The sequence below is a fragment of the Cannabis sativa genome, chromosome 6, assembly GCF_029168945.1.
Source record: "Cannabis sativa cultivar Pink pepper isolate KNU-18-1 chromosome 6, ASM2916894v1, whole genome shotgun sequence".
In the NCBI taxonomy this organism is placed as follows: Eukaryota; Viridiplantae; Streptophyta; class Magnoliopsida; order Rosales; family Cannabaceae; genus Cannabis; species Cannabis sativa.
Window position 1 is genome coordinate 68,578,981 of NC_083606.1, and position 72,089 is coordinate 68,651,069.

The window sequence follows — 72,089 nt, forward strand, 5'->3', positions numbered from 1 at the left end:
TTATTTTGAGGTTTGACAGCCAACCATGCGCATGAGTAGGCTTTTAGACTTGGATGAGAGGAGTCATGACATGAGCAGTTAATCTTAGACTTTCCAATCGAGATAACCTGGATTAAATGTGCCTACAGTGCAATCTGGTTTAGAGAGAAATTGAGGTGGAGGATCACTGTTCAAGTATGGCTGAAGTCAATTGCCACGAATGACAGTTGACTTGTTGTTTCCATAACAATAAATTATGATCACTTAGTCGAATAGAGAGATTATACAAAAAATAGACAGGAGAAAACTCATCTAGATTTTGTACTCTCTAAGGAGTTAGTGGTGGCGGTCTTGGTTATTGATTGTTGTGAACGTCGAAAGTATCTCTGGTGCCGATGTTGTCTCTTGATCTAGGAAAATCAACTTCTCCTGAAGCAACATTAGTCGCGAGATGTGAAAAAAGCTCTGATACCATGTTAAGCTTCTTAGCCATTGATGAACACAAGCAAAGAAAAGAAAAGACAGAGAAAGAGATTTAGAAAGAGAGAAGAAGAAAAAAAGGAATTCTCCATTCATTGATACAAGAACAATATCATACATTTGTACGCAACTTAGAACAATAAAGGGGAAAGAGAATGAGCTAATAGTTACAATTAAAAAAGTTGGACACTAACTAACTCTAACAGAAAGAACTAAACACCATTAACTTTAACTGTCTTAATAATTCAAATGCTAAAAGAAGAGGTAGTTCAACAAGTGAGATAAAGCTTAAAAAAAATCATACATATCTCATAAAAAAAACTACCAAACAACAATAAGCTAATATTATGATAATGAAGTCATGAATCAAAAATAACATCATCCTATAACGGAGGCACAACATTACTAACCAAACTATAAAGATATAAATCATGAAACTTATATCTTGATACTCCAATTTGTCTAACAACCCTAGTGTAAACTTTGAGTAGATTAACTAAAAATGACACAAAGCCAATGTCTTAAAGACAACATGATAACACACTAATGTGTTTTTTTGGAAAAAAAATACTATTTCATCAATCGAGTTACAGAAACAAAATGAAACTTACAAAAACTACCAAAAAAAAAAGGCAAACAAAGCAAAGGAATACAACAAATAATATAGAAAAACTAATGCCAAACCATTACCACGCATCCACCCTAAAAGCCATCGCCGCAAACAACCACATTCTTCCGCAGCCAGACGTAAAGCAGAGGTGTCAACCAAAACCAAGGGAGTAAGAAGAAAGGGCTAGAGAAACCTTAGTCTAAAAAATTGAAGCCTCTAATTGAATTTATACAAATCAAATTTCAATTATAGTAAATTGCTATACAATTCTTGTTGAGACCCACTTTACATAATCATGATTAATGTTTATGGTGGCTAATATTAATTAAAATAAATAGGTATGTATGGAGGAAGAACAAAACGTGAAAAAACCTAAAATGTGTCATACAACACGTGTATAACAATTTTTTTTCAATCAAAGATGGATGCATAGTGATAATGAAATCATACACTCTAATGTTTAAAATATGTTCCTCACATCATTCATGATTATTTTTTTTTTCTTTTTCATTCATGATTAATTGGTTGTTTGACGATAAGATCATGTGAATAATATTAAAATATTTTTTTTTTGGAAAGTGGACACTAATTTTGGCCCTCAAATGATTAAGTATATTCTTACCCAAAAAAAAAATATTTAAAATTTTCAAGAATATGGGATTTTATTGATAAAAATGATATATGAACTCTAACAATTGTTGTAGGCTTTTTTTAGGTTAAATGATTTATTTTTATTAGGTTAGTAATTTGTGGAGAGCTAGCTACCACTTTTTTTTTTTTTTTAATATACTTCATTTTATTAAATCAGAACAAATCACTCAAGAGAATAGAAATAAATTCAATAGGAGCATTACTTTCATTAAACATACAATCAACATAACACCGAGTTTTTATGGCAAGATAATTCATGGCTCGATTAACAGATTGTGTAAGAAATTGTAAACAAACATTACTTAAAGACTTTAAAAGCATCTTTAAAGGAGAAAAATTAAAATATGTATGGATTTTTGGGACAAAAATAAAATTATATGAGGGGAAAAATATATCATTTTAATAGTATGAAAAAATAGAACTAAGAAACTTAAGAGAGGCGCATGACCCCACAAGCCCTTTGGGCTCCACCCATTATCATGCTAGCTCTCAATTAAGGTAAGATCAATAGAATAAATAGAATTTAGCAAAAATTTTTATATTATTATTTTTATAATTAAATATCGAGTCTTATATTTTTTATTTTATATTTATTATAAAGAATCGTTAATTATTTGTAAAATACAATCTCATAATAGTATTGGACACTACTAATATTTAATATCAATGTTAATCTATAATCCAAGTAATTTCTTATTCAGTTGTGATGCGAGCAGTACAATTTTGTTATTTTATTAGACCACTTTGAAATATGTTTTGAACTATTTTGCTATCCACATTCCACATGCATTATTAGGGCTAAGCCTAAACATAGTGGGGCTAGGACTATACACTTATTACCCCAACTATAAAATCTAAAGGCAATTTTTAAAAAATAACATTCGATAACGATTATGTGTTACCTCAACAGATGTCCACTTGAAATCTTATAAAGGACATCCTTGAAAGGGAGCCCTAAAGTTAACAACTAGAGAAATTATCCACGCATCAAAAACAAAATATTGACTCTTGTATTACATTTTTTGTTGGTGACACAATACGAGATGTGAAACGTTAAAAGGCACCACTAGTACATCCAATATGAAATTGTAGGGATCACAAGTATGTGTGTACGCCAATTTCTGACATCAATGACAATTCTGAGGAGCGTATCATTAAGTTTGTACACCCAAAATCCCTCATGCAACGGTATGTTATCAACTTTTTTCAACTCTTGAAAAACTACTCGAGGATTAAGGACTCTTCCGTACCTTATACTTTAAGATAGGCCCATAAGTCTTGTATTTACGTTCACCCATGTGTAATCCTATATAAAGCATCTGATTAGTGGATAATTTAGCCTTGTTAATGCAATGTGATACTAATTTACAAACATTAATCCCTAGTTGTAAAATTATTTGTAAGAATTCCTACTTTGACTAGGATTTGCTTGCTACTATGAGAAATGTTTCTATTTATTTTGTAAAGCGATCAGCGAATTCAGTACCTCATGCGTTTGCCCAAACTTTTAGTTTATATCCTGACTGTGTTTTCAGCTTGGGGGATATCCCAACTGAGTTGCTACCTTGTTTGGTAGCTGAAGTTCAAGTTTAGATAAGATGAATTACATTCAAAAAAAAAAAAAGTTGAGCATCATTAATGGAAGTTACCACAAGAAGTAGTGTTTGTTATAAGGTGCAAGTGAGATGAGAGGGAGAAAATAGTTTTGTATTTCTATAGTTGACATTTACTAAAACTTGTCATGCCAACCCAATAATATATATAATTTTTTAAAATACAAATAGAAATTTTATAAAAATATTGAATTTTGGGCAAAAATTTACAATTTAATTGTCATATGGATTTTTTTTTTTTTATATAAAAATACTTTCTTATTATAAAACAATTAAAACAACAGTGGAATAACTAAAAAAACAACTGCGTGAAAACTTAATACAGTACACAGTATAAAATTTACATAATATTTTTGAAAAAAAACACATTATTTTTTAAAAAAATTTAGAAATTTCAATATGTAGTGTAAAAGCCTAATAAAAATTACTAATTAGTTGTAATTAATGGTAGGATTGCTTTAATACTCTTTTTGATTTGTTATTCAGAATTATCAACTAGAATAAGATTAATATAAAATTCTCTTGTCTATCTTTTGTATAATTTCTACTGAAATTCTTAATTGATAAAAAAAGAGAGTTAAGATAACACACATTATTGAAAGTATAAAAGTATACAAAATTTAAAGTAGTAGATTTTTTGTTTCAATAAGATTCATTTTCATTAAATTAGAATTAGTTGCTTGAAAGAATAAAATAAAGTTCACAAAACACATCTCTTTTCCTAAATATATGACACGCATAACACTGAGATTGTCGTACAAAAAATGTGCAGCTCGATTAGCATAGAAAAACAAATCTTTTCGTCCAAATATATGCATAGCAAACAAATTAAAATCAAATTAAGAGAGTTGCCCTTCAACCAAATCATTTGTAAAATTTCATCCCCATGTTAATGTTAATGAAAAAGAAAAAGAGATGTTGAATTTTCAAATTAAGCTCAAAAATAATATCCTATCATATAAATCCAAATTATCAGTGAGTAACAAACTTAAATTTCAGTTCTTCACACAACTCATAAAGAATATATTCTAAATAAATAAATATCAAGAAGAGATTACATGTCTCAAATATGGTTCATTAAAATTAAGATTTTTTGTCTTGGAAAGTAATATTAATATATTTAATTCAATGTTTTCCTTAGAAAAATTAAATATATATTAAAATAAATAAAAAATCAGCAAAATAAATAAATTATAATTCCAAAATTAAATATATGGTGTGTGGAACCTTTAAACCCTCACCTCTGAATCCTAAAAGAATCTTTTAAAATTGTAGGGTTGGGTGACACAACTATCTCACAGCACAGTCACTTTATCAAATCCCTAGATTCTCTTCACTCCATAAACCTAAAACTTTGAACGAATTTCAGAGGCTCTTCCCAAGCTTGAGCCTTTTCTCTTTCACACATTACCACCAAAAAACCTTTCAAAGCTCCTCCCATGGCGGCCAAGGTCTCTTCCTCTCTATCAAAGTCCACTCCTTTCTCTCTAACCCCATCTCAAACCCCTCTTTCTTTCTCCCCAAAACCCCACCCAAAACCTTTCTCTTCTTCTTCTTCACCTCCCAAAACAGCTTCTCTCTCCTACACACACAAACCCCTCTTCACCGCCTCGGCTAAAACCCCTATCTCCGACTTCTTTGCCGAAGATAAGAAAAACCCTGATAGCAGTTTCGATGAATATTTCTACGATGATGACGAAAAGCCTCGCGAGGAGTGTGGTGTTGTGGGTATTTATGGCGACTCAGAGGCCTCTCGGCTCTGTTACTTGGCTCTTCACGCTCTCCAACATCGTGGTCAAGAAGGGGCTGGAATTGTTGCTGTGAAAAACGATGTTCTTCAATCCGTTACCGGCGTTGGACTTGTCTCTGAAGTCTTTAGCCATTCAAAGCTCGATCAATTGCCTGGAGATTTGGCTATTGGCCATGTACGGTACTCTACTGCTGGGTCTTCTATGCTTAAAAATGTTCAACCTTTTGTTGCAGGGTATAGATTTGGTTCAGTTGGTGTTGCACACAATGGCAATTTGGTAAATTACAGCTCTCTTAGAGCTAAACTAGAAGATAACGGCTCTATTTTCAATACTAGTTCTGATACTGAGGTTGTTCTTCATCTTATTGCTATTTCAAAACACAGACCTTTTATTTTGAGAATTGTTGATGCTTGTGAACAACTTGAAGGAGCTTATTCCATGGTTTTTGTAACTAATGATAAACTTGTTGCTGTAAGAGATCCTCATGGTTTTAGACCTTTGGTCATGGGAAGAAGAAGCAATGGTGCTGTTGTCTTTGCTTCTGAGACTTGTGCTCTTGATTTGATTGAAGCCACATATGAAAGAGAGGTTTATCCTGGTGAAGTTGTGGTTGTTGACAAAGATGGTGTTCAATCACTTTGCTTAATGTCTCACCCTGAGCCAAAACAATGCATTTTTGAGCATATTTACTTTGCTCTACCCAACTCTGTGGTCTTTGGACGTTCTGTCTACGAATCTCGCCGCGCCTTTGGCGAAATCCTTGCCACTGAAGCCCCTGTGGATTGTGATGTTGTGATTGCAGTGCCTGATTCTGGTGTGGTGGCTGCTCTTGGCTATGCTGCTAAAGCTGGTGTTGCCTTTCAACAAGGATTGATAAGGTCTCACTATGTAGGGAGGACTTTCATTGAGCCTTCACAGAAAATTAGAGACTTTGGTGTAAAGCTTAAGCTTTCGCCGGTTCGAGCAGTGTTGGAAGGCAAAAGGGTTGTGGTTGTTGATGACTCAATTGTTAGAGGAACAACTTCTTCAAAGATTGTTAGGTTACTTAAGGAGGCTGGAGCCAAAGAAGTTCATATGAGGATAGCTAGTCCTCCCATTATTGGATCATGTTACTATGGAGTTGACACACCAAGTTCAGAGGAGTTGATTTCAAATAGGATGAGTGTTGAGGAGATAAGGGAGTTTATTGGATCAGATTCACTAGCTTTTCTACCTTTTGATAGTTTGACCAACATGTTACAGAAAGAAGCTCCTAAGTTTTGCTATGCTTGTTTCTCAGGAAAGTACCCTGTGGAGCCAAGAGAGATTAAAGTCAAAAGGGTTGGAGATTTTGTAGATGATGGATTGAATGGAAGTTTGGGATCCATTGATGGTGGTTGGGTTCAAGCTAATGTGAATCCGAAAGATGATGAGATTAAACAAGATAGTGTTGTGAAAGTATAGAAGAAAAATGCTATTTTGGGGGAAGGAATAATAACTAGTTTTTTTTTTTTTTTTTTATTTTTAATTATTATTATTATTTTCAGGGATAATGAAACCATGTTGGGCAAGGAGGGGAATGTGACTAATTTCATCATAAGTATTTTTTATTTATTCTGAAATTTTTGATTCTGAAATCCTTTTACACCACAATCTAGTTGTTGATGATGTTTTTTTGGGCTACTCATAATTAATTTATTGGAAATCTTTATCTTAGTATTTTGTAGTTTAAGGGAATTCGGAGCTCAATGGAGTTTGTTTGCTTTACATGGATTTGTCGTATTAAGCATAAACGGCACTGAGTCAAAGTCAAATTCTTATAATTAAATAGACTTTTCTTTTCTACTTTTTTGTTCCTTTTGGAGTGTGTGTGTGTTTTTTTTTTCTCCACAAAGGAGTTGATTTCTAGAGAACTTTAAAATGAAAGGAGTTGTTTTGTTATTGGGAATAGACCTGGATTATTATTATTATTGTATAAAACGATTATTTAAAACTGTAATTAGACTTCACTGTCATTATAAAGTGAGTTCATAAATCACTCTAAATTACACAGCCACTATAAAACTAATTTTTTTTTAACTTAAAAAGTTTTTTTTCTTCAAGGATTTATTATCTTATTACTACTAGAGTTTAGATCGTTAAATTTTAGATTAGAAATTAAAGAAAATAAATATAAAAAGAGAAAGTTTGTCAAAAGAAAAAGATGAGAGTATTGTTGGTTTTTCTGTTTATTGATATAAAATTATAATATATATATATATATATATATAATCAATTTATTTAAACGATAAGTTTTAAAAATTTAATATTATAATAATATAATAATATTAATAAAATTTTGATTATTAATAATTACCTTATTTTTTTTTAGCCATTAAGAAATTTTTTAATTTTAAGGTATTTAATCAACTTCGAATATCTCAAAATACCCTGATATTTATAAAATTAACTTATCTCAAGTGAGCTTATCTCAGAGTAAGAGGAGCGCCAAATCCTAAAGCCAGAGCGAGCCTTTGAAAAAAATAAAGAAGGGATACAGACCCCTATACAAAGCCGCTTACTGAAAGCCGCCTCTGATGTACAAAGGGGTAAAAACAAAGGAGATTTAAGCAAGAGGTGTGAATATCATGGCGACGTGAGGCACACTACAAATGAATGTGATTATCTGAGAGACGAGATAAAATATATGATCTTTTCCAAATTGAATCTTTAGTGGGAGGTCAGTTCCTACTGAATTTATGTCTATTCTTTTAGACGATTTGTCTTCTTAATGAAGTCCTACTGAATTTATGTCTATTCTTTTGGACGATTTGTCTTCTTAATGAAGTTCTATTTCTATTCAAAAAAAAAAAAAAAATTGAGGTACCTAGCCCCACTGGCCCCATAGCTCGGTCATTGACTTCTCTATTAAAATTATATTGATTGTATTAATTTATAGCAATTCATAAATACATAAGAAAATTTTACATAATAAACCAATTTTTTTTAAAAAAAAAATAAAAAATAGTTACAAAAATACGTCAACAAAGAAAAAAAATTTACGCTTTGAACTTTTTTTTTTACAAAAATATATCTTCAGTAAAAATAATTAACTATTTTTTTATATAATATATTTATAGGTATATTATAGTTGTCATGAGGTGTTGTTTTTTTTTTTTTTTTGTAGTTTATTTATTGTTGTCGTAAGATTGATTTTAGTTGCTTTTTAGTTGTTTTCTTATTTTTTGCTAAGAAAAATGTATTTTTATAATTTCATAACTTTACAAGTGTATTTTTATAAATAAAAACTTTAGATAATAAAATTTTAAATAAAATATAAATAAAAAAATATTTTTTGAAAATTCTCCAATAAATATGATGGCTGAAAAATAAAATATAATAATTGTTTAAAATGTAAGTTAAATGTGGAAAAAAAAAAAAAAAAGAAAAATATCTGATTAACATAAAATATGGCTCTATTCTATATCATTGGTCAAGTTATGTTAAAAGTGGACTCTTTTTTTTTAAGAGAAATGCCAAAATTTACTCATGTATATTTTTGCGAGGTGTAATAATGTTATTGGTATAATTCAATAAGGCGTCATCTCATCATCATATTAGGTATTTTGGTGCTGAAAATTACTAAAAGGTACTACTAGTGCCTAATAACCTCTTCGGTGTCATGTCACTATTGATGTAATTATATACCGAGTCTCATATAATTGAAGAAAATAACTTTTAAGGAATACCACTAACTAATCACAGGACATCACTTATAGAAAGTATTAATACCCAATAAATAATACTTTTTTGTGGCCTATGGCAATGCTTTTTTTAATGAAGTTGGAAAGAATTGATGCATTAACATTTAGCACTCATGGTCTTGGTTGTCACACTTGGCAGTCCACACTAGATATGTCTTCTCACTTTAATTACTAAAGAAGAAGAAGCTTCAATGGACGGCTACCAAAGTCAACCTAGTCTAGAATTTTGCAACTTTTTATCTTTCAGAATAATTTTGAGATTATCTCCAAGGTTTCGATTCATGATTGCTGTGTATTCATTACTATCTAATGAAACAACCTCATTTTTTATTATCACTTTAAAGAGAAAAAGAGAGCACTTATACGTGTCAAACAAAAAAGAACCATTTTATAACTCAAAATCATTGGGTACTAGGGGTGTTCATCAAACTGCTCAAATTGCAAAAAAATGTGGTTTGAAATTCTTTACAGTGCGGTCGCGGTTTGAATTTTTCCTAAACTACGCAGTGTGTTACGTGCGTGCTAAGATGGCACGTTACAAGCCAAGTGATGCCCACAAGTTGACCAAGTGGTGGTCAAGTGGTGGTGCATGCATGTGGCATGTTGATGCTAAGTTTGTATGCAATGGAATTTTCGTAAATATCTTCAATATTGTCCGGAACGGGACGAGACTTGGTATTCGCCATTTATTTAGGTCTACAAATAGAATGGTGCAATCGGTTTGGCAAAACTATGTGATTTGGTTAACGGTTTGGCCGTATGTCTACAGAGCTAAAATCATGTATGTTCCTGGTAGAAGGCTAAAAGCTCAAAATACTCTTTAAGGAGGTACTTTGGTGTCAGCTCTCTACTACCCCTTGCACCTTGGTGCTAAGTGAGCTACTACTAGTCAGTGGGACTAGTAGGACGGGCATATGAGGACCACGAGGGAACTCATATGTCTCCATGAGTTGGAGTACTCATGGACATTATCGGGCCGACCCGGTAGTGCGTTTAGGAAGCCGCCAGAGGTTCACTGGTACGTTTCCCTTGGCTTGTCGGTATGCCGCTTGCATGGGGCGTGGCCTAGATCCTCCAAGAGACATTGTGGTGCGCCTTGGCCATGAGTCTCAACACGAGATGATACGGGTAGTCATTCGTGGGCTAGTTTGCATACGTGCATGGGACGGATGCACCATGTTGGAAAGGGACAGAGGTCTAGTGTATGCAACTAGTTTGGTGGCTTGTCTCGAGGGCCTACCAACATGCGTGGAGGCATGGCGCCTTGAGGATCGGTCCATGGATGTATGGGAGTCCTTGGGCAACAAGGGAGACTGTTCGGACAGTATCAAATGGGGCATGATAGAAGCGTTAGCACGTTGACTTGGTGTTGGCATCTTGCCACACATGCTACCTTGGTCACGAGTGACAAGGTGAGCGTCGGTGTTGGGATTTGCCTTATCATAGTGGGAACCTATAAACAGTGCGAGTATCTTGGCTAGAGAGCCTCGATGCATGGAAGCACTCATGAATGCTCGCGAGCATGACTCGGCAGAAGTTGTACGAGAGACGAAAGTGTGCACGAGGCACACGGTCGCGTGAAAAATGAGCCCATTGTTACTCGGATGGATGGAAGGCTGACCTTGGCTTAGAGAAGTCAAGGTGCCGCACGAGTGTTCCGCTGCCTGAAAAAGTGAGCCCGTGACACAGTATGGTGCAGTTTGTAGTTTTGAATTGTTAATATGCAATTCAAACCGCACCGTACATTATAAAAATACCAATTTTTATGTTTCTTTTGGTCCAATATATGAATGTCCAACCTAAAGTTTACTAAATATTGTATTGTTGAAACTTAAATTTTTTTTCATATTTATTTTAAGCCTTATGGTATTTTTGATAAGTGTTGCTCAATTTTTGTTGTATTTGTGATAGTTTAATTATTTGGTGATAGTCTAAACCGCAAAAACCTCACCTCACTATTTTTTGCGGTGCGGTTTTTGCGGTTTTTTAGTTTCGCAGTGTAGATGCGAATTGAGAAATTAGAAAAACCGCATGTGCGAATTAGTTTGAAAAAATAAACAAAAACCACACCACCAACGTACCAATTTTTTACTTCTTTACAATTACCATGCATTCTAGAATAATTATGAGATAAGAGTGTGAATCAGATAAGGTCCCACAATTGGGTTCTACAATAATATAAGATTGTTGTTAAGATAATAATAAAATGTTTTTTTTTTTTCCAATTATTTTTTAGAAATGAACTCTCATTCAAATACAAAATCTAACAAAGCAAACTATTGTTTTGCTTCGTTGCAACAGGGCATAATTTATGAATGATATGATGATAAATATAACTCTAAATACCTAAGACAATAGTGACTGTGATCTCTTCTCTGCAACAGCATTAGCCATTTTCTGCTCTATCATATGCATTAGACTTGTGCTTAGGTGCAAATGTGAAATCTTCCGGAACTTTGCCAAGTAACATTTCTGAAATCCTAATCTGCAAAATGTGACAACAACAAAAAGATGATGATGATTAACAGTCTGATACCCTAAAAAAGAAATAAAGAATAATGGTCATAAGGTATCTTTATAATTTGAAAATGGGTGTAAAATGGTATCATACTAATGGGAATATACCGATTTGGTACCATAGCTAATGTATAGTATAATAGGGTATCCGATGATCATTATTAGAACATAAGATACTAATCCTGTATTTCGTTAAGAAAGATACTTAATAGATAATATACCCAATCCACTGCAGAATCAGAAGCCATCAGTGTCTCAAGGTCATTACGGCCGAAGTAGGATGGCTGTCTCCAGTTCAGTCGTTGCGGGATGACCTCAAGAAGACCAACGGGTACGTATCTACATGTGTAGCTAAGCCATTCTAGAAGGAAACGCCTAGTTGTCTCCACACCTGAAGAATTTTATGAAAAAGCTTGGGTAGTTAATTTCGTGAGAAGTAATAACTTTGACAGAGAGCTCTGTGTTGACATGTGTATGTAGGTTAAAAAAGTCGAACCTTTTGTGTCTGAACCCCAATGCTCAAGGCCAAACCGAACAAACTTCTTTAGAATATCAAGTCGTTCTCCAGAGCTAATGTCCCAGTGCCTTTGCTCTTTGATTTCAGTAAATAACCAAGGCTGCAAAGCAGAATATAAACTTTAAGCTATATTGTTAAAACAAAGAATATATGTATGCCGAAAACTACTTACTACAGACCTTAACTAGCGCTCCTCGAGCAATCATGCAGGTAGACAGCTTGGGGCAATCAACCTTGCGTTTGTTCCAGTCCAGATACGAGAAAATATCTCCATTTCCCAATACGTGCAATGTATCAGGGGCTTTATTGGCACACTGGTATACATATTCCCAATCTGCAAGCTTGCTATAGCGTTGCTGTCTTGATCGACCATGAATTGTTACTGCACTGGCACCCCAGTTTCCCATGTCTGCAATAAGTGAATCAATACGATTTTTCCCTTCAAAGTAGGCTGTCCGCACCTAGTACAGCAAGAAGAAAAAAAGTTAAAATGCATCTCATCAAAAAGGAGTTCAGAACGTAGCCAAGCAAATGATGAAATCTGAAGGAGAGAATAAGAAGTACGCAATCAAGCATACAAGAAAATCAAGAAAAAACTACTACACTACAGGAGCATACAGAACTTTTGTTTGGATGAGAAAAAATTTTAGTACCTTAACAGTTAAAGGTTTTTCCATTGTGCCAGAAGCTGCTTCTATAATTCCTTTCATTCGCATTGGCTTCATGAGAAGAGCAGATCCAGCACCCTTGTTACAAACAAGATCAATGGGGCACCCCATATTTATATCAATAAAGTCTAGTGAGCATTCCTGTTCTATAAGTTCAACAGCACGTGAGACCGTGTCTGCGAATGCTCCACATATTTGTACACCAAACAGATCCTCAGACACATGTCGCCGTAACAATGCCCACTCTGATGCTTGACCCTGTTCCCATGTGGAATTGTAATTAAATATAATGTCAAAAATCATTATTATGCATTTAATTTGATTGTCGATGAAAAAAAACCTGTATCCACGCAAACATATTAAAGAAAGTTTACAATCAACTAATAGAAGCTAACACCTCTTATATTTCAAGAAAATAGAACATCTCAAGTGATAAATAAAAGAATACTAGTCATACATAATTTGTAATTTTATTTGTAATTACAAGAAACAGAATAAATGTCAAAGAAATTCCTAACGCACTTTAACTTTGTAAACACAAACTCACAAACTCTCCCACGTACAAAAATATGTATAATGGAGTGGTGCAATATTTCCACTCTGGAGAGGCTTGTACGTATGAAATGGTATAATATAAATAATTGCACGCTCCTTAGAAAATTAAAAACGCGTTAAAGCAATTAATTTAACCCTACAAGGAAATCAGCCTAGACAAAATATTAAGAGCTCCAACCAATTTTAATTTACATCTCAATTATTCAGCCAGCAGAAAATGAAATTATGATAATCTATCTCAAATTCTTTTACCAGCGGAAACAGCATACAAACCTGCAAAAGATTGGTACACATGGCCATTTCACCACAAGTCACATCGGCCCCTAAGACTTTGCAAACCCTTCTAAAAGGAAGATTCCCAACTGTAGTTAGAGGAGCAAGATACAACTTATCTCTAAAGTCAATAATCTTCTTTTCGCGAGGGTGTACTTTCAGGCTTCCATCAGTTTCTGGGGTTAAAATTTCAGCAGTAGAATCTGCTTCTGGTTGTTTGGAGCTTTCACATACAACATTCTCAGTGCCACTTACACCTATTGCAAATTAATTAACAATACATCAACTAGAGCATTGGTACCTGTGATAATAAAGAAGGGGGAAAACACAACAGAATAGATAAGAAAAATCTAGAGAAGAATAAGGATAAACAAACCTCCACCTTCTACTTTGTCACAACAATCTTCCGCATCTACACATTTTGGTTTCTTTAATGGCCGTGATTCATTGGATTCAGATGGATCTTCAACATCTTTGTTTTCTTCTAATACAGCAGACTTTTCAATTTCTGTAGCATCAACCAATGCATTGGAGCCATTTCCATTGGCAGCATCACAATTATTTGCAGTAATGACATCATCACCATCCTTATTTTCTGAAATCTTGGCTTTAGAATTGGCCGGTCCCTGCAACAAAAATACAGGTAGCTATAAATACAAAAATCCAGGGAGCATTCAAACCCTTAAAAACCAATTTATTGTCAGAAGAACAGGCTACGAAATATCCATTTAAGTAATGAAGAGCAAAGAAGTTGAAACTTTTAAGCGAAGAAATTACTGAATGAATCATCTTGAAATCAGGCACAAAGGATTAAAAAATAGAGTGAACTCTTTATAATACAACAAACACATCAGTAGCATCAGTGGTGTTTTTACTCCACGATTTCACCTCTAAACATAGAGATCTAGAATACCACAATTAAACCGGCAGACATGTAACTAAGCAAAATGAATGAGAACCATGCATCACAAGAAAAGAAAATGTAATCAGATAACTCTGCAAAATTATATCACCAGAGAGAATCAAAACAAAATAACAAAACGTGCTAAAGCAATTATGTTGGAAATATTGTGAATATTTTAACAAAATATATAAGTGTCTTAGTGTGTGTGAGTTGGAAAGAGTCCCACATGGGATATGAACCCTCATTGACAAGGGTATAAAGAGTGCAACTTTGGCATTTGGGTTTGGGCCCCAAGGGGTACCCAGTTTTGTGCGAATGGGTGAGGACACACACACTTGACCCACCACACACGCGCGCGCGCGCCGTCCGTCCGATCCGAGCCGGGTTGGGTTGGTGTGGTGTGACACAATATTATTTTTTACAGAAAAATTATTTAATAAAATAATTATTTTTATTTATTAATTTAATTAAGAAACGTGTTTAATTAAACTGATTACTTAGTCGTATCAGTTAATGGGACACGTTCAAAGGACCAACTCACCCCACTTCAGAAAACGTTATTCTTCCCGTTATGTTTATTCAATCCATTCGCCTATATAATGCGATTGAACTGATGGGAAGAAAATATCTCTTTTTCGTATCAGAAAAATACAGTTTTTCATAAAATTAAAATTCCATCTGCGATATCAAATTTTTGGGTGTATTCGACGGTGCTCTACAGTGCAGTGGGGTTCCGATACAGTACAACGACTGGGCTGTTTTATCCTGGGGACGACCGGCAATTTCCGACTGCTTGCACACTCACAGGCGATGCCGCGAACGTCTTAAAGAGAGCGACTTAGTCCGCGACTCAACCCAGAATTCTTCATTCGGTAATATCGTTCCTCTTTTATTTTGCTAGCAGTTTACTCAACAATTTTAAGACGATCTTTCTGCTATGACTACTACCGATGAATGTTCTGGTTCTACTGCTGATATTAACAAGCCTTTTCGTTTTGAGGGTTTGCACTTTAAACGTTGGAGACAGAAGATGTTGTTCTTTCTGACCATGAAAAAAGTTGCGTATGTGCTTACTGTTTTGAAACCAGTTGTTTCTGAGACTCCACCTCCTGCCGAGAAGAAGGATGAAGTCGAGAAGTACGAATCGCAGGTTAAGGAAAGGGACTCCTGGGTAGAGAATGATTTTCTGTGTAAGAATTTTATTTTGAATGGTTTGTCTGATGATTTGTATGATTATTATAATTCTGACAAATCTGCCAAGGAGATATGGGAAGCATTACAGAAAAAATATGACACCGAGGAGGCGGGAACAAAGAAATACGCTGTCAGCCGCTACTTGAAGTTTCAAATGACCGATGATAAATCAGTCGAAGCTCAGTCTCACGAGCTTCAGAAAATAGCTCACGAAATTCTTTCTGAAGGTATGACTATTGATGAACAATTTCAAGTTGCTGTTATGATTGATAAATTACCCCCTTCGTGGAAAGATTTTAAAAATACTCTCAGGCATAAAACAAAAGAGTTTTCGTTGGAAAGTCTGATCACTCGTCTTCGAATTGAGGAGGAAGCTCGAAAACAAGACCAAAAGGAAGAGGTGCTTGTTGTTGGAAACAACAACAACACTAATAAAAGATCCACTGCTGTTCTGAAACCCAATGGGAAAAACTTTAAGAATCAGAATCGCAAAGCGAATCCAAACCGCAACAATCAACCTCGAACCAATAACAACAATCAGAATTGGAACCATCAAAGGAACCATAATAACGAGCAAAGAACCACCCCCTAATAGAAATGACTCTGGTTTGTTCATGTGTTACAACTGTAACAAGCCAGGTCATATGGCACGAAAGTGTAAGAACAGGCCTAGTTCGCTCCGCAAACTCGACGAAGAGCCGCCTTTTACGGCTATGATTTCGAGATCAACCTCATTGGTGGATCCGAAGGGTGGTGGGTAGATGCGGCGCTTCTCGCCATGTCTGCTATGATAGAAATATGTTTAAAACATATGTTGTCGCTGCGAGGATCGAAAGTGTTGTTGGGTGACTCCCACACCACTATAGTTGCTGGTACTGGAAATGTGGAATTGAACTTCACCTCTGGAAGAACTGTGATTCTAAAAGATGTGATGCACACTCCAGAGATGAGGAAGAATTTGGTCTCGGGCTACCTTCTCAACAAGGCGGGGTTCACTCAGACTATAGGAGCTGATTTGTTTACTTTAACTAAGAATGGGATATTTGTGGGGAAGGGGTATGCAACTGAGGGAATGTTTAAATTGAATGTTCAAGTCAATAAAGTTAATGCTTCTGCTTATATGTTGTGTTCTTTTAATACTTGGCATGCTAGACTTTGTCACGTAAATAAACGCATAATCAAGAACATGAGTAGTTTAGGCCTAATTCCTAAATTATCTTTAAATGACTTTGAAAAATGCGAATTTTGTAGCCAAGCCAAGATTACTAAAACACCACATAAATCTGTGTTAGAAAAAGAAACCGAGCCTCTAGATTTAATCCATTCTGATATTTGTGAACTTGATGGAACTTTGACTAGAAATGGTAAACGCTACTTTATCACTTTTATTGATGATTGTTCTGACTTTACCTATGTGTATTTAATGAAAAATAAAAGTGAAGCTCTTGATATGTTTAAGATTTTTGTGGCTGAAATTGAAAATCAACTTAGTAGAAAAATCAAGAAGTTTCGTAGCGATAGAGGCACTGAATATGATTCTACTGCTTTTATTGAATTTTATAACTCACATGGAATCATACACGATAAGACTGCACCTTATTCACCTGAAATGAATGGCAAAGCTGAAAGAAAAAATAGAACTCTTACCGAATCTCGTTGTTGCTATTTTATTGAATTCGGTGTCTTCTCATTGGTGGGGAGAAATTTTATTAATCGTATGTTATGTGCTTAATAGAGTTCCTAAATCTAAAAGGAAAATTTCTCCATATGAAAGTTTGAAAAATAAACAACCCAATATCTCATATTTTAAAACTTGGGGTTGTTTGGCATATGTTAGAATTCCTGATCCTAAGAGAATTAAATTGGCTAGTAGAGCATATGAATGTGTTTTTATTGGATATGCTGTTAATAGTAAAGCATATAGATTTTATGATTTAAAAGCGCATACTATTTTGGAATCTAATGATGCTGATTTTTTCGAACATAGATTTCCATTTAAATTGAGAAATAGTGGGGGTGCATCATCTAGTAACATGACTGCTTTTAGGGATAATGAGCATGAAAAGGGTATAGAAACTGAACCTAGAAGAAGTAAAAGAGCTAGAATTACCAAAGATTTTGGTTCTGATTTTTGTGCATATACTCTAGAGGAGGATCCTTCTAACCTCCAAGAAGCCTTGACTTCACTAGATGCTGATTTATGGAATGAAGCTATTAATGATGAAATGGACTCTCTTGAGTCAAATGGAACTTGGCATTTAGTTGTGTTACCACCAGGTTGTAAGACAATAGGTTGTAAGTGGATTCTTAAAAAGAAATTAAGACCCGATGGTACTGTTGAAAAGTACAAGGCACGACTTGTTGCCAAAGGGTTTAGACAAAGAGAAAATGTAGATTTCTTTGATACATTTTCACCTGTTACTAGAATTACATCTATTCGTGTGCTTTTTGCTCTTCTTGCTATTCATAATCTTGTTGTGCACCAAATGGATGTTAAAACTCGCTTTCTTGAATGGTGAATTAGAAGAAGAGATTTACATGGACCAACCTGAAGGTTTTGTTGTTCCTGGTCAAGAACATAAAGTGTGTAAATTAGATAAATCTTTGTATGGTTTGAAACAGGCACCTAAGCAATGGCATGAAAAATTTGATAATCTTGTCATCTCACATGGCTTTAAAGTAAATGAAAGTGACAAATGCATTTACTATAAATCTGAAAATAATGTGTGTACCATTATTTGTTTATATGTGGATGACTTGCTAATTTTTGGATCTAATATTCATGTCGTGAACAATGTGAAATCTTTGTTATGTGAAAATTTTGACATGAAAGATCTAGGTGAAGCGAATGTAATCCTTGGTATACAGATCACTAGGACTGAAAAGGGAATTTCTTTGGATCAATCTCACTACATTGAGAAGATCTTAAAGAAATATAATTACTTTAACTGTAAAACCTGCTTGTACACCATATGATCCCAGTGTAAAATTATTTAAGAACACTGGTGATGGTGTAAGGCAATACTGAATATGCGAGCATCATTGGCGCCTTCGGTATGCCATGATTGTACTAGACCCGACATTGCCTATGTCGTGGGATTACTATGCGGATTTACTAGTAGACCTAGTGCAGAGCATTGGAATGCTATAGAGAGGGTCATGAGATACCTCAAAAGAACATTGACTCTTGGATTACATTATCAAAAGTTTCCAGCTGTACTTGAGGGGTACAGTGATGCTGACTGGAACACTTTATCAGATGACTCCAAGGCAACCAGTGGCTATATTTTTAGCATAGGCCGGTGGAGCCGTTTCATGGAAATCTAAGAAACGGACTATTCGCTCAATCTACAATGGAGTACGAAATGATAGCGCGAGCTACTGCTAGTGAAGAAGCAGGTTGGCTGAGAAGCCTGCTAGCTGAGATTCCTTTATGGGAAAAACCTATTCCAGCTGTGTTGATCCATTGCGATAGTACCGCGGCTATTGAAAAAGTACGTAACCGTTACTACAACGGTAAGAGACGACAACATACGTCGTAAGCACAAAGATCGTTAGAGAGTTTCTCTCAACAGGAGCTGTTAGAGTGGATCATGTACGCACTGATGATAACTTGGCTGATCCTTTGACGAAAGGCTTAGCTAGAGAGAAAGTCCTTAAAACATCGAAAGGAATGGGACTGTTGCCCTTAGATTGATGAATCACTCATAATGGCAACCCGACCTATAGACTGGAGATCCCAAGAAATAGGTTCAATGGGTAATAACAAGTTATGAAGTGATAAAAGTGAGATCATGCTATAATTATACGAAAAGAGAAGCATGAATTCCTGAAGCGATTTAAGGTTGAGTTAATAGAAACTCTTAATGAGATCTATACTCCAAGTGGAGTGGAGTACCGAGCTACGGGAGTACTCTTGATAGACTCACCTATGTGAATGTGGGAGTGGGGCCGCTTCCTATGAAATTTTGGGCAAAATTTCTAGAGCGTTCACTATACTGGGATAGACGTGCATGGCCATTAACGCACGGGCTTTTGATTACACCCTTGAAAAGGTTGTTGCGTGGTACAATGTTAGAGATAGAGTTCAAGACTACGGTCACTCTAGTAAAATCTAAATCGTATTCACTACGCAGAGGTTCAAATCGAAAGATACCTTTGTTTATGCTCAATCTTATTGTTGAATGATACTAGTAGATGGAAATATTTTTTTAAAAATTCAAGTGGGGGATTGTTGGAAATATTGTGAATATTTTAACAAAATATATAAGTGTCTTAGTGTGTGTGAGTTGGAAAGAGTCCCACATGGGATATGAACCCTCATTGACAAGGGTATAAAGAGTGCAACTTTGGCATTTGGGTTTGGGCCCCAAGGGGTACCCAGTTTTGTGCGAATGGGTGAGGACACACACACTTGACCCACCACACACGCGCGCGCGCGCCGTCCGTCCGATCCGAGCCGGGCCGGGTTGGGTTGGTTGGTGTGGTGTGACACAATATTATTTTTTACAGAAAAATTATTTAATAAAATAATTATTTTTATTTATTAATTTAATTAAGAAACGTGTTTAATTAAACTGATTACTTAGTCGTATCAGTTAATGGGACACGTTCAAAGGACCAACTCACCCCACTTCAGAAAACGTTATTCTTCCCGTTATGTTTATTCAATCCATTCGCCTATATAATGCGATTGAACTGATGGGAAGAAAATATCTCTTTTTCGTATCAGAAAAATACAGTTTTTCATAAAATTAAAATTCCATCTGCGATATCAAATTTTTGGGTGTATTCGACGGTGCTCTACAGTGCAGTGGGGTTCCGATACAGTACAACGACTGGGCTGTTTTATCCTGGGGACGACCGGCAATTTCCGACTGCTTGCACACTCCTGGGCAGTGCCGCGAACGTCTTAAAGAGAGCGACTTAGTCCGCGACTCAACCCAGAATTCTTCATTCGGTAATATCGTTCCTCTTTTATTTTGCTAGCAGTTTACTCAACAAATTAGGCAAAGACACACAAGGACGCAGAAAGAGAAAGAGCAGATAACGAGATATGACTATTGACTGATAACTTTGCTCATACCATGAGTCCAAGAGCTTTAACTTTGGCATCTGCTTTTGGGAACTTCATTTTATTTTTCCACAACAACCTTTGAACATCTTTTCTCAATCCATTCACCTCCGAGCTATTCCTTCGAGTGCTTTTCATTCCAGAAACACCTTCCGGATGTGTACTCAAAAATCTACATGCCAAACCATAAGGGCATGGTTCTTCAGCAGTAACAAAAGGACATTCCCCCTCCAAGTCCTCAAGTTTCTACATTCAGAAATATCTAACTCAATAAATTCTCGAATGCCAAAGACATTATACAAGGGCAAAAGAAAAGAAAAAATCAACCCAATCAATAGTAAACAACAATGAAAATAAAATGACCATTACAATACCTGATCCTTGAAAGCCTCCACATCATGGCTGAAACGGCATTTATCACTATATGGACAAGAACTAGGATCTCCTGTCTTTGCAACCTCAGGGCAGATATTTGAAGTAGACTTTTGTTGCTACAGGGTTGAAAAAAATCATTTTTAATCCGTACAGTCATCCAAAAGTTTTTTCTTTCTTTCTATTCTATCTCATATACAAATAAAATACATACAACAAAATCACTAAACTGAAAAATTCAGAACCATTAGAAATTTATATGATAAAATTTACATATAATATATCCCAAAAGGTTTGGAGAATCAGCTAAAACTTTCAATCTTCCATACCATGTTAAAACACGCTCATATTCACATATATAGAGAACTACATTACATATATAAAGAGAGAGAGTACCTGGAGGCGGTCACGTTTGGCTTGGCGCTTAGACTTTTTCTCCTTACCAACACTAGGCTGAGCAGGCTTCTCCTTCGACTCCGAAGCGGCACCGTCTTCGTTACTGTTCGAAACAGGTCGAACCGGAGGAGGACGAAGAAACTCTCGCTTAACCGGAGCGATAGCCTTGGCAACGAGCTCTTCCGGTGTTCTATACTCTGGCTGCCCGTTCGAGGCCTCCACTACTGGAGTAGCAGAGTCCTTAGGTTCGTGAACGAGTTGAACGTCGGCTGGTGACTCGTCCATGGCGTATTTCCGAGTTTTGAGTGAACTCGGTGGCTTCCTAAAAAAAATTCAGGCGAAACTCCACAAGGGTTTTATTATTTGAGGTTCTGAGACTGATAGGGTTTTTGATACTCTGTTTTTTTGGGAGAAGACAAACAAAATACGACGAATCGTTTTAATGATTCGAAACGACAGTTCGTTTTGATAAAACGACAATTCGTTTCGAATATAATGAAAATATATGTCAGAAGTGGGATTTGAACCCACGCCCTCGTAAGAGGACCAGAACTTGAGTCTGGCGCCTTAGACCACTCGGCCATCCTGACTTGTGTTATTGCTTTTCAATATATATTATAAAACGTATAATTGTTTATTTATGTAAAGAACAAAATCAAATTCGATAAACGACGTGTCGTACAAAAATAAAATGAAATTTTATGTCAGAAGTGGGATTTGAACCCACGCCCTCGTAAGAGGACCAGAACTTGAGTCTGGCGCCTTAGACCACTCGGCCATCCTGACTTGTTTTGTTGTATGTCAACGTATTTTATAATAACTGATTTATATCTTTTTTATTATTATGAGCAAACAATTCATCATTGTGTTTTACATTATCTCTTCTTCTTATAGAGTTTTTTTTTTTTTTGAGGGAATTCTTCTTATAGAGTTGAATTTACAAAGTAGATAAAATGACATTGTAAAAGTAATGTTTGTCTAATGATGAAATAGAAATTTAAGATAACAAAATTTTGTTAATTTTTTTTTTATTTATGTTTTTCTTATTAAATAAATTATGCATTTTATGTTTATAAATAGTTTAAGATTAAATTATTAATGAGTAATTCTGTGAGATTTGACTATTATTAAGGAGGTGAAAAATCTACTTGTTTTTTCTATGTAGTTCTTTTGTCTCATTTATTTATTATGCAACATTATATTTAATATTTCTAGTTCACTCCTTAGTAGTCTATGAAAATAATTTTTAAATCCATAAAATTAGAGAGGTCCAAATAAAATCAAACATATAAAATTTCTATAGAAGAAAATACATGAATTATGGGATTTTTTTAGTTTTTACTTTTTTATGGCATATCTAAATAATTCTTAAATTTATGAACATTTTGAATTGTTTACATTATTATGGACTTTTTTATGCTATATATGTAAAAAAGAAGATTGATTTTTTATATTTTAAGTTTCTCTTTTACATAAAAAGAAAAGTGGAAGGATGATGTGGCAGAAAACATGTAAAGTTGGATCCGATCTCCCCTGATAAGCTCCGACGGTTCAGAAACGGCAGGTATTGCTGGAACAAATGAAATCTCTCAGTGTAATTCTTCTGCGCTAGCGGCGACCGGTGAGAAGGAAAAGCAAAAGGAGAAGGCAAGGGTGAGCAAGACGTCGCTTATACTATGGCACGCCCATCAAAATGATATTGTTGCGGTCCGTAAACTCCTCGAGGAGGATCTGTCCCTGGTTCAAGCCAAGGACTATGACAGTCGTACTCCACTCCACGTGGCATTTATCAGTTGACTTCGAGATGATTCTGTTGAGTGTTGCCATCCTTCCAGCCAGAGACTGCACTTCCTTTGGTTTTGTTGGCGAAGGCATCTTAAGCAATATTTTTATTTTGTTGGGGTTAGCTTCAAATCCTCTCGCATTCACAATGAAACCGAGGAACTTTTCTGAAGACACCCCAAAAGAACACTTCTTGGGGTTCAATTTCATATCATACTTTTTCAAAATGGCAAAGCATTTTGCGAGATCCTTTGTATGGTTCTCTCTTTTAACAGACTTCACCAATATATCATCTACATAAACTTTCATGTTTTTCCCTATCTGGTTCTCGAACATACCATTCATGAGGTGTTAGTATGTTGCTTCGGCATTCTTTAACCTGAATGGCATGACTTTATAGCAATAAAGTCCCATATTGGTGACAAAACTTGTATGCTCCTGATCTGGGACATGTATTGTAATCTGGTTATAACCAGAATATGTATCCGTGAAAGTCATCAGTCATGTCCTAGTGTTGCATCTACCAATTGGTCGATCCTTGGTAATGGAAAGCAGTCTTTAGGGCATGCTTTATTCAAGTCAGAGAAGTCTATGCAATCTCCATGTCTCATTTGGTTTAGGGACAAGAACTGGATTAGATATCCATGAGGGGTAAAATGCTTCTCTTATGAAGTTATTGGTCAACTATTTGTCAACCTCTTCTCTTAATGCATTCTATCTCTTGGGATCTAAAGGTCTTTATTTCTGACGCTTTGAGAGATAAGTTGGGTCGATGTTGAGGTGATGGCATATCACATTCGGGTTGATCCAGACCATATCTGAATGGCTCCAAGAGAACTGATCTTGGTTTGCCTTAAGAAAAGTGATTAGTTTTTATTTTAGTTCTTCCTCCAAACCTTTCCCAATGCTGACACGGTTTGTAGGATTATTTGGATCTAAATTCACCTCTTCTAATTTTCGATGGGCCTGAGTTGGTAATTTTCATCATGGATTTTAGGATCTAGATCTTCCAACTCTTCCTCGTTTTCTTCTATCAAAATTACCATCAATTGAAGGCTTGCCCTTCTATTTTTCAATTTCATACTATAGCATTGTCGAGCTAATAGTTGGTCGCCTTTAACAGCCCCTACTCCTGAATGAGTGGAGAACTTCAGAGACAAGTGTTTGATCGAGCTAATTGCCCCCATTCTTGTTAATGTCAAGCAACCCATTAGTATGTTGTAAGCAGAAGGGATGTCAACAACTAGAAACTTTGGATCTGACTTGTAGATAATGGTGATTCTCCCATGGTGAGTGGGAGTTCAATTGTGCTCAAACTTGTGACACTATCGTCGGTGAACCTTGCTTCTTCTAAACCCATCTTTTTAAAAGTCTATTTGTAGAGAATATTAATAGAACTCTCGTTATCCACTAGAACCCTCTTTTTCCTTTTATTAGCGAGCTGAACTGTTATTACGAGAGGATCTGTGTGGGGAAAATGCACATGTGATGCGTCTTCATTAGTAAAGACAATGGGAGGTTCATCAAACTTGGCCCATTTTAGGGGTTCTGGAGCAAAAGTCGATTTCTCGCTCTTCACTTCATTTATATACCTTTTTTTGAGCATTATTGCTGTTTTCGGCGAGGTGTGGCCCTCTAAATATGACTAGGATATCCTCACCCTCAACTGGGATAGGTTGTAATCTTTGGTTATTCTAGTTGTTGGGTAGATTTTGTTTTTTTCCTTTAGGTCTTACATATTGCCTTAAGTAACCTCGCAGATGAGATTTTCAATCTTGTCTTTCAACTGGCGGCATTGTTCAGTGGTATGACTGATGTCTCTATGGAAACGGTAATACTTGTTAGGATCTCGCTTATTTCTTGCATGTCTCATTGGATTGGGTCTACGAAATGCGACTTGATTTTCATTTGCGAGATAGATATTTTTACGAGTTTTATTTAATTTTGTATACACCGAGTATATTGGAATATATTTCTCGTGCTTCTTTTGTTTCTTCTTATCTTTTGATGAATCTCTTAACTCATCCTTTCTCTTGGCATTTAAGCCATTGGGATTTGAATTTCCAGCTTCAGTTGTCACAGTACTTGTTGTTGCAGTACTTGTGATGGGTTTGTCTCCCAAGCTAAATTTTAGCAGCTTCATTTCATTTCGCGCTTCTTCCTTCAGCATGAAGATTTGTGCTCTTTCATTGAATTTATTAATGTTTCTAACATGATGGCCTTGCAAATCATCCCATAATTCACCTCCTACGGTTGACAAGTCAGTTGTTATCCCAGCTTGAAGAGCTGTTAACTGAATACTATCATTCAAATTTCTGACTTTAGCTGTCGTATTACTAAAACGACTTAAGTATGCTTTTAGGGATTCCCTTGGTTGTTGCTTAATATTGGTTAATGTAGACGCTTCTAGTCTTCGATCCTTTGTAGCATGGAACTGCTTTTTAAAGTCCTTTGATAGTTGTTACTAGAAAGTTATGGAATGGTTGGTGAATTTATCAAACCAACTTCTTGCTACTCTTGTTAGAGAAGTTGGTAATAAAATGCATCGTAAGTTATTTGAAATATTGCTTGCTCGCATTATGGATTTGAAGTTGTTAAGGTGTGCCACAAGATCAGTTGTCCCATCGTATTAAGCGACATGTGGATTTTTGAATCCTTGAGGAAAATGAGAATTCAAAATATCATGATGAAATGGTTTTGTTTCCTCGTTTTGAATCGTATCTTGATAATTTCCCATACTCTTCATCCTGGTATTGCCTGAATTTATCTTCCAATTGTATCACTCACAATTGGATTGGATCCACAGGCTGTTGCCTGCCTGTATTCTGATTTAACTATTGTGAAGATCTAGTGCATTACAATTTTAAATGCTTGCATAGACCTTATTCTCGAGTTACTTCCAAATTAGTAGCTTTGAGAGTTACTAATACTCTCACGGTCATCTCAATAATAACGTCGCAATCCACCTTCCTCTCATGTTTGCCTGTCATGGGCATGAGTTTGAGTTGATCTGTTATGTTCGCGGGTCCTTGATCTTGATCCACTTGGATCTATACTCGAGTCAGTCTCTTATGGCTCTTCTTGCATTGGCCTTCTCCTTCGAAATAGATTTAATACACGACTCCTACTCAAGTAAGTGTGTGTACTATCTCTATCATTGCGATTAGGCCTTTGTTGGTGGCTTGGGGGTCGACCTATCCCAGGCCAATTTCTTACATTTCTCGCATCATGTCGTGGAATTTCTTGGTTTTCAGGTCGTGTTTACCTGGCATCTATATTCATGTGAGAAGACTCTAGCACCTCAAGTTGTACATTCCCTTGGTTTGTAAATCCATGGGAAGTTCCTGGATCGTCATGTCGAGTCTCTTGATTTCTTGTGTTTCTAGGATTTTATGGGTTTCCACCATCGATTCGATTGGGATATCTCTTACATTCTCAAGTTGTTCAACCTGAGTGCCTGAGGGATTCCCTTGGTTGTTCCCTTGTCTCCTAGTTTTAGAGCCTCGAGGCCTCCCCTGTAGTCGTCTCGCAGATGGATCAGGTTAATTTTGAGGGGCCTCTTGTTATGCAACCCTTGTTGCTGCCGCTTCGTGTTCTCATTTGGCGTTCCTCTGATTTGATTCAGCCAGGCAATGTCAAAGTTGCCTATTTTTCAGTTCCACTAGTGGAACATAGCTGATTGGATTATAAGCATCCTCACTTTGCCTTTTTGGGATTTGTTCCCCAGTTTGATTAGAGTCTCCACCGTTTCTTCCAGAACGGGAAGTTTCAGCATTGTTCATTCTTTGCGAAGCTGCTCCTTTACTAAACGATGGATTGTCTCTTCTGGCTAGTTCTCTTCGTTACATGGAGTATCGTCTTCCATGAGTGTGTTTTAAGGTTGTATTTTTTAGGAGGGTATTTTTTTGAGTTTTACTGCAAATACTCTTAATGAAAGCACCAAACTGTTAATGCAGATTTTTATTAACTAAATTGTTAGCCTATTTTGTAATAAATAAACTACAAAATTAATTATATAAAAAAATAATAAATAACAAGAAGGTCATATGTGGTTTTGAAGTTAAATCTTTATAGTCCACGAGTCCATCTTATTAAGGATAAATATGTTTGTATACAGAATACAATGATACTATTTTTAAGGAATAAACAATAGCAATATGATCTGTTTTCTCTCAAGATTGGCCGCCCCTTTTTCTCTAGGTTCTATCCCTATTTATATATGTATAGGGTGACAGTTATTCCTTTGAGATTTAATCATTTGTAACTGTTCATGAAACGTGAACATTCCTCATGTTTCATCTTTGTGCACGTGGAATAATAGTAAATAACTGTCCAACCGCTCTTTATCTTTATCCATAGACGGTTATGTTGACTAAACTAAATTGTTATCGTCGTTTGAATCTTATTCTTCTTAGCCATCTTTGTAGAAAAATATTAAGTGTTGAGTTACTATACATCTCACAGTCTTCCTCTGTCGTTGAGAGAGGTATTAGTGAGGTCGTTACTTCAATGCGTCCAGAGCGAGGTGAGTGAATGCTAAAATTATATTCCTTCCTTGAACATACTCACGAGTATATGGATCATTGAGCCGCAAGCTCATACTCATGAGTATGTGGATCAGTGAGTTACAAACTTATTGTCTACTCATTCTGAACAACTTTCATTGTGTATTTTATTTATCTCGAGATGGACCTATTTAGCTTGCTAATTCATCAGTCAATAGTTATTACTCACGTCTCGCTATTGCCTATATAGCGACGAGTTTGAGTATTTCTATTAACTGTATTTCTCGAGGCAAATTATTTAAGTACATTTAATAATGTGTGGTTTGAGCTGATTCATATTCTAAATTTGATACACGTGTCAGTTTCTTATTGATACTCGAAATATAAGTATAACATCCACTAAGTAGAATAAAAGCCAATCCCATGGCTAAAATATCCAAAATGTCTTTTCTTAGCTACTAAGCTACTTAAACTACAAAATTGTGACAAAAAATGACCAAATCTTCCCATTCCATTTTTATTAGGCATAAAATATGAAAAATATCAAAATTCATATATAACATATATGACACACCTAAATTTTAATAAAAATAAATTATATCTCAAATGCCTATTGTTGACAATTGGCCTTATTTTCCGACAATGCACATATATAACATAAATTGAAATTAAATCACTAATGAGCTGCTAATTTCTATGTCTAAATATGCAGTCATTAGAATAGGAAATCACAATATACCATAATTCTTATTCTTGTATTGTCACACGTTGATCTCTCTCCTTCCATTGAAGCAAGGTAGAAAGGGATAATCTTTTGATTGTTGAAAAAGTTGTGCTTCAAGGAAAATACAAACTAACAAGATTATAATTTTATGACAAATAATACAAAGGACAAAATATGGATTAAATAATATTACAATACTAAATAAAATATACACATAAAATAGAGAAAAAATAGATGAAGAGAAGGTTAATGTTTGAGCCTTTTTTGAAGTATGATTGGTATCAGTATTTATTTCATTTATTATTGATTGTATATGTTCTTGTATATAGTAATTTTATATTAAATATTTTTTTTACATAATTATTTAAATTATTTTAATTATGATTAATATGGTTTTTTAGTTTTTATGGCTAATGTGCCTTTTGATTTTGTAAAGCAATATGTCTAATTTTGTAAGTGGCTTGTTTTTTAATTTTGTAAGGCCAATGTGGCTAGTTTTTTTGTATGACCAATGTGGATAGTTTTCTTTTGTACGGTCAATATGGCTAGTTTTTTATTTTGTAAGGCCAATATGGCCAGGTTTGGTTTTGTAAGTATGGCTAGTTTATAGTTTTGTAAGGCCAGTATGGCTAGTTTTAATTTTGTAAGGCAGTATGACTAGTTTTAGTTTAGTAAGGCTAACATGGCTAATTTTTTGGTTTTGTAAAGTTATTATATGGCTAGTTTTAATTTTGTAAGATCAGTTTGGTCTAATATAACACATCAAATGTAGTGTAGTCACCGTCAGCAATAGAGATGAGAATAGATAAGTTCTAGTATTTACATCAGAGAATTCTATGTGACTATTTATATAAAATTTCACCAAACAAAGGTTACACTTTTGATTTACAACTCTTTATATTTCTCTCTGTTTTTCTCTCTTTGGATACTAACAAAAAGCTCTCTTTTTTTACATGAACATCTCTAGGAGGAGCTCACAAGGAGATACAACTCTCAGCCAAAAAGGCTCTCTTTTTCTGTGTTAAATCTGTTGTTGTTCTCTCTGGCTGTGACTTTTTATTTCTGCTTGTATCTCTTGTTTTGTATCTGAGAAAAATACCTCCTTTTATACTGATCTGTGATTCTGATCTAGGGCAGAGCCCTAGAGTAATATTTGTAACTGATTTTGTAACTGCTTCAGTTGTAACTGTCTTTGTAACTGTCTTTATGTTCTTTAGTCTTGATCTTAGTTGTATCTGATGTAAGGGTATATTTGTCAAACCCTGTGAGTAGTGTTATACAACTTAAGGATAAATAAGTGAATCTGAACCAACAATTTGTAAGGGAAATTTCATATTTTATTGAATATTTATTATGTATTAATTTTTTTCTCTTTATTTTGTAGGTGTTCTATTAGTGGGTTGGAAGTGACAACTCTCAGTTTTGAGGTTTTCTTTTCTGATATTAAAGTTTTATTGTCTAGTTCTCCTAGGGTATCCCTGCATGCCCTTAGGATAGACAATGAACTGTTTTAAATGGAAGAAAATTTTCATCTGATTGTGTAACTTTATTACCTTTGTTATTTTAACATGTATCAGTTTTTCTTAAAAAAAAAAAAAACACACAAATGTAAATAGCATATATATACATAAAAATGTGAAAATAATCTCAACATCACAACCAAGGGAAATCACCAAAGCTTGAACATCACCCCAAATGTAGTGGTGTTCGCGGTACGGGTGGTACGATTTTTGATTATTTTTTTAAACTTACCCGCACATGTATTTTTTTTTTTAATTTTCCAAACCGCACCCACATCATGAAATTAAAAAACCGTAGAAATCACACTGCATAAAATAGTGCGGTGCGGTGCGGTTTCTGTGGTGTGGATTATAACTAAATAATTAAACTATCACAAATACAGTAAAGTTAGAGCAACACCTGTCAAAAATATAATAAGGTTTGAAAATAAATATGAAAAAAAAAGTTTCAAGTTTCAACAATACAATAATTAGTGGGCTTTGGGCTAAGGTCTTCACATATTGGACCTAAATAAATATAAAATTAGTATTTTTATTAAATGTGGTGCGGTGTGGTTTGAACCGCATATTAACAATTCAAAACCGCAAACCGCGCGATTTAGAAAAAATTCAAACCGCAACTGCACTGCGAAGAATTTCAAATTTCATCTTTTTGCGGTGCGGGCGGTTTAAGTGATTTAATGAACAACCCTACCCAAATGTAATTATATAATATAAATACATATTAGTCACACATTAATATATAATAGGTGCGTTTGGTAACATTTTTTTTAATTAGAAAAGTGAAAATATTTTTCAAAAACAGATTCTATAAAATTGTTTTCACTTTTCATTTTTTAATTGAGATCAAAATTTTAAAAAATTTGAAAAAAAAAATCACTTTCAAAATTTTTTTGAACAATTTTTTTCCTTAATCAATATGTTGGACTCCGACTCAAACATGGACTTTGAGACCCGGACCTCGGCCCCGACCCCAGTCCCAGACTCGAACCACGGCCTCAAGTCCAGATCCAGACATGAACCCGACTTAAATAAAATAAAAAAAATAAAAATAAAAATTATAAAACACACTTTTATTTTCTATTTTTAAAATTAAAAAACAAAAGTGGTTATTAAACACATTTTTATTTTTTAAAAATATAAATTTTACTTTTATATTTGTAATTAAAAAATTAAAAAACAAAAATATTACCGAACGCCTCTAATACATATCACATTTTATATAACATGTCACATACATTTTATATTGCATGTCACATATGTCATAGTAGTATGACATTTCCGTTTTGAGTTTAAGTCTTCGTTGTTTTGTTTTTGAGCACCTTCCCGAAAAGTCTCATACTAATAGAATAAGTAAAATAATTATATCAAAAATAACTCTCACTTATTCTTTTGATGTAAGATATACCCAACATATTTTAATATAAAACATGACATATATATCACCTTTATTTTAGTTTAATATCATATTATTTGTTAAACAACAAATAATATAGCAATAATATATATTCTATCACTTAAAAGAAGTAATACATTCTCCATTCAAGAACTTATACATTAAAACGGATATTATATATATAAATATTATATATATATATATATATCAGTCTCAAATTATTAAACAAAATCATTGCGACCCATTATTTTATAAATTTGTTTATATATATAAAACATCACAAACATATTTATGGACTAATTAAATATTTATATATATATATATATAAAGGTGGTATAATTAAATTATATTATCCAAATAAATGTATAAAAATAGATCGTGCATGCATTGATATATACAAGTTTATAGTGAAGTAATTGGATACCTCTATTCTACTTTATGCAAACAAATCAAAAGAATCTTCTCATCTTATTTTGATCCCTTCTATCAACATCTCCCATTTTAACATCATAACTACTCTTTAATATCCTCATCTACTCCCAATTTTTATTTATTTATTTATTTGTATTCTAGAATATCAAAAACAAAATAAAATAAATTATATGCTTTTAAAACGAAAAGAAAATTTTCTTTTTTCAAAGAGAATTTCATTGAATAGACCTCCACCATTATATTCACATGCTTGCTTTGAGAATAACTTGAAACAAAATGCTATCTACTATGGTATGGCTTCTCGGTGCACCAAAAAATACTTGACTTTAAAACCATGATATTTAGCATAGAATTAGAAAACCAAACAGAATTTTGTTTTACTTTTTTCATGATGCCTTTTATCTATTTTGAGTGCCTTGGAGAGAGAGAGTACCATTGGAATTGAACCCTAGAACTAGAAGCCGAAATCCTCCGTCAACCTACCCAAAGTTACTCATATAATGAATTTTAATAAGGTAGCGCATTGTCATTACTTAATAATATTTTATAAAATTATTATATAAAGTTATATTGATACTTAATTTCTTCAATAATAATATGACATCGTAAAGAATATTAAGCACCACTGATATCTTTTAGCATTTTCCATAAATTTAAGTATTGCGATCTAGAAGTGTTAGTGTCATGAAGCATGTTTGTAAGGCCCAATTTTGAAGTTAGGACGCTAGTTAGGCCTAGATACTAATCCTAATTGCACCAAACATCGATATAACACCTAAAAGAGTGCTAAACACTAGTAGTGCCTTTTAATATTTCTCTTAAATTATATAAAGACACTGTCACTACAAGTGTTGTTTAGAATTTATCAAAATTTTAGCTATTGCAATCTGGAAAGCAACACTAATGCTTAGTAAATTTTGTAAATCCAATTGTTAATTATTTTCATTCTTGTGGTGTGGGGTTGTGAAGAAGAGCATTCATGGGATTTGATAGATTATATAGGAGAATTTTACTTGTTCATTCTTTGTGTTCTTTGTGTTTTAAACATCACTTATATTATTAATATTTCTCAAAAAAACCTAAGCTCACTCACTAAGTGAAATTATGACCTCATAATCTTTTAATATCAACAATGATGGAATCAAAGACCTTCATTCAATCCTTTTATTCTAATAGTATAATGCAAATAATAATAAAATAACAATAATGAATTCCTTAATGAAAACAAAGAAGAGTTTCACTCTTCTAGTATCACAACAAAACAAATCATGCCTACACAACACTTTCACATTCCAACAAATATATACTAATAAATAAATAATAATAATAATAACAAAACAAAAAAGAACATTAAAACATTACAAAACACAAATTTAACTTGTATAATAATAAGAAAAAAGACTAAGATGACTCAAAAACAAACTGCCCGAGCTGGACATTTAATTAAAAAACAACACACCTTCAACACTTTTTCTTCTACTTCTTGTTTTTGTTGTAGACAAAAGAACTAATGAATAAATGCACTTAATAAATACTAAGACCGATGACTCAATTAAAGAAGACCAACCAAATGAATAAATACCATTTAAGTTTTTTTTTTATCTTTTTTTTTTCGAACATCCTTAACTTGACTCGGTTTTTGAGGTTCCGTTACCAATCTGAGACTGCGACGAGGCTTGCTGTTGATGTTGATGTTGCTGGTTGTTGAATTGATTCGAATGAGCCTGCTGCTGCTGCTGCTGCATTTGGTACATTTGGGGGTTCATTGAGAGCTGTGACATGCACTTAGAAGGGATAGAATCTGCACCGAGCTCAGTTGTGGCGATTTTCAATCGTTGAACTTCGGCCGTTAAGGCTTCGTTGAGAGCTGTCATATTCAAGCACAAACATCAAATTTAGGTAAGAAAAAGTTAGCAGTACTAGAAAATTCATTCTCAATCAGGGCTAAAAGCAAGAGCTCAGCGAATACCTGATCGAAAAACTAACCAGAGAAGAACTTATATAATATTAACTTCTCTCATAATCTTACACACTTTCTCTAAACATAATACTTCTCCAACTGAAAATCTTGGTAAAAGTTGGTATGAAAATTTTAAAAATTTATCAAAATTAGGTATTTACTTAAAGAATACTATTAAGAATCTTCATCGACACGAATGCAAATGTAGAAAATCATGTAGAAAATCATGATTACCTATTATTTTTTTTTTCCTTTAATTTTCTTCTTTTGAGTGTAGCGTAACGGTATAACCTATTTACTAATAGCTTAGAAATCTTAGGTTCGAACCCGTGCCCTCCCCCTTTTTCTCACTCCACCCTAACCACTAAGCTAGACTTATTAGGGGCTATATCAACTTAATTAATTTAATATCACTAAGCATCATTTAGAATAAAGCTAAAATTTGTAATGTCAAGGTAAAAGTTAATGAGCATATAAAAAAGAAAGCATTTTTTACACAAAAACAACATGTGAATGTATTTTGATTCCAAACAACATATAGGTAACAAAAGAAAAAGATTACTTCTCCATAAACTAGAGAGCAAATTAGAGAATTTTGTAGACATGTTTCCCATATAACCGATTACTGTCTCGTCGATCAAGTTCAAGTTATAACGAGCAAAAATAATTGAATTTATAGACAGAAAAATCTATGAGGATGAAACATACCATCTCGGAGTTGTGCCTGCTGTTCCATAGCTTGAAGACGAAACTTCAACTCATTATTCTGGTTAGTGAGCCCAACAGAATCTCTCTAAGTAAGACCAAGACAACAATTAAAAAAATTAGTGATATGGGAATTGAGAAAGGGGTATGTATCAAATCAATAATCTCTTTGAGACAACTCTCTGGTACCTGCAGCAGTGTAAGTTGTGCAGACAATGTGGTAGCTTCTGTTTGCAGAGTCTGAACTTTGTGCTCCAACTCCGAAATGTACCTCATCTTCCTTTCTTTTGAACGGGCAGCCGATTGTCGATTAGCCAAAATCCTATAATGAGATTAATATATCAACAAACAATAACATGTTGAAAATATCGACATGAATAACAAAGTAGAGAAATGTATTACCTTTTGGCACGCTTTGGATCGGTCAATGCAATCTCAGCGAGTTTATCATTAGCCATTATTTTCTTTAGCTCAGCGCCACTAAACTCCCCATTCCCAAACTCCAAGCTGAAAGCATTGGAGTTTCCGTCCATGGAGTCGCTCGGGGAATGTTGTCCACTGCGATTTCCTTGTGAAACTTCCACTTTCGGGGATTCCTCCCCAAAGCTCAACTTATCCATGAAACTATCCATAGAAACGCTCCTGTAATGCCTTGAGGTTGGAGCAATATCTCCACCAGCACTCCTTTTATTCGAACTCGATCCAGTTCTCCCATTTGCACTGCTTTCAGCTTCATTATCGCTACTATCACCACCATTAGTCTTAGTCCCGCTCGCTCTACTATCCAAATCTTCGCGATTCTCAGTCCCGCCATTCTTGTCATCATTCCCAGAAGAATTCAATGCATCAATACTTTCCAAGTTCATGTAAGCCGAAAACAAGTCATCAACCACCTCACCCTCAGATTTCCTCTCTCCCATTCCTTCAGCATTGCTTTCACCACCTCTTTCCCAACTCATTTCCTTCTTCACCAACTGAGCCGGGGGCTGCTTCATTACAAACCCGGAGTTCTCTCGGCTCGACATAGACCGCTCAAAGCCACTGGAAACCCCCAGAGGAGTAAAAGGGGGTGATGAAAACCCAAATGGGATATCGCTGTTCGAACGCCGGTGAGATTTCCGGGGTGGCAAACTCTCCCCAACCCTCGGTGAACTACCTTTGCTGCCAAAGGGCGAAGAAGGCGGCAATAGCGCATGGGAATTAGAGTCCCTGTCCTCCATGGCCACGTCGGTCGATAATTGGTCGGAAATTGAAGTCGACGGCGAGTCCCGGTACGGCGAAGGACTCAACGGAGGGAGTGAATCGAGAGAGAAAAAGGCTGGCTGAGACAAAGATCGAGAATGAGTTGGTCCCGGATTGAAATTCTGAGAACCCATTTGTTGGTTGGTCGGACGGGAGACTGGGATCTGAGAATACGGTGAAATGGGTGGGATCTGGTGAGGATGTGAGGGTGGTATACCCACTCTCTTACCACTATCACCACCATTATTAAAGCTTTGAGGAAAATGCCGAGAACGAAACTGTGAAGGGTTTAATTGAGGTATGCTTAGTTGGTCTACGGCTAAAGGTTGTTTCATAATTGATGAAGACGAAGTTCCAAACGAAGATTGAAGCCTTTGAATCCTTTCACTATGAACTTCTTCAGTGTCACCCATTTCAACTTACTCAAACAAAACCAATATCACCGACTCCTATAAATATATCTCTGTATATATATATATATATATATTTATATATATGATCGATACTCAATATAACAAAAAACCCACCTCAGAAAATACTTCAATATCCACTTCAAGCATAACCCACTTCCCTCTTTTCCCAAATAAACCAGATCAAATTCCAAAACTCTGCACAAAAATCAATAAACCCAAGAACAACAAAAGCTCAGCATTTCACCATTTACACATACACAACACAACTATCTTATAATACCCAGTCAAAGAAATAAGCTATAAACAACAATGGCGAAGGAGAGAGAGAGAAATAGGAGTTACCTTAAGCAACACAAGAGCTGACTATTGTTGTTTGTCTGCCATAATTGGCGGAAGCTCCTCCAAATCTAAAGCCGACCCTTTTAACCTTTTATATATAATTATATTATACAATAACAATAATTGTAACAATATAAATAAATTTTTTCTTTTGGCGGAAATGCCAAAGATCTCTCTCTCTCTTCTCTCTTCTCTCTTCTCTCTTCTCTCTATTCACTCTATCTGAAACTAGCTTTTTTTTTTTTGTTTGGTTTGGTTTTTCTGGTCAGGGGTTTCTGAGAGAAGAGGATTAGCACTAATCACTGTATTAGTAATTAGTATTAGTATTAATATTAGTATTAGTATTTTGCCACGGATTTCATGACTACTACTACTTCTACTATCACAACGACGCGTGAAAGTGAATTTAATTTAAATAATAAAATAAATTTTCATTTCATTTGCATTTCAATTTCATTCCGACCTCATTTTAATTTGAATTTATTCAACAATGCAAATTCCTAATTAAGACAATTTTATATTTTTTAAATAAATAAAGGAAAATAAAATGGGAAAATCCTTTCTGTAATACGCGCTTTTTAAACGCGTGTTTTTTTTTATATGGAAAATATATAATATATTAGATGTGTTTTTTTTTTTCACATTTTGGTAAACAAAAGAAAAATAATAATTAAGATATGATATTAATTTCTTCCGACAAAATTTGATTTGATATCTAATTTTTATTGGAGGGACATAAATTTGAATGAGAAAAAAAAAATAGATTTTTTTTTTCATTACTATATTTGTCAAGTTTTTTAAACGGTTTTTTTTTTAAAAAAAAAAAATGGCTTGTTGTTATTATTTATTACTTTTTTGTTATTAGATATGAAATCTTTTTAGTCAACAAAATGAATCGAATTGCAGATCTTATGCCTTATGGATATTATTTATAGTAAATTTCCTAAAATATAAAAAATAAATTGTGAATTTCGTTATGGTATTATATCATAAATCAAAATAGTCTAATTTTTTTTTTATTAATTATAGTATTTATTTTTATTTTTTTAAAAAAAAATCACTTTATATTAATCTTTAATGATAATTCCTAATTATGTAATTTTAATTTGCGTGTTTGTTGATTAAGTTTTTTCGAATATTAAAAAGATCTAGAAACAAGACAAATTAGATTTATTAAAATACTGATATAAGGATATAAAAAATAAATATTAATTTTTTTTAACAATAAATAATATTGATATATTTTTTTTAATGAAAAATCAAACTTTATAAAAAAAAATAATATTGATATTTGGGACAAAGAATAACGATCAATATAGAACTAGTACTCAATTATTATATTTTAAAGACAAATGTCATATTATTAGTATAAATAAAAGAGTTTTGTAGGGTATAAATAAAAGAATATTCCATGTGTTTTAGACAAAATACTATTTTCTCTCTCAATAATTAATGTGTATAAATTTCATTTCTTGCTAAATAATTTTTTGGTTGATTATTATGGTAAGGAGACAAATATGGATTCAAAGTGAGATATATTATCAATATTCTTATATGGTAATGTTCCATATTATTTTGACTGGAATTTACATAAATAGATTTTCTAGTTTGGCAATTTTTCATATTGGATATTTGTTAAAAAATTTACTATAATTATGAATCATCTTATAGTTGATTAGTTGTCAATTACAATATAGATTAGTTAAAATATGTTCTATAAAATACAAAGTATTATTTTTAAAGAGAAAAAAATTATTATTGCTCGTGCGTTATAAATTTATTTTTTTCCTTGTAATCGTTGTTTGTTTCTTAATGAATATCTCCCATTTTCACCAAAAATGCTAACAAAACTAATTTAATATGCATGTAGTGCAAATCTAACTCAAGAACAAAAATTGTATTTAGATCAAAAAAAGAACTAAAACCGCATTCCTAAAGAGGACAAATACTAACTCATAAACCGACAAAACAACCTCACGAGTAATCGTATGATTTAGATGATAAAATAACTCATTTGCCAGATCCAATTAATAAATTTTAGTCATACTAAATTTAGAAAGAAAAAAAACGACAAACATTAGTTCTCTCATCTCAAATTATGACACTTGTCCATTTAGTTACATTCCACTCATTTTTGTAGATAATTTTTTGATAAAACTCTAATTTGAAGCTACTCTGGCACAATTCAAGAAATTTTATGTGTAGCGTATGTGGGATAATGTTCGATATGGCTCTGATACTATATATGTTGAGAATTATGGGATTCTATCTCAAAACTAATTGGTAATGAGTAGAGTAGCCCATATTCTTATATATGGTTGAATACTCTACCATATATTCCACGTGGAACAATATCTACAATAGTTCATGACTACATTAGGAAAAAAAAATTATAATTTGGAGAGATTATTTTTACAAAAATATAAATAAAATAAGGGAAACTTACAAAAATACTAGAATTTGGGTTAACTTTTACAAAAATACTGTCACACGGAAAAGTTTTCAAAAATACTGTGTTTTTATATAACACCAGTAAAACACAAAACAGAACAACTCAAAACAACAGTAGAACAACTAAAAAACACCAGTGAAAACTTAACACAGTATACTGCAGTATGAAACTTATAAAAAAACACAATAAAAAGGTAAAAAATACCACCTGGCAGTATTTTTGTAAAAAAAATGGCAACAGTTAGTATACCATGTAAATTTCCCTAAAATAAAAGGATTATTTCATAAATACTCAACAATGACAAATTTTTTAGTTAGTTATAGATTTATAGTTTCTTTTAAATCTTTACGGATTTTAATTTTTTTAAAAAAAAATAATTTGAAATATTATTTTCTATTATTTTCACGTTGTTGCTACGGGAAAACAATATAAAACAACGTTTTTTTAATTTTTTTTTTCTCAAAAAAGTAAAAACTCTATAAAAAAAATCTGTAAAAAAATGTAAGAAAAATTTGTTAAAGTAGAAATAATTCAATTTTAAGTGTTTTATGTAAATTTTTCTTGGAATAAATTACCGAAAATTCTACAATATTGGTAAGAGCTTAATAGAAATAAAAATATTTATTAATTTATTACAATTTTTAAATAAAATATTGTCTTTTCATCACAGTAGTTTATTAAAGAATAATATTGCAAGTAACTAAAAATTTGTTATATTAAATGTTTTTTTGCCTAAATTTATTATTTTTGTTTTTCTATATTTCATATGTATGCCACCAAAATTAAATTCGAATTGGATTGTTGACTAAAGTTGAAATATTCACATGAGATAAGTCTACACATAATTAAAATACTAAGTAGCAAATTATTATCATCATCCCAATCCTATTAACATTATTCTTCTAAAATAAATATCTCATTTATATTAATTGCCATTAGGAAAGGAATATATGTGGTGGGGTTATGGTATAGTACTTATAATATAACTTATATATATTATATATATGCCACATAATAATATACTTTAGGTATAAATTATTTTTTGAGAAAATTTTAGATTTTTCTACCATATTTTTTATTACTTATTTATATCTTAATGATTGAGGAACCTTATTTAATTATAAGTCTTACTCAATTCAGACAAACAACACATGTGACTGGCAAGATTTGTGGATGAGTACGAATTGTTGAAACACTCCATAATTCTTATTACATATAAAAATAATTATAATTGATTTGTATAAATATATAAAAATACACTAACAAATATTTGGTGACAATGAACTTGTCACTAGTATGATTATCAACCTTGATTAATTGCATGTACATATCCTCACTATTTAAATATTGTTATATTAATTTAGTAACTACATGAACACAAATAATTTGAATTACATTTTATTTTAATATGATATATAAATTAATAAACAATTAAATGTGCCTAGCTAATATATACATTAATATTCAATATCAATATATGATAATAGAAATCATAATTTATTTTATTTTTAAATTAAATTTTGAGTTTGATTAATTAATTATTACTAAAAAATGACATTTCTTTTTTACATAAATGACCCTTTTTTGTGCATATATTGAATTGTTAACTTTTTGATGAAAAGTAAAACACAACATAAGGAATCAAAAGTATTTTCAAGTCACATTTTTTTACTTGATCATGGCACAATTTCACATCATCCTATGTTATGGATTAGCCCTAGGGTTATTCTATTCTTCTTTATTGTTACCTAGATTTATATATTTATCACAATAACCAATAATACACATCCATGCATATTATACACACACATTATTGTCACCCTTTAACTTAATGACTTAATATATGCATTAATTTAGAGCCTTAAAACACATTTTTATACATATATATATAATAAATAAATAAATAATCATATGTATAATTATAAGTTGCTTAAAGGGCACTCAATCATTGTGAAGTTAATGAAGAGGAATCATTTTATAACATCAAAGAGATCAAGACCCTTCCTAAAGTCTTGTCTCTATACTCTAGTTTTATAAGTAGGCATCTCTCATCATTTTTGGTATTTTGAAAATTATAATTCAATATTTTTATGTAAAAATTTACACTCTACTTATATAATAGTAGGCATCTCATCATTTTTTTTTTTATTTCTAAATAATTTATAACATTAAAAATAGAGTTCAAATATTTAATTATACATGTATTTATTTATTTTTGAAATATTTTCAATACTATAAATTATTCTAATTTTTTTTTTTTTGAAAATAAATAGAATGTCTACTATAATTATATTTTACACAATTATATAAGAAAATTTAAGTTATAATTTTTTTAAACACTAATAATAGAAATATTCAAACGGTAAAATTTTTCTATATATACCTATATTGCATTTTATGAATACTTAACAATTTTTTTATATATAATAATTATTAAATTAACAATTTTTTTTTATATACAACAATTTTTAAATATAGCTAGAATTAGAAAATATTTGGCCATATTTATCATTTCACATGTATAAATAGTGACCCATGATTTCACAATTCATGCACGTCTTGCAAATTATCACAACATTATTTTATATAATTTATATATTTATTTATTTTTTTTATATGTATCATGCCCCTTCGAACGTGGACATGCATTTATATTATTTAGTGTTTTATATGTATATATAATATTAAATTATATTTTTATTTAATATATAACGTTAGGGTGTGATTAAGGGTAACCCCTAAGCTTTGGGGAAAAGTAAAAAATTAAAATAAATAAAATATTTTAAGCTAATAAAATAATACAAACGTTGCGCACATTATGATTCCCTTGTTGACCTTTTATGATTAATTTTGTTATTTATTTATATTATAAATATTACTCTAAAAAGTTTATAACTAAAAATAATCAACTTTATAGCTCAGCCACCAGCCGACAAGAACCATAAATAATTAAAAAAATTATGCTAAATAATAATTGTAACAAAATTACTAATAATCTCTCTAACATTGTTATCGGTAATTAGTGGTGCTGGAAATTATACTAGATGATATCTTTTGAATAATGAACAATTTTAAATATAATTATTAAATTAAAGTAACTTTTGCTTAAAATTTTATATTTCAATTTTTTAAATCACAAAAAGTGAAAGAATTTTTTTTATTTTTTATTTTTTATTTTTGAAAAATAAAAATGCATTTTGTAACTAAATTTATTTTTTAATTTTATAAATAAAAAATAAAACTAAAAGTATGTTCTATAAATTTTATTTTTTATTTTTGTTTTTTGTTTTTATTTAAGTCGAGACTAGGTTCGGGGTCTAGGGTCAAGTTAGGTTCGAGGTTGGGTTTGAATCCGGGTCTGAGTTTGGGGTTGGGGTCTAGGGTTTAGGATTGACTAGGATTTGGGGTTGGGGTCTGGAGTCGAGGTTGAGGTTTAAGTCCAGGGGCAGGGTTGAGGTCCGGGTCCAGTCTGGGGTTCAGGTTAGGTTCGAATCCATGGTCAGGGCCAGGTCCTGAGCTCGGGTTCGAGTTTTGGGGTCGAGGTACGAGTCCAGTTTGGGGTCGAGATTCAAGTCCAAGTTCGAGGATCGACGTCGAGATCTGGAGCCAAAGTCTGGAGCTGAGATCGGAGTCCAAAATATTAATGAAAGAAAATACAAATAAATTATAATTGAAAAAAAATTGTTTAAAAGTTTTTGAAAGTGACAAATTTTTTTAATTTTAAATTTTTTTAAAAAAATTTGATTCTCATTCCTAAAATTATAAAGTGAAAACAAAATATTTTTACTTTTTTAATTAAAAAACAAAAAATTAATTTAAAAATTACAAAATATACACTAAGTATATGAAACTCGATACTTAATCACCATAATAATTCTACTATTTGTTAATAATTTTGGAAAGGTTGTAATGGTCATTCTCTTACTTCAATTATGAAAATTTTGTGTGTTGTTTTCTATCATAGTTACTTCTACATGAATCAAATTCTGGTCAGAAAGGCACCTAAGTAGATTACAAGAATCATATTGACTTTCTGAGCTTTTTTTTCTTCCTTATAAATAAGAATCATTGACTTTCATGCCTGTTTTCATGTGACACTACTACTAAACTGAGATACTTTTTATTTTTATTAAATATAGATATGGTGACAATTTTTCCACATATAGTTTAACTATATAGAAAACAGAAACATTTTCAGCTAGTTCTAAAGTTAAAAACCAGGCTCTTATTAAATTTGAGTTTTTCTTTTTCTTTGAAAATTAGAAATACCATCTTTTCTTTTTTTGAAAATTACCAAACTTAACTATCCTTTATTAAATAAAATGAAAATTTATATAATGGATTAAAAATTTGAAAAAAAAAATTATAGAAACACGTCAACATAGAAAAAAATTTATTTTTACTCTTTGAACCTTTTTATTTACAAAAATACATTTTTTTGTAAAAATAATAAACTATTTTTTGATTGTTTTATAGTTTATTTATAGTTGTATTATAGTCAGGGGTGTTCACGGATTGGTTTGGTCCGGATTTTTATAGTTTTTGAACCAAACCAGTATAACGATTTTTTGAATATTAGAAACCAAACCAGACCAAAAAATTTCTCAAACCAAACCATTAAGAACGGTTTGGTTTGGTTCGAAACCACGGTTTAAGTGGAATTTATAATTATTCATATTTTTAAGTATTTGTATACTATTATTACTAAGTTTTTAATTTTATTTTTCAAAATATATATTTAACATGATAAGTAATAGATCTATAACATATAAATAAGATATAAAAATATTCTCAAAAGTCAAACATAACATAAAAATTCAAAATTCATGCAATAAAAAACGTGACACACAAAAAAATTTTAAATTATACATATAGTCATGTATAAAAAATATATAAATTAATTATTTATTATAAACGGTCCGGTCCAGTTTAAGCATTAATTATTTATTTTGAACTGCAACCGAACCATTACGCCATAAACGGTCCGGATTGACTAAATTACCAAAAATAGTTTCTCCGGTTACGGTTTACAATGGTTCAGATTGTAGTGGTCCGAATTTAAACTGCGGTTTTTCGGTTTATATGGACAGCCCTAATTATAGTTATCTTCTCATGAGATTGTATTTTAGTTGTTTTTAATTATTTTATAGCTCATTTATAGTTGATTATAATTATCGTGAGGTTAATTTCTCATTATTTTTTAATTGTTTTCTTACTCTTTGCTGAGTAAGTGTATCTTTGCAATATTAAAATTTTACAAGCATATTATTGTAAATAAAAATTTTTTATCGTAGAATTATAAATAAAACATTAACAAAATATATATTTTTAAAAATTACCTAAATAATATTGTAAAATAGTATCAATGTGCCAATACTACCATAAGAAATTTCTGGAAAAGTAAGTGTTGTTAGTATACTTTAATAAAATAATTAGAGTAACCATTAACCAATTGTAATTGTAATGCCATTTTATAATCATGGGTGGACTCATATAGAGGTGAGAGGAGGCAGTCGTCACCCTTGAAAAAAAAAATTAAGAAAAATATTGTTGATCTCGCTTTTAGCCAACGACAATGAGTCAATTAATAAGCGATAAGAAATATAATTAAGATAGAGAAAAAACCAATAAGCCATAAGGAACACAAGGTTTTAAAGGGGTTTAACCCCTTTAGTTTGGTAATAGCCTACTCCCCTTAGATTGTATTAACTTGAGAACACAAAATACAGTGTTTCCTCTCCCAAAGCTCTCACAATGAAATCTCTGAGTATTTTCTCTTAGATCTCTTTGAAGCAATTCTTTCGGCCCCTTTTACAGTGAGGATGGATCACTATTTATAGGGTTAAACGCATGAGGGAAGGTTTCCCTTTTGCTTACAATATCTATAATTGGTAAGAATAAACATTATATATTTAGAATACATAAATTGAGGGATTCAGACAGCTTTCCATATCCCTTTGATACGATCCCATGATTGTAGGGATTGCTCGTGTGCTTCACGATATCAATCTTGAAGTTGCTAAGTCTTGATACATTGCTCGGAGAGATAACTTCGTTTGTTTTCTGGATCATCTGCCCTTGCCTTGCTCGGCCAGGCAAACTTTGTTTGTGCATATGCATGGCTGAGGTCTGTTCGGAATATCTCTCCAGCCAAATGTAGAGAATAGCAAAGATGTGTCACCAGTATGTGTTGCCACATCGTAGTACGAAAAATGGAATACCAAATATATATATATTTTAGTTAGTTATACAACATATATTAGTAATTAAAGGTGATATATATAAATATAATAATAGATTTGATATGTTAGTTAGGCTATCTCGCACATACTATAGAGGTCAAGGGTTCAAATTCTAGTAAAAGCATCTTTACTTTTAGGGTAAATAGCAGCATAAGTACCCAAAATTTTAAGTTTGTAAGCTGCATAAACCCAATATTTATTTTTAACGCATAAGTACCCAATGTTTGTAAAACTGTAATTTTCTTCCAGTTTCGTCAATACAGACTCTGTTTTAAATTTATTAAAAGAATATTTGGAAGTAACTGACACTACATATTTCTATCTAGACCCAATGATCTAGAATTTGGATTTTATATGTGTCATGTTTAAGACAATAACAGAGTATGTACTGACAAACCTAGAAAAAAAAAATAGTTTTACAAACATTGGGTACTTATGCCGCTAAAAATAAATATTGGATTTATGTCACTTACAAACTAAAAACTTTAGGTACTTATGCCGCTATTTACCCCTTACTTTTAATATTCAGTTTACTTTTTCCCTCCCTCACAAAAAAAAAATGTATCTTCCCCTCAATTTTAGTTCTGGGTCCGTCTGTTTAATATAGTGTTGATTATTATTAGTGCCTAATAACAATATTTTTAATAAAGATGTTTAGTAATTGTTGAGAAAAAAAAACTTATATGTGATTTATCTAATATAAAATTGTGATTTTGATACAAAATACATAATAGTCGGATTGATGAGGTGTTGTTGGATTCATACTTCCAAAAAGGATATGTGTTACTATTAGTTTGTCATTAGGGCATGTTCAATGGGGTAGTTAGGGAGGGAGCTTGAGAGAATGTGAGGTCAAGGATGGGTGAGGTGGAGGAGATGAGAAATGGTGAGAAATTTGTGAGACTGTAGCTTGTAGAACTTCTTTGTGCTTGAAAAGCCATTTACATCTTACCAGCTCGTAGAACTCTAGTTTCTTCACAACAATCTAGATTCTATTCTTCCTAAGAGATTGCATCGCTTCTTGAATGACTTGGAGCCATGCTACAACATTTTTACTTCTCATAGATTCTTGAAAGCTAGTGGGTTCTAAACTGTCAACCTCTTCTGCAATCATAAGTGCATATGCAATGAATTTAGCATAACCAAAATGATTAGGGGCTTTTCTCTGTCTTCTCTCTCCATCTCTAGCTAATTGATAGCTGCTGAGTTCCTGCTGATCTTCATTGTTTTCCCTTTCTGTTGCCTCAGTTTCATCTGGAACAGCATTAGTTGGTGCTGTAGGAGCAACATGCTCCACCTCAATCTGGAAATTTTCATCTAAACCAGCTTCACGGTCTTTACAAGTGCTCTTGGTTTTCATGGCCATTTCATCTTCCTTGAAAACTACATCTCTAGTAATCAAGCACTTCTTGAATTCAAGCTCTAAACACCACACTCTATATCCCTTAACCCCTCCAGGGTAGCTTAGAAACATGCATCTCAATGCTCTAAGTTGCAACTTATCTTGTCTAACATGCACAAATGTCATACATCCAAACACTTTCAAGTGATCTAAGTTTGGGGGTTTACCTGCCCATAACTCTTGTGGGGTCTTGAAGTTGTTTGGCATAGATGGTGATCTATTGATTAGGTAACAAGCAATTTTAAGAGCTTCTCTCCAAAAGGTTCTATCCAAACTAGCTCCTAGTAACATGCACCTAATCCTCTCAATCAATGTTCTATTTCATCCTCTCAGTAATACCATTTTCCTGAGGGGTTTTGATCACAGTTCTATGTCTCTTGATTCCCATTGTGGCACACAATCCCTTGAACTCATTTGAGCAGTACTCAAGACCATTTTCAGTTCTTAATACCTTGATTTTGTTCCCAGTCTAGTTTTCTAGTAGCCTCTTCCATGTATCAAAGGTTCCTAGAGCCTCATCTTTGCTTTTCAATAAATACACCCAGACTTTCCTGTTGTAATCATCAATAATACTCATAAAGTAGTGTGCTCCACCTTTGGTTGGAATCCTAGATGGCCCCCAAAGGTCAGAATGGACATAAGCTAACCTTTTTGTGGTGGTGTGTTCTGCTTTGTTGAACTTCAATCTACAAGTCTTCCCTAAAACACATTCATCACAGAATTGAAGTCTTTATGTTAGCTTCTCGTTGAACAGCCCTTGCCTGTTCATTTCCTCAAGTCCTCTCTGACATACATGCCCCAATATGAGGTGATATAGCCTTGCTTGACTGTGTTTAGTTGAGTCCATAAGAGGTGCTACACTACCTGATATTGTCTTTCCATCCAGGAAATACAATCCATTACTCAACCTTCCTCTCAACATAGTTTTCTGTGCCTTGTGTAATTTTCTTTACACCTTCCTCAATTTTGACAACATACCCCAATTTATCAAAATACCAATAGAGAGAAGATTTTTTTTGAGATCTGGAACATACCCGACTTGCTACAAGGTCAACATGACTTCATCATGATTCTTTAACAAGATTGTTCCTATACCTTTGATCTCGCACGCTTTGTTGTTCCCAAGAAGAACTATGCCCCTATGACTTTTTGAAAGAGTCCTAAGTAGTCCTTTGTTTGGTGTCATATGAAATGAACACCCTAAATCTAGAATCCAATCTCCACCTGAATCTAATCTAGACATCACAAGAGCATCAGATGACACTGTAAGTGCATCAGACGACCCATAGCCATCAGCCACATTAGCAACTCCTTGCTTCCTAGACTTGTGATGATTTTCCCCTCTTTAGTTTAGCCTTCAAAGTTAAACACTCATCTCTAAAGTGGCCCTCCTTCTTGCAATAATAACATTGCTTTTCTGCAACTCCATTAAAGCTTGGCCCTCCTATGGAGTTTCTAGAATTGGATCTTGAATGGTTACCTTTGTAGCCATTTGAGTTCTAATTTCCCTTGTATTCCCTCTTGGGGAATTTTCCCTTAACATTGAGTAATCCTTCCCCACTGATCTCATCTTTCTCAGCTCTCTTATTGTGAATTTCTTTAGAATTCAATGCAGCCTTAACCACTGTCATAGTTCGAGTTTCTTCGCCATACAAGATCGTATCAACAAAGTGCTCATACATCTTGGGAAGTGAACTCAACAGGATTATAGCATGGTCTTCATCATCAATTTTTACCCCAAGATTATTCAGATGAAGAATGATTCTGTTATAATCATCTAGATGCTTTCTCAATTCCTTTGATTCATCCATTCGAAGTGTGTTCAACTTCTTCTTAAGATACAACTTGTTTGCAAGAGATTTTTTCATGTAGATTGATGCTAACTTGTTCCAGAGACCCAAGGCCTTGTCTTCATCTGAAACTTTCCTCAAAACTTCATCACCAAGACTGAGGAGAATGGCACTATGTGCTTTGGCTTCAATCTCAAGTTTTTTTCTTGTTGTCTTCAATTAATTTCATGGCTTCATCATCAAGTGCCTCATAGATCCCTTGGTGAACTAGAAAAGCCTTTATTTTAATTCTTCATAGGCTGAAATCATTTGAACCATTGAACTTGTCCACCTCAAACCTTGCTGAAGCCATTAAAACCAGTTCTTGATTGCTTGAATCTGATTCTTGAAAGTTCGAGTTTGATTCTTGAAATGTTGAAGATGAGTCTTGATTAGTTGAATGTGATTCTTGAACTCTAAACCCTGAGCTCTGATACCATTTGTGGTGAATCCTCACCCTCAAAACAAGTTGTTACAGCAGTAACAATATCCAAGAAATACAATTCAAAACTAAAATCAAACATGACCTTAATTGAAATAAGACAAACAAAATTTAACTCAATAATGAGTGAATGGTGGATTTGTTACAGTTTGCATTTTTGCCAAACTACGCGGTACGGTGGATTTGCGGTTTTGGATTTAATATTTGCAATTCAAACCACACCGCACTATATATTATAAAAGTACTAATTTTTAGAATATATTTTTTTTATTCTTTTTTTCATATAAGAACAAATATATATAAAATGTATGTGTATATTATTTTATTTTTTAGATACAATTTAATATAATGACTTGATGATTATTATATATGTTATGATGTGAAAATTTTAATAAATTTTTTTATTTTGTATTGTTAAAGATTTATTAGTTTTATTTTTAAATTTTCATTATAATATTTGATAATGATGATAGTGTAAACCGCTTAAATCGTACTGCACCACATTGGATTTTCACAGTGTGGTTTTTGCAGTTTTAAAATCTCACGGTGTGGTTGCGATTTTAAAAATTACAAAAACTGCATATGCAATTTAATTTAAAAAAATTGCTATAACTCGCAACACCCGCACCGCAAACACCCCTAATAACTATTGAATGCATTCTCTTTGTATGTATGTACATTACTCACTTTGGAATGAATAAGTGCTCAATAATGTTTTATTTAAGTTCAAACTTCCCTTCCCTAATATATTTTTTTTTTAACTTAAAATAACTTAAAAAAAAAAACAATGAAATAGTTGGGTCACTAATCGTGGTGCTTATAAAAAGAGTTGTTTGTTTATTAGGAAGAAAAGTAGTCCTAATATGATTTGGTTATATATATTGGTATTTTTGGCAATTGGCACATGTATATGCATTTTACAAACATTACTATCTTAGTCCTTTTCGTCCTTTAACATAAAGATAAAGAATGTCATTCCAAAAATGAAATTTAAAGGTGGACCCTTTTATTTACTCAATATTACTTCCCCGCTCCTTAAATGAATATTTTCTTTTTTTGATAACAGCTTATATGAATATTAGTTTTGGGACGTGCGTTGCACGTATAATAAATATAGTTAAAGATTGTATGTAAATTTATTTAAAAAAAAATAATAAAAAAATCATATGTTATTATTATAGAGGTAAATTATTTAAAAAAAATATATAAAAATTATATATATATATTATGATAAAGTTAGTTGAAAGTATAATTATCCATATAAATAATTTGTATCATAAATATGTTTAATAATAAAATTCTTAAATAGTTATTACAATCATTATTGATGATATTTTATGTTAAATATATATGGAACATATAATTCTAATACAATATGTATTAAAAACATTGAAATAAAATAAAAAAAATACATATAATTAGAAAATGGCACAATAATAAATAATTTTAATAAAATAATACATTTAATTTGTTCAAAAAATTAAAAAAATAATACATTTGATACTAAACTTTAAAATAAAATTAAAAATTACACATACATAAAAATTTATATAATAATAAAAAGTTCTTTCACTTAAAATTAAATATGGTAGAATACAAAGTTTTTCTAAATAAAAAAATATAACATAAAATATTTACTAAATAGCAACCATTAAAAGGGCTTACCATCCTTACCATTATATGTATGATCCTATTCCAAATTTTTTTATATTATAAAGAAATTTTAAAGTATCAATTAATTTAAAATATATTAATATTGTTTTAATAAATATTATATTAAATTCACATAAGCATATATTAATGTATAGCAAATATATTAGATATAAAAAACATAATTAATAAAGATAAATTAAAATTACATATTGAGCTAATATATATAATTGTATTAGTTATTTGAAGTTTATTACTATAATTTAAAATAATTATTAAATTAAAGGCACATGAAATATAAACAATAATAAATAGTATGATATGCAGATCTATGCTAATATATATTGTAATTATTTATAATTCACTTTGTTCTTGGAAATAAAATAATGTTATTAAAAAAAAATCACTTATGGTCTCTAATTATTAAATTACCATATACATTTTTCTTAAAAAAAAAAATACATTTTTACATTTAAAGATTGTTTTTGTTTTGTTTTTTTTCATTTTCATAGTTTTTTATAGAAACAACATGAAAACAAGAAGAGAATTACATCAACATCAAAATAACATCAAAACAACAACAAAAAATAACATACGGATAACAAAAAATTAACAACAAATTAACAAGAGTATAACATAAAAAGACTATATTTTCTGTAAATAAAATCAAAAAATCATAAAAATATTAAAATTCCGTGAAACCGTATTTTTGTAATTTTTTTTGTTGTTTTTGTGTATTTGTGAAATAATCCCACAAAAATTTGATTAGGTAGAGCTAATAATGGGTTCACTTAGGCAACACTAAAAATTGTTCCTATTGTTGATGCTCTTATTTCTAAAAAATCTATGACTAAAGTTATTAGTCACATAAATCATAATTTATTAATAATATATTGTGAGTAAAATTAAATTAATAATAATTTGTATTTAAATATTATTTTTTAGTAACAAGTAATTTTGTTTGGACTATTAGTGAAAATATCACTAAAAATAGTATTTTTGGTATTCATACAAATATTATTATTATTTTTTTGTAATTATTTATAAATTTATTTTGCTATTTAGAAAAAAATTATTTTTATTTAAAGAAATTTATCATGGTTTTTTATTATTAAATTGTAAAATACATTTAAAAAGAAAGCTAATATGCATTTCTTCAACAATGTAGATTTATAATTAAGTTAAAAGAAAAAAAAAAGAAAGAAAAAGGTGATAAAATGTGGAATGGATGGGGTATATAAGCGTGGAAAGTGTGGCAGTAAATTTTGTATTGTTGAATAATTTTATTAATATATATGTGTGCATGGAAGAAACCAATCGTTTTAGTTGACCATTTTATGAATAGTAGTAATTATTGGCTCTTTTAATATATGTAAGATTTGCATTTGCACTATGTTATAATTTCTTAATAATTAAATCGTTTGTTCTATTAAAGTAAAAAAAAAATGGTTTTTTTTTTTTTTCAGTTTTAACCGAAAAAAGTAACAATATTACAAAAATATTTCTAGCTGGCCAAATAAACAAATACACAGCCCAAATAAAAAAAAATTACACAAATACTACTTACACACACCTTCAACCCAAGATCTATGCTTCCTGGTCAACTATCTCGCAACCATCGTGCAACCACGTAACAACCCAACGCAACCGAAACGAAAATTCAACCAGAAAGAGAGTCACCATTAATTCTGGTGACTTCACCTGAGAAGACAACCAGAATCAATCAAAACAGGGGCTGTTTCGAATACATGAAAAAAAGTAGAAAAACTACTACGAAACTAAAATTCAACCAGAAATCCAGTTTAATTTGCATAAAACTAATGTCCTGACTTTAATTTTTAAATCTATGAAAGGCAGATCTCAAAAATTTGAATTAGAGTTCCCAAACAATCCAACTTTAATATAATCTAAAAAGAATTACATTAATACTATAGTAAAATGTTTATTCTGGTGTATTTTCCTTATTTTCTAAATTTCTAATGGTGAATTTGTTCTTATTAAATCATAAAGAGACATGTATATAGAGTTACGTACGTGGAAATACTTTTATGATTTTTAATGTTTCATAACAGTTGCATTACAATTGCATTAGAGTTGCATAAACATTTTGTTAACAGTTATTTCGTCTGATTAAAACCGTCTGATGCAACCACCACGCAAACACACAACAACCACCCTGCAATCATCGTCTGATTGTGTAAGTGATAGTGTAAGAGGTATTTTAGTAATTAAAATTACATAAAAGATATAAATGTTGTCCACACCTTATAAATGTATTTTTGTAAATAAAGTGTCAATTTATATTTTCTATATAATTATTCTAAAAAAAATTCACTCTTGAACCCCTATTTTCTTCAAAAAAAAAACAAATATTTAAATATTTGTAACATGCTCACATGTTGGAAGGAGAAAGAAGCTAAAAGGGAGAGGGGTGGAAGGAGAAGGATAAAAGGATTGTTGTTTGGCAAAAAAAAAGACAAAAACTTAAATAAATTATATTTTCTGCTGTTCACAAAATAATATATAATTGTATTAAAAAATAATAAAATAGTAATAATTTTTTACATTTATTTTACACTTCATTTGTTTAATTTTACTCCTAATATCAAACAACACAAAGGAGATCAACTATCTTTAACTCTACTCCTTGGTGTTGCAACAACACAAAAGAGGTCCCTTGTTGATAGTTTGTATCTTGGACTTACTCACTATGAGGCCTAACAAATCAATGATGTTATGTTAAAGGTGAATACCATTTTAGACCATGTGTTTTGTAAAAGTTACTGATTGGACCTTCTGTTTTATTAAATGATAAAATAGACCATGTATTTTTGAAAATGGTAAAAATAGGACCCTAAACTTAATTTTTAATATTTTTTTAATATAACCAACTTAAAGACAATCCCTAACATGAACAGATACAGAAAATATAAATAGTTTTGTCATAATACATTTAGATCAGATTATTATTAAATTTTATTTTGACAAAAAAATTGTTCAGGGTCCTATTTGTACCATTTTAAAAAATATAGGGTTCATTTTGTCATTTAACAAAACAGAGAGTCCAATTGGTAACTTTTGCAAAACACAGGGTCCAAAATGGTATTTACCCTTATCTCAAAGACAAAAATAGCAAAAGGGTTCAACGTTGGAAAGCTAATTAAGCTACTCTTTAGAGCGAGAAAATAAGCTCTGGTCAAAACAGTTGCACAATCTTTGTCAAGCTATGCAATCAATGTTTTCTTACTTTAGTTGGAGATTAGTCCAGACATGGAAAAATTAATGTCAAAGTTCTTGTGGAAGTATTCTTCTTTAGGGTGATGGGGGTCTGGCAGCCACGGGTTAGTTGTAATCAAAGTACTAAGGCTATTCCCAACACGAATTCTAGCACCTGTACTAATAAGATCTTTCGTTTCAAATATTCTCTTCCAGATGAACGATGAATTATTTCCAAGAGAGGCCGAGAGAAAAAGAATCATTAGAAAAATATCTAGTCTTGTAAACTTTACAAACTAGGGAAGAATCTTCAGTTAACAACCTCCATGTCTATTTCCCAAATAAGGCTAAATTGTAATCCCTGAAATCTCTAAAACCCAAGCCTCCTACTGTCTTATGCATACATAGCTTTTTCCAACTAACCCAGCCAACTCCATTCTTATTCTTAGATGATTGCCACCAAAAGTTGCTCATAATGCTTTCGAGACTACAACAAGTTTTCAATGGTAACAAAAATGCGGACATGGCATAGCTTTGTAAAGCTTGTGCAACTATTTTTAGGAGTATTTCTTTCCCAGCTTTAGACAAAAATTGACCCGCCCAATGCTTAAATTTTTTCTGCAGCTTGTCTTTTAAAAAATCCAAAATGGCTTTCTTGTTTCTTCCCACTAAAGAAGGAAGTCCCAAGTACAAACTCGAACCATCAGCTTCAGGTATTTGCATGAGTTGACAGATTCGACTTCTCATATCGTGAAGAGAATTGCTACTAAAAAAGATTGATGACTTGTTAAAATTAATAACTTGCCCAGAAGCAAAAGTATTATTAGATAGTCTATGATTAAAACAAACAACAAAGGGGAAAATAACAACAAAGGGCAAACTTATTTTTCCTTTTGTTGTAAAACAAACAACAAAGGAGAAAATAACATACATTTATACTAAAAAAGGATATAATAGTACTTTTAATAACTAACTTTCTCTCCATTTAATTTTGAAAATCACAAATGAGAATTACTATCATTTTTAAATTCTCCCTCCATCCTACTTTCTCCTTTTTCTACCAAACACGGCCTTCGTGTTATTTTTTTTTTTTATTTATGGGTATTTATATAATTTGCAATCCGTAGTTTTAAACCCTAACTAATCCGTACCACACTATTTGAGAATGAACCAAATGAATTTGGTGCGAATGATTTAGTTAATCCGGACCGTTTAAAATTTCTTAGTTCAGTCATAGTTTTAGAAATATCAGTAGCGGTTCAATCCTAATCAATCCGTATAATTATTTTATATATACTTAATATATATAATTTTGGATAAAATGTTAATATTTTATAACAACTTTAGGTAGAATATTGACATTGACTTAATATTATTATGATAATAATTTTTTATTATTATTTATGTATGATTAACTTATTAAAAGTAAAAAGATAATACTGAAAAAATAAACAATTACTGTAAAAAAATTTAGAACAACTACGAAATATAAACTATAGTTTTGAACCAAATTAATCCATTTTTGAGTGGATTAGTTTGATTTAGTTTGGTTTAATCATTTAATTAGTGGAATGGTTTGATTTTAAATTTTTAAAATACGGTAATGCTAATTTGGTTTGAAAAAATTAAAAATTCGAACCAAGCTAATATGTGAAAATTCCTATTTTTATTTAATAACTTTCTATGCATGGCTTGTAAGGAATTAAGTTTAGTTGTATAGGTGTTTGATACTGAATAAAAAATAAAGATGTACACAACATTTCAATGCAAAATTACTATCCTAGCTATAATAAATAAATATTTTTTAATTTACTATCCTAGCTATAATAAATAAATATTTTTTAATTTTTCTTGGTGAAAGATATTTTATATATTTTTCTTGTTCACTCATTCTTCTATGTTCAAAAAGATTTATTTTAGAGAATTAAAGAAAGTATTGTGTTTTTCTCCAATTCTTTTCTTTCATACTCTTTTCTTCTGCCCAAAATTCCCTCTTACCAAACATATTTAATAAGGAGGATATTCTTAATCACTAATGAGATCTAGACCGTTGGGTTGCCAACGTGGCATGAGCTCAGCCATTGATGACGACTGGTTGTTGACTTGAAGGAGTGGGCAACCATCAAAGAACACGTGTTGAAAGCTACAGAAGACTGCTTTTCAGGGACACGTGGCACGTTCGTAGTTCTTAAAAGCAAACTTATCCACTACTACTAAACTAATACTATGGTTGAGGTAATTGTCAACAGAGAAGGAAATGAGATTGGGCCCACTTAATAAAAAGGTGAGCCCATTCATTGAAAACGAAAGCCCGCTATTGTCATTCTTTTGGGCCCCACTTAAGAACAACATCCTTATCGGACCCAAAATCAAATATGGACCCATAAAAAGCAAAAATTATCATTAACTAACTTCTTAAAATAAAAAAAAAATATTCTCGTAATGTTTTGGGAGAATACAGATTGCGTTATTTTAATTTATAAAATAAGATTTAGATTTTCTTGTCTCAGATTTTTGGATCCTTCAAAATATTATATTATCTATAATAAGATACACTTTGTTACAGGTAATAAGATACACTTTGTTACAGGTAAATATTATTCAAATTTTTCTTAACATAGAGATGAGTTATATTATAGAGTAATTTACAGTGTAAATACTTAAGTTTAACTTTCAAGTTATAGATAAGTATCTAAGTTTTATGTCTGAAATTTTTATAGATACTTGGTCGTTAATTGTTGTGTCATCATCTATACGTCATTTTTTTATTAGTATATTTAAATTAAATTTTAAATAAAAATAAAAATTTAATAATCTGGACTAAAGATTAATGTCATATGATAATTTACTTGACACTTAAGTATTCTAGAATTATAACTTAAGTATTGTTATTGTCAAAAATTAAATTTATATATTTATTTATAACTGAGAGTTAAACTTAAATATTTATACCGTAAATTATTCTATATTATAATATTTTTGAGTTTTCTTTAGATTTTATTATTATTATTATTATTATTATTATTATAGTTTTGCAATCATAATAAAAAAATTATCATATTAAATTATGTATAACTTATTATTTAATTATATCAATATTAATATAACATCTTGGATAGTACTAAACACTATTAATATTTTTTAATCTTTCTCTAATTTACAAAACCCCACTTTATAGTGGTCTTGTGTCTAATAACATTAATCTTTCAAATTATTATGATAAGAATTTCTTTTTATTTTTAAAAATAAAAAATAAAGTTATATTACATATATAAAATTAAGGAACTTAGACTCTATACTTTTTTTATATTGTCCTCTTATATTTTTATCTTTTTTTTTAAAGTCTATCATTTTTACCTCTTCTTTTAAACATTTTATCAATTTTGTCCCTGTTACTTCAATATTAATTACTCTCCGTGTGATTCTCTTATGTCAAGGTATTTTCGGTACAGTATATATAAAAGAAAAATATGTTTCAATTAAATATAAATTAGAGATCGATTGGTTAATTGATAAATAAAAGAGATATTTTTTAATTTACCCTATATAATTCTATGTAATTATAGTTTATTTGTAATTGATAATTTTTTTTTTTTTGGATAATGTAATAATTCTTGAAGATCCGAAATAATAAATAGTTAGTGATTTTGTTGGTGATTTTAAATGATATTATATAAATATAAGGATTTGAACATTGATGGAGCTTACCAACAAACCATGTCACCATGTTTTCTTAACATTATGTTATTGAATTATTCTAATTAAATTGGTCTTGTAGATATATATATGTATATCTTCATATATACTATAATTTAATGTCTACACAACTAGCATTTTCACAAACCAAGTGGAATAGAATCAAGTTCATCTTGATATCTTTTTATCTTTCCCCACCAAAAAAAAAAAAACAATCAAATCATAAGAAAGAATCTTTAAGATTATAATATCACATTTAGGAAAAACAAACACACAAAGAAGAATAACATGTTCAACTCGTTTCTGAATTGAATTTTAACTAATTAAGGTGAAGTAGAGAGAGCAGAAAATATACATATAATTGAAATAATCTAGAAATAATATTACATTAATCAGCCTTATATCTTACTATATACTATGAGGGGATATACCATTTTGGTTTAAAAAAGGGATTATTTAAAAAATAACAAAAAAAATTACAAAAATACGGTTAAATGAAATTTTAAATATTTTTACAATTTTTATAATTTTATTTATAAAAAATCTAGTATTTTTATATATTTTTATGTTATATTTTTGTTAATTTATTGTTAATTTTTTTTTTATTTATGTTATTTTATTGTTGTGTTTTGGATATTTTTTTTTTTAATTTTTATGTAATTTTCTTGTTGTTTTCGTATTATTTTTATAATATATCGTAAAAATATATAAAAAAAATCTTAAATGTAAAAATATAAAATTTTATAGAAAATAATATTTATATAATTATTTCTAAAAAATTGTATGATCATTTCATGTAATAATTCCACTCATATATACTTTTTTTTTTCAAAGCAATATCATTTTCTCATTTATACTCTATTTTGTAACAAACAACTATATTTTATACAATATATTCAGCAAAAAAATTTCCTCTCTAATATATATCAAACATGTACTTTTATTACACTGTTTCTTTTATTCATATCTTCTCTTTTAGGGAATTTAATTTTGAACTTCTTTAGCTTTCTTTTTTACTTGGCAACTGTACCTATATATCTTTTTATATTTCTTTTGGGTTCAGCATAATTTATTTGTTTAGAGTTGTATCCAGTGTGTGGTGAATCTAGAATTTAAGGTGAGAAGAACGTAATTTTTTTTGGTAAGTGAGAGAAGATAAAAGTAAATTTAAAAAGAAAAAAAATTACTTTTGTTGGGATTAGGAACCCTTATCCTACGCTAAGTAACTTAACTAACTATTAAATATCATTTTTTATTAACAAATATTTATTATAACTAACTAAAATGTATATATATTTTTTTTTTTACGAGTTTAGGAGGAGCGACTGTCTCGCCTCGCTTTTATATGGATCCGTCCATGATTGTATCATTTTTTATATGCATAAAGTGATAAAGCAATTCTTTATTTAAATTAAATTTAACCACAGACTATCGAAAAAAAATTAACCAAACTCTTCATAATTTTTTTTTTTAAAAGCAAGATATAGAATTTTGTGTGATTTATTTATATTTTATGATCAATATAAGTAAAAAAGAAAATAAAAATAAAATAAATCAATACAAATTTAGCGATATTTTCTCAAATTAAAATTAATTTAGTTTAATCAAGGCGATCAATTTTTTAGCTCGTGTTGCTTGTACTCAACCAGAGTGTAGTTATGATGGGGGCTTCTTAATTTCTATTGATTTACAAGCTATTTTTATCGCTAATTTGCTTAAATAAAATCAACCTGTTTATTCAAATAAAAAAAATTAATTTAAGTTTAATACTTGTGATTTTTATGAAATGATAATGGATTAAATTTCAGTTGTAGCACATATACCTTTTATATCAAACATCTAAGAGCCCATATATCTTTAGAATAAATATTTGTTCATATCAATTTTTCTGTCTTGTGGAACATAAGTATTAAAATAACATAATAAAATAAAGTTAATTAATATAAATAAATTTTTTTAATTTTTTCATACCTTATATCAAAAATTATATATATTTAATTTTTTCATTTTAAATTCATTAAAATAGTATTATTTATCACAAAGCTTATCTCAATATGTTTTTATAACAAAAATTATTAAATTAAATAGAACAATATTTAATTATATTTACAATAAATGTCTAGTTAAAAAACAAATAATCTTGCTTTTTTATCATGTAATTTTGTGATATTGTTTTTATTTTTAGCATGAATGAATTATTTTTTGTAATGTGATGTGAATCCTAGGCCTCCAATTCGGTTTACTTATGCTAGAAGGGGTAAGCAAGGGAATGTTAGTGATGAATTGGCTTAGGCAGGGGTAAGTTGGTAATTTCAATTAGTGGTGAGCTACCTTTTGTATTGTGAGTGAGTGTTTGTTTCAGTTATGCAATTTGTAAGAGATTACTCTCTACTGCATTAGGAGAGAGCTTCCTTGGCTCTCTGCCTTGTGTAGTGAAGTATCTCAGTTCCATTTCAATTCAATAATAGCTCCATTTGATCTATCTATCTGTATTTACTGGTTTACTGCTAGTTTCTATTGTGTTGTTGCTGGATATTGTGAAAGTGTGCTACAGGTGCTCATCAATTGGTATCAGAGCGAGCGATTCCGGTGGATGTCGTCGACTCGAATGGAGAAAAAGGTTGAAGGAATCGAAGAGGGCTTAGACAGTGTGAAGAACAACATTCATACGATTAAATTCATCCTCGGAGAATTCAAAGAAACCCAGGAACGGACGGTTTCTGGTCTGGCAGAGCAAATACGATTATGCTTGAATGGCCAAGCTCGAATGGCCGATGAAATGTGTTCTCTGCGCAAAAGCCAAGGGCCGATGCAGAGCTCAGGAAGACGTTCGGTCAACGAACGACCATCTTCTCCAGCGGTGATGGGTTCGATCGGACGAGATGGAGAAGGAGGGAGACGATCAGAGCTTCGGGCCAGGAAGATTGAGTTTTCCGTGTACTCTGGCGACAACCCTGACGAGTGGACATACTGAGCTGACCGATACTTCAAGTTGCAACGGCTATCGCCGGCGGAGCAGTTGGAAGCGGCGATTATGTGTTTAAAGGGTGCAGCTCTAAATTGGTTTAGATGGGAGAATTCGAGGCACACGATCGGGTCTTGGGAGGAATTGAAGGGGATGCTTATCCGCAAATTTCGATTTGCCCACGAGGGTTCGATTTATGATCGATTCTTCTCTCTCCGAATAACTGAATCGGTGCAGGATTACCGCCGGAAATTCAAGTCACTGGCAGCTGCGATGGGGACGATGGGGGATCAAGGGTTACAGGCCACATTTGTGAATGGGTTGAAGATAAAAATTCAAGGTCCATTACGTCTTTTACATCCCAATGGGCTGATTAGAGCTATGGAATTGTCTGAGTCAATTAAGGCCAATCAGGCCTTAGTGATGAATCATAGAGTTAGGCCCAACAAGCCATTTATCAACCGGCCAAATTCCCTAATCTTACCCGAGTCACGAGCTTCCCACGTGACCACGTCTCCCACTTACTCTACCACTACTATGCACAATAAAGTTTCCTCGACATCATCTTTATCTTCTCCGGCCAGCTTCAAACGGTTCACGGAGGCCGAACTAAGAGAAAAAAAAAGAACGGGGTGTGTGTTTCAAGTGCGATGGGCGCTGGTTTCGGGGTCATGAATGTAAGGAAGCAGAGTTAGTGGTGGTTGTGGTTCAAGATGAAGCCCAAGAAGAGCTTCTGGATGATTCTATTGCAGAAATGGTTGGATTACCGCCAATGGGTTCGGTAACGGAAGCCCAAACTGTTGAGGTGTCGTTGCATTCCATGGTGGGATTAACTCCTCCGAAAACGATGAAGATGTTGGGGTCCATCCTTGGTCATGATGTGGTGGTGTTAGTTGATAGCGGGGCAACCTACAACTTTGTTACGCTGGACTTGGCCACCAAATTGGCGCTGCCAATTACAAGCACGAAAGCTTACGGGGTTCAGCTGGGGAGTGGGCAAGCTTACGGTGTTAGTTGCGATCAAAGAGCACACTATAAAATTCAATCTCGGTAATCAACGGGTGGTTTTACAAAGGGATCCCACCTTACACAAGACACCGGTTTCATTGAAGACTTTAATGGCAACCTTACAATCAGAAAAGATGGGGGTTTGGGTGGAGTTAGGTTGTTCGGCTGTTGTGGCAGCAGAGGAGGAGCCTTCCGAAGCTATTTCCGCTCTGTTGCAGCGGTATACGGCAGTGTTTGAGGAACCCCGGACTCTACCACCACCTCGACAGCATGACCATGCTATTACCTTACGGCCGGATGCAGCCCCGGTGAGTGTTAGGCTGTATCGTTATCCCCAGATAACCAAGGATGAGATTGAACGGTTGATTGTCCAAATGAAAGGAGCAAAGATTATACAAGATAGCAACAGCCCCTTCTCAAGTCCGATGTTGTTAGTCAAGAAGAAGGACGGTAGTTGGCTATTCTGTGTGGACTACCGCGCCCTTAACCAAGCCAACATTCTAGATAAGTTTCCCATACCTATCATTGATGAACTATTAGATGAATTACATGGTGCTCAAGTGTTCTCTAAAATTGATCTGCTCTCAGGCTATCACCAAATCAGAGTGCTGCTGGAAGATGTTCATAAGACGGCATTTCGCACTCATAAAGGCCATTACGAGTTTTTGGTCATGCCGTTTGGTCTTACTAATGCTCCTGCCACCTTCCAATCTCAGATGAACACGATTTTCAAGCCTTGGCTGCGAGAATGTGTTTTGGTGTTCTTTGATGACATTCTAGTCTATAGTCCCGACGAAGATACACACTTACAGCACCTTGAACTCGTGCTTCAAACTCTCCTCAAGCATCAGTTTTTTGCTAATAGGAAGAAGTGTTCTTTTGGGCAGCGGCGGATTGAGTACTTGGGACATGTGGTGAGTGGCCAAGGGGTTGCGGTGGATGATACGAAGATCAAAGCCATGCCAGATTGGCCTTTACCCAGCTCGATTAAAGCCTTACAAGGGTTCCTTGGCCTTACGGGTTATTACCGTAAGTTTGTCAAGAATTATGGTTCCATTGCTCGCCCTCTAACCGATCAATTGAAGAAAGATAGCTTTGCGTGGTCTCCGGTAGCCACGGATGCCTTCAATTCCCTAAAAACTGCTATGACTACGGTTCCCGTGTTAGCTCTTCCAGATTTTATTAAGTCGTTTGTGGTTGAAGCGGATGCCTCCGGTTATGGTGTAGGGGTAGTTCCGATGCAAGAAGGGTGGCCCATTGCTTATTACAGCCAAGTTTTGAAACCTCGAGCTCAACTTAAGTCCATCTATGAGAAGGAGTTAATGGCCATTGTGTTGGCTGTCCTCAAGTGGCGGCCGTACCTGCTAGGCCACCGTTTTATCGTCCGCACCGATCAACAAAGCTTGAAGTTTCTCATGAAGCAAAGATTGGTGACCCCGAAACATCAGAAATGGCTGGTCAAACTTTTGGGGTATGATTTTGATATCCATTATCGACCGGGGGTGGGTAACCGAGCTGCGGATGCCTTGTCTCGAGTGCAGCCACTAGAGTGGTCCGTCCTTACCACTACTACATGGTTGGATTGGGCAGTGGTTGAGCAAGAAATCAAGCAAGATCCCTTCCTATCTCGAGGGGTGGCTGATTTGGAACAAGGGAAGGAAGTCTTGGGTTTCACTTTGGAGAAGCAACGTTTGTTATATCGGAAAAGGCTTGTCTTGGCTGCCACTTCATCATTGATTCCGCATTTCTTAAGGGAATACCATAGCTCTCCCATTGGAGGTCATTCTGGAGAGTATCGGACTTACTTTCGCCTTCGGAGTGATGTTTACTGGGTGGGTATGAAAGCTCAAGTGGGGAACTTTGTGCGAGCTTATGATGTGTGCCAACGGAACAAGCATCTGGCCATGTCTCCGGGGGGACTATTGCAGCCTTTCGACCTTCCCGCTCAGGTTTGGGAGGATTTGACAATGGATTTCATTGAGGGGTTGTCGAGATCAGAAGGGGTTGACACCATCTTAGTTGTGGTGGATCGGTTGAGCAAATATAGTCACTTTATTGCCCTCAAACACCCTTTTACAACACGTACAGTTGTTGAAGCCTTCCTTAATCAGGTGGTCAAGTTGCATGGGGTTCCCCGTACCATAGTCTCTGACCGAGACCGAGTGTTTCTCAGTCACTTTTGGGCCGAGTTGTTCTGCCTCCAGGGTACTGAATTCCGTCATAGCACCGCTTACCATCCTCAAACTGATGGCCAATCGGAGATGGTCAATCGCTGCCTTGAAACTTACCTCCGTTGCTTGGCCTCTGATCGGCCCAAGGCATGGGCAAAGTGGTTATCTTGGGCAGAATATTGGTACAACACTACTTATCACTCCTCCTTGGGATGTACCCCTTTCAAGGTGCTATATGGCCGCGATCCGCCAGCCTTAATTCGCTACTCGGAAGGGTCTACTTTTGTCCTTGCTCTTGAGCAGTATTTGGAAGAGAGAGATGGGTTTTTGGATGACCTCAAAATGCACTTGTTGTGTGCCCAACACAAGATGAAGACATCAGCTGATTCTTCTCGACGCCATGTGGAATTTGCGGTTGGGGACCGTGTCTTCCTTAAGCTACGCCCTTACAGACAGAAGTCTTTAGCCCTTCGAAAGAATGAGAAGCTAGCTGCTCGTTTCTACGGACCCTGTACTGTTTTGAAACGGATTGGAGCAGTAGCTTATTGTTTGGATCTTCCCACGTCTTACGCGGTTCACCCTGTCTTCCATGTGTCCCAACTTCATGCCGCGGTTGGTACGGCTCACTCATCTCCCACCATTCCTCCTACATTGACTGTTGATTTGGAGTTGTTGGTTGAGCCTGTTGAACTTCTGAATGTTCGACAACGCCCGATGCCTACAGGAGCTCCTATTGAAGTGTTGATTCGTTGGAAGGATTTATCTCTTTTTGAAGCTACTTGGGAGAAATTCGACACCATTTCGGCTCAATTTCCAGACTTCAACCTTGGGGACAAGGTTCGGGATTTTGGGGGGGGGGGGGGTAATGATGTGAATCCTAGGCCTCCGATTTGGTTTACTTATGCTAGAAGGGGTAAGCAAGGGAAGGTTAGTGATGAATTGGCTTAGGCAGGGGTAAGTTGGTAATTTCAATTAGTGGTGAGCTACCTTTTGTATTGTGAGTGAGTGTTTGTTTCAGTTATGCGATTTGTAAGAGATTACTCTCTACTGCATCAGGAGAGAGCTTCCTTGGCTCTCTGCCTTGTGTAGTGAAGTATCTCAGTTCCATTTCAATTCAATAATAGCTCCCATTTAATCTATCTGTATGTGTTTACTGGTTTACTGCTAGTTTCTATTGTGTTGTTGCTGGATGTTGTGAAAGTGTGCTGCAGGTGCTCATCATAATGGCAGCCAAATGCTTGCATTGGCACCTCACTAGTATATATATTTTTATAATATGGACATTTAAAGTATGTTTGTTTTGTCTCTATACAATATGGTAATATTTTTGAGTCTATTTTATAACAAAAACTTTTGAATGTTTAGTCACATGCATACAATACAATCAACTTTACTTTCACTCATATACAAATAAAACACTTACCCTTTTACAAAAATAAAGAAGGAACTTATATATTCATGAGAGTTGGTAATTGTCCACTCTAAAAAATTATCTATCTTTATTTGTCTTTTTAAAATCTTTTACAAAATCATTTTTCATACTTAGTTTCCTCTTACAATTTTATTTTTCATTTATGTTCCTCCTAATAAATTATAAAAATGTACACCCTAAATTATATATTATTCTAGGTGTATAAGTAACAAAAATTATGGAGTTTCATTTCTAAATGATTTTTGGTTATGATGAGTGGAGTAATAACCTATATTCTTATAATAACTCAATATTTTACATTTAGTCTATGTGAAATAATTTTGTCATAGAAATGTCTTATATATTCCTAACTCATTTTTATTTGATGAGTTAGGAATACATTTAGTCTATGTTATGAATATTTTTATTGTAATAAAATTATTCTTATTTACCTAAGAATAATATTGACAAAATAACAACTTTTTAAGGCTAATTATTGTGATTGAGTTTTGATTGAGATGTGGGTTCAAGCATATATTTATATTTATATAGGAATCAACCAAATCATTAATGTGCACATTTCAAATTCTTAATTAAATATTTTTTCTTATTTATATCATTTAATTATTTATGTTAAAAATAAATCATTCAACACATGGTATTTTTAGGTTAACATTATTATTATTATCCTTCATAAAAAATTGAGATATTTTGGAGTTAGATTTTAGTTGCCAAATATGAATATGTCACTAGTACAAAATCATAAATTGGTTGTTAAACTAAATAGAGACATAGCATTTGGTGATTATAGGAAATGGGCCACATTCCTTAGCAAAATTTAGACAACAAGTTGTGAAAGCATAACATGAAAATGCATATATATGAATAAGATAATTTATGATGGTACCTTATGCTTTGCCAAAAATACCTATCAACCTCTCTCAATATAGGTTAAATTTATTTGGACCCTCACACTTGTCACTTACTAGTCCATATCAATGTATAAATTTAGACAATCATTTATGCTTTAAATAGTAATAATAATCATGATAAGATCTAAAAACCTACAAGGAAAGGAACCCTAGCCATTTTCTCCCTATAGTCAATCAATCCATTTCCACACATGTGTAGATTTACTTCTTCTCTATCCAATGCCATTTTATTTACTTCTTCTTCATCCAATGCCATTTTATTTATATGTTTTTATGTTTATTTATTGTATGATGGTCTTTATGTTTCTTTTTTTGTTGCTTATTTGTAGAAATTAATGATTTCATATTTGATGTTTTTTTTTTAATAAGTTGGCATTATATTTTTATTTTTGGATATTGATTCCTAAACTTATTATTATCGTTGGTATAATTTATTTTATTTTATTTATTTATTTTGTAGTGGAACTACGGTTGGTTCTAGTGTTTTTTGTGATAGTATTAAAATTATAAAATAATGGTTTTATACTTTTACCCGAAAACATATTGAGAGAGATAGGAATTTCAGTATTTTATGGTTAAAACAGATGAGGTTCGAGATTTACCTGGTTAATTAGTGCTTTTATGTTTAAATAATAATAATAATAATAATAATAATAATAATAATAAACAATACACTTTTGTTGGCGACAATTAATCATTGTCCACAAATATTTTTTCCTTATAGCAATTAAATATTATTATATTGGTGTAACATTTCAATAATGACATTGTTGATTGTTGCAATTGAGTGACGTGAAAAACATATATTGAAATTGTGTCAATCAATTTATTCACTATTTACAAGGTATTTCGGTTATTATCAAAACGTATTTTAAACCCATTTTTTTAAAAAAAAATATTTTAATTTTTTTACAAAATATAAGTCTAAAAATTATTTTTTTAAATATGTTCCCAAAGGAATAATTATGCAAAACATAATATTGTATTTTTATTTAACTGACGATATTCTATTTACTTTAAAATTAAATTTGATCGAATGCAAATTGTTTTAAAATGCAAAAAAAATATAGCTAATGAAATTATTAAGGATGAGAAAAAATTTAATGAGTATTTATCTAAAAAAAGAATGAAAAAAGTATAATGAATTGGTGAATTTTGAGCTAAAAAATTGACCATGTATTCTCTCTAGCCGTTTAGGGATATACAATAGTGTCATTTTTTTTTTCTGGCGCCATTCCTCGTTCTTCTCTCCAAGCAGGGTTTGTGGACGTACCGATGGCGATGATGAATGATAATGATCTCGAGGCCTTCTACAATTCGATGGCCCTCGGTGAGGAGGATGATGATGAGTATTGTGATGTTACAAATCAAATGCTTCTCGATGAAAGGGCTAAGGTTGTGGCTAAGATGATTGTTAGACGAGTTATTTCGACGCGTTTGGTTGATCGTGATGGTCTGATTTATTCGACGAATATCTTTTGGAAAATTTAGGGAGCATTCACGGTAGAATCGAGAGGTAAGAATATGTTTTCAGTTTGACTTGATTATTGATAGAAAAAAGATTTTGGAAGGTGGCCCTTAGGTCTTTGACCATTTTCTCCTCGCTTTGAAAGAGTCAAACAAGTTGATAGACCCAAATGAGATAGTTTTTGATTTTGCACCCTTTTGAATTCAAATTCATAAGATTCCTGTGCACTGTATGACTAAAGTATAGGGATTTGAGTTTGGAAAATCGGCTAGGGAGGTGCTTGAAGTACTTTTTGGACCATCTGGCTTGTGTCATGGCCCTTTCATCAAGGTTTGAGTTAGTGTGGATATTCGCAAGCATCTGACTCGAGTGATTAAGAGAAGGCTCGTGCATGATAAGCCAGTGATCCAAATATTGTTGCGTTACGAGCGTCTCCCAAATCTTTATTATTTTTGTAGAATACTCAGCCATCCTATTAAAGAATGCTTGTTGAAGCCAAAAAAAATTGTAGTTGTTAAAGACCAATTGAACTATGGAGACTAGATATGTGTTTCGTACGTTGAAAACATAATGGGTCAATTGCTAAATAGTCTCGTGGCTGATATAATGGTGGATCGTCGGTTGTTGTGCATGATGGTAGGACGGGGTTGGTAAAGGGTCTTTGTCTAATTCTGTGGGTAGAACTACTGATAGGTCAAAAGTGGTGGAGGTGGAGGTGGAGGTGGAGGTGGCGGGGCCGACGGTGTTTGATCACAAGGGTAAGGCAGTGCGTGATAGGGAACTAGTTAAATGGCACCCAATTTTTGGGGCATTTAATGGTGATGACAGTAATTATTTTGCTATTTTGGAAAATTTTGAATCATGATTTCATTGTAATAAGGTGAGTGATGATGATTCCCTTTTTAAAAATAAGTATATTTCCCATAATTTGAGTAAATCCATTAATTCTAGTAATTTATTACCAAATAATAAGAATTTTGACACACATCGTGTATCAAATAATGGGAAGTTTTCTTTTAGAATAGTGCATGGGGATGCTGAGGTGGATGGAGGGTCTACTGGTGTTGGGTATAATGGTTTGGTGAAGCCTTCTGTAAGTTTTAGTGGCTGTAGTGGCTCGGGTGGGATTGCTACACAGTCCATGAATGTTCACGTAGAAGCCATGAAAGTCATGCATGAGGGTACGTCCATTTTTTCTCAACATTCAATAAATAAAAATAAAAATAAGGTTTCCTTCATGACACGGTAGGGGCCATGGAGGTGAAATTGAAGAGCCCTACAAAAGTTTTCAAACATGATCTCAAGGAGGTTTATGGGTCTCATATTTCAAGTTCAGTTAATCTTCATGAAGTTTTGGTGACTTCGGTTCATTTTGATTGTGTGATGGAGGAACTTGTTAGTGTGATGATGTCCTCGCTTTTCCATACTGTGGTTAAGAAGGATGTCGTGATTGATTTTGAAATGATGGTCCTTGGCAAACATGGCCACTAAGCATTATGGATTATTTATCTTGGAACATTCAGGGTCTTGGGAATGACATGTGAAAGAATTTTCTTCTGACATTGTTTTCCTTCTCAAAGCTCTTGTTACCCATTCAACCTTAGAGCTTATTAGTGTACGTTTGGATTTCGTTAGGAAATTAATGGTGGAAAACAATTGGGCGTAGTGGAGGTTTATGTTTATTTTGGTCTAATAATATTGAGATGGTGTTGAAGGGCTACTCTCGTAGTTATATTGATGTTATGGGGTGTTGTGGTGGCAGTGTATCGAGTTTTTTGGATAACCTGATGTTAGCTTTCATCATCAAATCTAGTGTTTAATGGAACAATTAGCTGATGGGTTTTATGGTCCTTGGATGGGTGGCGAGGATTTGAATGAAATTCTTTTCTCTCATGAGAGAAGAGTGATGGGGATGATCGGTCTCCTAGCCTTATGGATGGGTTTCCTAAATCTCTTTCTAAAATTAGTCTTGTTAATATGGGTTTTGAAGGGGCTCGTAAAAGTGTAATAAACACAATTATGGTACTTTTTTGCAATAGCAACTTGATACAATAGTGTGTAATGCTGAATGGTACTCGTTGTTCCCTAATTATTTTGTTTCTCATTTGAAGCTTTATGGTTCATACCATAGGCCATTGTTGAACCATTTGTTACTTGATTTTGAGGCTCGTAAACAACCTCGAGTGTTGGTTCGTTTTCACTTTGAGGTGGCTTAGGCCGATGAGGGCAAGTGTCTTGAGTTGGTGTCAAACGCTTAAATGGTAGATTATGGTGGTGAATTTTTTGAGATTCAAAATAATATTGATAATGTTACTCATGTGTTGAAACAATGGAATGGGGAAGTTTTCAAGCAAACTCAGGGTGCCATTAAAAAAAAGGAGGTCGAATTGGTGTCTCTTGATCTCGGTTTGAATTCCCAGACATGGCATATGTATAAGAAACTGAAAAAGATCTTGACACTTTGTTGTAGAAAGATGAGAAATACTGGCTTTGAGAGCAAAAAATTTATGGATGCAGTTGGGTGATAAGAATTTTGTTTTTTTCCATCAAAGTGATACTTATCAAAAGAAGAAGAATCTGATTTCGGGTATCTTTGATAGTAGCATGCTTTGGGTGGAGGAGCCTCGCGGTATAACAAATGTTTTTTAGTAATATTTTGGTGCCTTGTACACTTCGCATATGCCTTCATTGGAAACCATGGATCATGTCTTGTCTACGGTCCCTTCTCGGGTTGCACATGACTTGAACAATATTTTGATGAGGCTCTTCTTGGAAGCTTATGTGCGTGTTGCCCTGTTCCAAATAAATCCTAATAAGATCCCGAGAAAAGATGGTATGGGGTTAGACTTTTATTAGAAGTTTTGGGATGTTGTTAATGATGATGTGTGTCAGGTGTGTTTGGGTTTCATTGACAGGTCCGGGTCAGCTGCTTTTATTAACGTGACTAGGGGTGTTTATTGGATCACATCCAATATTTTTAGGCCTATCCAAATCTGATCCAATCATATATTGGATGTTAGATTTTACCATCAGATCTGATTCAATTAATTTCGTCATCCAATCGATCCAACATCCATTGGATGTTGGATTGGATCGGTTCTATCCATTGGATGTATTTCATATATATTTATTTATTTAATTTGGGTCTATCCAATATTTTAAACCTAGTATTTTTTGGATCGGATTGGATCCATCCAATATTTTAGATCCAGTATGTATTGGATCGGACTGGATCCATCCAATCCAAAAAAAAAGAGTAAAACTTTAATGTTAATTTTCATATATACATATAGATTTGACGTATAACAATATAAAATCTAATTACTATCCAAACTAAATGAAAATACTAATTAGTTCGATTAGATGTTGGATGTATAGGATTTTTAGACACCCCATCCACCATCCAATCCGATCTAATTGGATATTTAAAAATAACATCCAATCCGATCCGATCACAATTGGATATCCAGTGTTTGGCGGTCAGTTGTAATTGGATCGGTCGGTTCTCATTGAATTAGATCGATTTATGCACACCCCTAAACGTGACGCTTATCACTTTGATTCCTAAGTAAAAAAAAAACTAAGTTAGCTAGTTAATTTAAGGCTTATTAGTCTGTGTAAGGTGATTTACAAGATTGTGGCTAAGATGGTTACTAATAAGTTTCATGAAGTATTGGATGATATCATTTCAAAGGAGAGAGTGCCTTCATTCCTGGTCGTCTTATTACTGATAATGCCATGATTGGCTCTGCGTGCTTGAATGTTATTAAATGTCATAAAAACAGTAAGGAAGGTTTCCTTGCTTACAAGGCTGATATAGCAAAGCCTTATGATCGGGTTGATTGGAATTTTAGTCGAGACATGATGGTGAGGCTTGGGTTTCATTAAAGGTGGATTGGTATGATTATGAGATGTATTACAATATTATCATATGTTGTGATTGTTAATGTGAACATCATTGGTAATGTTATCCCTACCCCTGGGCTTAGACAAAGGGATCCTCTCTCCCCATTTCTTTTTCTTATTTGTGTTGAGGGTCACTCCTCCATTATCAAGCGTAAGATTGGTCAAAATACTATTGCGGGGCTGGTTTGTGGGAGGCGTAGTCTAATGATTTCTCATCAGTTGTTTGCCAAAGATACCTTCTTCTTCCTTGAAGCAACTTAGGAGAGTTGTATTCGATTTCGGGAGATTCTTTTGCTTTATGAAGATGCCTCAAGTCAGCTAGTCAATCTTGATGAATCAACGGTATGTTTCTCTCCTCGTTTCTTAGGGATCTGTGTATTGCTTTGGCTAGTGATTCGGGTGTTTCTCTAGTTCCTTGTCACGACAAGTATCTAGCTCTTCCTTGCTTTGCGAGTAAAAGTAAGAGGAGCTCTTTCAATCCATTAAGGACAAGATTTGGAACAATCTCTTTGGTTGGAAGTCAAATCATTTCTCTTTTGGGGTCGTGAGGTCCTTTTAAAGTCGGTAGTTCAAGTCATTCTCACCTATGCCATGGGATTGTTTTAGATTAATGTGGTTATTGTAAAGGAGATTCATCATATGTGTGCCAGATTTTGGTTGAGGGTGACCCAGATAAAAAAAAAGAAGCTCTAGTATACTTGGTCTCGTCTCTGTTGGTATAAATCTGAAGGTGGTATGGGCTTTCGTGATATGTTCATGTTTAATTAATCTCTATTAGCTAAGCAAGCGGCTTAGTTGCTTGATTTTCCTAACTCTTTGGCGGCTAAGATCATGAAAGGATTTTATTATCTTAATGGTAATGTGATAGAGGTGGGGAGACTAATAGGACTTTGTTTCTTTGGAAAAGTATTTTGTGGGGGGCGTGATCTTTGGAAAGAGAGGATACGGTGGCTCGTGGATAATGGGAAATCTATTCATAATCAGACTGATGCTTGGATTTCTAAA

At 32.8% G+C, this 72,089-nt stretch overlaps 3 protein-coding genes and 2 non-coding genes across 6 annotated transcripts; 1 reads left to right on the forward strand and 4 right to left on the reverse strand.

The window, feature by feature from the left end:
- Positions 1–4,583: 4,583 nt before the first annotated feature.
- On the forward strand, positions 4,584–6,779 carry LOC115725389 (amidophosphoribosyltransferase, chloroplastic-like). The gene has a single exon (XM_030654900.2). The coding sequence runs from the start codon at positions 4,773–4,775 to the stop codon at positions 6,525–6,527; it is 1,755 nt and encodes a 584-aa protein (XP_030510760.1). The 5' UTR covers positions 4,584–4,772; the 3' UTR covers positions 6,528–6,779.
- Positions 6,780–11,002: 4,223 nt separating this feature from the next.
- On the reverse strand, positions 11,003–21,670 carry LOC115725437 (tRNA-dihydrouridine(47) synthase [NAD(P)(+)]-like). Of its 2 annotated transcripts, none has more exons than XM_030654953.2 (10): positions 21,277–21,670; positions 20,883–20,999; positions 20,521–20,754; positions 13,719–13,962; positions 13,337–13,593; positions 12,494–12,766; positions 12,020–12,301; positions 11,820–11,940; positions 11,545–11,714; positions 11,003–11,291 (listed from the first exon to the last, which is right to left on the reverse strand). In XM_030654953.2, exons 1-10 carry the CDS (start codon positions 21,559–21,561, stop codon positions 11,193–11,195), a joined length of 2,082 nt encoding a protein of 693 aa, XP_030510813.2. In that variant the 5' UTR covers positions 21,562–21,670; the 3' UTR covers positions 11,003–11,192. The 2 variants fall into 2 exon arrangements, with proteins under 2 accessions (XP_030510813.2, XP_030510812.2); XM_030654952.2 differs by having other exon boundaries at positions 13,713–13,962.
- Positions 21,671–21,782: 112 nt separating this feature from the next.
- TRNAL-CAA (transfer RNA leucine (anticodon CAA)) lies at positions 21,783–21,866 on the reverse strand. Its single transcript has one exon. It is a non-coding gene; the product is annotated as a tRNA-Leu (tRNA).
- A 112-nt stretch (positions 21,867–21,978) lies between these two features.
- On the reverse strand, positions 21,979–22,062 carry TRNAL-CAA (transfer RNA leucine (anticodon CAA)). Its single transcript has one exon. It is a non-coding gene; the product is annotated as a tRNA-Leu (tRNA).
- Positions 22,063–32,918: 10,856 nt separating this feature from the next.
- Positions 32,919–36,676, reverse strand: LOC115724995 (bZIP transcription factor 29). Its single transcript, XM_030654387.2, has 5 exons — positions 36,298–36,676; positions 34,703–36,150; positions 34,490–34,622; positions 34,304–34,388; positions 32,919–33,502 (listed from the first exon to the last, which is right to left on the reverse strand). The coding sequence occupies exons 2-5, from the start codon at positions 35,953–35,955 to the stop codon at positions 33,258–33,260; spliced, it is 1,716 nt and encodes a 571-aa protein (XP_030510247.2). The 5' UTR covers positions 35,956–36,150; positions 36,298–36,676; the 3' UTR covers positions 32,919–33,257.
- Positions 36,677–72,089: the final 35,413 nt, after the last annotated feature.

Coding starts and splice junctions, on each gene's coding strand:
- LOC115725389 (XM_030654900.2), top strand. CDS start 4,773: ATGGCGGCCAAGGTCTCTTCCTCTCTATCAAAGTCCACTCCTTTCTCT.
- LOC115725437 (XM_030654952.2), bottom strand. CDS start 21,561: ATGGACGAGTCACCAGCCGACGTTCAACTCGTTCACGAACCTAAGGAC. Junction 12,302..12,493: donor AAAAACCTTTAACTGTTAAG/GTACTAAAATTT, acceptor TTGCTGTACTAG/GTGCGGACAGCCTACTTTGA. Junction 11,292..11,544: donor CTGATTCTGCAGTGGATTGG/GTATATTATCTA, acceptor CACATTTTGCAG/ATTAGGATTTCAGAAATGTT.
- LOC115724995 (XM_030654387.2), bottom strand. CDS start 35,955: ATGGGTGACACTGAAGAAGTTCATAGTGAAAGGATTCAAAGGCTTCAA. Junction 34,389..34,489: donor CACAACTTACACTGCTGCAG/GTACCAGAGAGT, acceptor GGTCTTACTTAG/AGAGATTCTGTTGGGCTCAC. Junction 33,503..34,303: donor GCAGGCACAACTCCGAGATG/GTATGTTTCATC, acceptor TGAATATGACAG/CTCTCAACGAAGCCTTAACG.